The 70,366-nt window shown below is 47.0% G+C and overlaps 3 protein-coding genes across 3 annotated transcripts; 2 read left to right on the top strand and 1 right to left on the bottom strand.

Annotated features, from left to right (window-relative positions):
• Nucleotides 1-21,511: 21,511 nt before the first annotated feature.
• CLDN4 (claudin 4) lies at nt 21,512-23,972 on the top strand. Its single transcript, XM_007486018.3, has one exon. It carries the CDS (start codon nt 22,029-22,031, stop codon nt 22,656-22,658), a length of 630 nt encoding a protein of 209 aa, XP_007486080.1. The 5' UTR covers nt 21,512-22,028; the 3' UTR covers nt 22,659-23,972.
• A 3,081-nt stretch (nt 23,973-27,053) lies between these two features.
• Nucleotides 27,054-42,380, bottom strand: METTL27 (methyltransferase like 27). The gene is made up of 6 exons (XM_056819762.1): nt 42,282-42,380; nt 37,829-37,952; nt 32,260-32,388; nt 31,799-31,934; nt 31,299-31,391; nt 27,054-27,706 (listed from the first exon to the last, which is right to left on the bottom strand). The coding sequence occupies exons 2-6, from the start codon at nt 37,946-37,948 to the stop codon at nt 27,450-27,452; spliced, it is 735 nt and encodes a 244-aa protein (XP_056675740.1). The 5' UTR covers nt 37,949-37,952; nt 42,282-42,380; the 3' UTR covers nt 27,054-27,449.
• A 23,171-nt stretch (nt 42,381-65,551) lies between these two features.
• On the top strand, nt 65,552-68,447 carry TMEM270 (transmembrane protein 270). Its single transcript, XM_056814773.1, is given in 4 exon segments — nt 65,552-65,706; nt 66,653-66,823; nt 66,826-67,193; nt 68,163-68,447. Coding segments are annotated over 4 exon segments (912 nt in total). The 5' UTR covers nt 65,552-65,601; the 3' UTR covers nt 68,431-68,447.
• The last annotated feature ends 1,919 nt before the right edge of the window (nt 68,448-70,366 follow it).

Here is a 70,366-nt window from a genome sequence, read left to right as displayed (position 1 = left end):
CCTTCTTCTTTCTAAATCACTTAGGGTGAGTTTGTGGTGTCTCAAATGAAAATACTTTCCCTCTTCTTTATCTTTTTTTTTTTAAATATATTTTATTTGATCATTTCCAAGCATTATTCCTTAAAGACATAGATCATTTTCTTTTCCTCCCCCCCCCACCCCCCATAGCCGACGCGTAAGTCCACTGGGCATTAGATGTTTTCTTGATTTGAACCCATTGCTTTGTTGATAGTATTTGCATTAGAGTGTTCATTTAGAGTCTCTCCTCTGTCATATCCCCTCAACCTCTGTATTCAGGCAGTTGCTTTTTCTCGGTGTTTCCACTCCCATAGTTTATCCTTTGCTTATGAATGGTGTTTTTTTCTCCTGGGTCCCTGCAAGTTGTTCAGGGACATTACACCACCACCAATGGAGAAGTCCATTACATTCGATTGTGCCACAATGTATCAGTCTCTGTGTACAATGTTCTCCTGGTTCTGCTCCTCTCGCTCTGCATCACTTCCTGGAGGTTGTTCCAGTCTCCATGGAACTTCTCCACTTTATTATTCCTTTGAGCACAATAGTATTCCATCACCAACATATACCACAGTTTGTTCAGCCATTCCCCAATTGATGGGCATCCCCTCGTTTTCCAGTTTTGGGCCACCACAAAGAGCGCAGCTATGAATATTTTTGTACAAGTCTTTGTGTCCATTATCTCTTTGGGGTACAAACCCAGCAGTGCTATGGCTGGGTCAAAGGGTAGATATTCTTTTAGCACCCTTTGGGCATAGTTCCAAATTGCCCTCCAGAATGGTTGGATCAGTTCACAGCTCCACCCCCTCTTCTTTATCTTAAGCAAGGGGTTTATTTGGGTAAGACAGGAAAAGATAGAGAATGGAAGTAAGAGGGTTGAGGATTTCCCTAATACTACCGAGAGCCTTATGCTTGGAGGATATTGGGATAGAGTTCAAATTGAGAGAGATGTCTTTTATCAACAAAGCAAGTCAGAGAGATATCTGGACTATTGTCCTTCTTTCTCCTGCCTTCAAAGTCACCAGGGACCACCACTTCTTTCTGTCTTCTTCCTTCCCTGATACAAGGCAATAGGAAAGACCTAGAGTTCAGCCAGCCATTGGCTTTGCCTTCAACAGTTTCCCCAGTAACATTCCAAATCAGAACCTCTCATTTGACTGACAGGTTACCACTCAGTCACTGCTTCTGCCTTGTGCATGCTTCCCAATTCCTTTCTTCCACAGTGCACAGAGGGCAAAATGGGTGGCTCATACAGGCAGCAGAACTAGAGGGGAGCAGAGTGCTTGGGCCACTCCCCTCCCTCTCTCTACACTTGCTGAGGACTTTCCTCACTTTACCTACCCCTCTGCCCAGTAGCCCAATGGGAATGCTTTCTCCCTCCCCTGTGGGAGGTAATAGTGTGGGGCAGGGCACAACCAACACTCAGTGTTGGGGGGGCACAGCACTCAGTCTGGGGAGGGGCAGCACTGTCTCTAAAAGGTTTGCCATCACTGTTCTAGCCTTTTGTGCCTTGCACACAATAGGTACTTTATAAATCCTTATTGAATCCATGCTCCATACAGCATGGGATCAGAAGTCTAGGACTCATCCCTTAGCCAAATTACTGAATAATTCCTAATTCCACTTCCCCAAATTAGGGGTTAGCCCAGATTTCTCTCCCCAAATGTTATCTTGGAATCCTTAATTTAATTGCTCTGTCTTTCTCTCTCTCTCTCTCTCTCTCTCTCTCTCTCTCTCTCTCTCTCTCTCTCTCTCTCTCTCTGTCTCTCCCTCTTTCTGCCTCTCTCTCTCTCTCTCTCTCTCTCTCTCTCTCTCTCTCTCTCTCTCTCTCTCTCTCTCTCTCTCTCTCTCTCTCTCTCTCTCACTGTCTCTTGCTATATACCCACACTCATTCCTTTCTTTGCTTCTCAACACAGCTTCAGGGCCACCCAGGCCATAGTACATATTAAGCCTCCATGAGATGAGTCTAAACTGGCTGGGTGTGCTCAGAGACTTCCACTACAGTCAGGTCTATCTGTCATTAGTTAAAGCCCTTAGGGCTTCTAGTAAGTCTCGTGGCTGTACCCATTCCTGATAATCTTGCAAAGGGAAGAGAACAGGTCTGGTGCCTAAACATGTGCCCAAGTCCAGGACACATTTTTGAGTCCCACTATGAAGCATTGAGTCCCATCTCTGATAGTCAGCCCCATCCTGTAGAAATGAGTTTCCAGGGTCCAAGTAGGTAGCTCAGTGTATTGAGAGCCAGGCCTAGAGACAGGAGGCCCAGAGTTCAAATCTGGCTTCAGACTGTATGACCCTGGGCAAGTCACTTGACCCTCATTGCTTAGCACTTACCACTCTTCTGCCTTGGAACCAACAAATAATATTGATTCTAAGATGGTAAGGGTTAAAAAAAAAGGAGAGAAATGAGCTCCCAACCTTGATACTGAGCCTCAGTCCCAGGCAAGGAGCCCCTAACCCAGGCATCTAGTACTAATACCTGTAGTCAGTTCACAGCTCTAACACTGCCCCTCATCTCATCCCTGACAATGAATCTCACCTTGGACAATGACAATTCCTGTACTAAGTCCTGAGCCTTAAGTCCTTTAACTCTGACCCTGAATTCCATTTCACGCAGGGAACCTGTGTTCTTGACATTGAAGTCTTGTCCTTAACATCTAGAAAAATGAGCTTCTCGATTTCATCTGTAAACCTAGAGCCTCGGGGCTTTTCAGGAGAAATTGTCACCTGTATTCCTTTAGCTCTTGGTCCCAAATTAGTCCCTGTATACTCAGCTCAAGGCTATGGCCACTCTAGCTGCACCTTGGAGGAGCCCTACCCCCAGATTCCTGAGAGATTGGGGAAGAGACATTTACTTCCTGACAGTTTGGTTCCCAAACATGACCCTTGATCCCCATCTTCCTTATTGACCCGGACATAATCCTTCTTCTCTGCTGAACTTAGTAGCTTCCATTGTCTGGAGTGGTGGACATGTGGGTTTGCAGTTAAGCAACTCCTGCAACAGGAACTTGGGCACATTAATCACTTTTAACCTGTTTCAGCTTGTAAAGAGGAAAAACCCAGAATATGCTTTGGCTCTGGTGAGCATTCAGCTACTGTGACCATGGAGATGGAGGTTATGACTTCTTCTGATTCTTCCTTCAGAAGGATTCTGAAATGCACCTAGTTCCTGGGGTGGAGAAGGTAGTCGCTTGGTTTAGGTGTGAGACAGGGGCAGGGCTCAGTATTAGAAATCACAGATTGAGCCAGGGGAATATCTGGCCTCAGTTTCCCTCTCTGAAAAATGAGAGAGTTGGAGCTGATCTTGAAGTTTCTTTCTGACTTTCAATCCTGCAGTCCTGTGCCTCCTCCCAACTTGCCTGGATCTCCTCATCCTCTTGGTATGCTGCTGTGTGCCTGTGACTGTGAGTGGGATTGGGGAGGGTGTGGAGGAGAGGATGTTTACATCTTGGCTGAATGAGCCACTGACAACTGGGGCTGGGGTTGAGAAACATCTGGTTGCTTTCAGATCCTATCTAGCTCACTGATAGGTACTGAGTCTCTGTGTTCTTCCTTCTGGACCTAGTTAGGCCACCTAGGATCACCCAGATCACACATACTGGGCTACTTCCTTCAGTTTCTTCTGAGTTAGGTGGAGCCAATAGAAAGCTATTCTGGGGAACTCCAACCTGTCATTGTCTGGCAACTGATGGGGAATTCTAGGGCAGCTTCAAGGGAATTTAGGGATTTAGGAAAGGGTGTAGAGACCTGTATTTTGACCAGGTTGGTAGGTAACACCTGAACTGAGTCAGCTGATAGATGTGTGTTGTTCCCCTCATCCTCCAAATCAAAGACCCTACAAGAAACTGTTCCCATGGAAGAGTGTGTGAGGCAATGTTGTGTTGGATTGGAGTGTTAGATTTGGAAACACGAGATCTGAGTTCAAATTCTGGTTCTCCCATTTCCTACCTGTATTAAGCCTATGCCTTAGTTTACTCTTCTATAAAATGGGAAGTTGGTTAGAGGGCCTCTAAGATCCCTTCCAAGACTAAATCTACTATCCAACAATTCTGTGAATGGCAATCACTTGAACTCAGGTATAGTCAGCTCAGGGTCAGGCTACCTGGTAGCTAGACCAAGTGGCTCAGATGTAAGGTCGTATCATACTGAGGGACCATGTTGGGAGTGTGTATATGGACAATTCAAGGGGAAAACCAAGTCTAGAATGCAGGGATTCAGGGTTACTGGGGAAGGTAGAAGGAGACAGAAAAAAGAGATCAGAGAAAAATAGATGGAAAAAAGAGATCAGAGAAAAATAGATGGGGGTGGAAATTAGTCACTCCCTCCCCCCCAAAAAAACTTCAGGGTACAGTAGTTTCTTGACCATTCCATAGTGCCCTCTGGTCCAAATGGAATCCCTTACTGTAAACACCTCAAAGTAAATCTTCTGAACCCTCTGCACTCTGGCTGGCAGCTTCATCATTCACCTGAAACTCTGATGCTATCTGGGAACTCTTACTTACCAGATCTCAGGTCTTTTCTCCTCCTTCTCCTCTGACACTTTTGGTCCCCTCTCTCCTCTTGGCTACTGCCTCCTCTCCTCTCTGGCTTTTCATCAAGCTACTTTCTCTTCCCACCTGTCAGAATATTTCCTTTTAGTTTCTTTTGCCAGATTGCCATCCATACCATGCTCATTAACTGGGAGGCCTCTTTTCTTTTTCTAACCTTTTACTTTTTCATTTGGGGAATCTCATCTGCTTCTCAGAGTTCTGATTTTTATCTCAATGCAAATGATTTCCAGATCTCTATAGCCAGTTCTGCTTTCTCTTAAGCTCTAGTAGGCAACTACCTGTTGAAAAGAGGAGTGTATGGGGTGTTCAGAAGGACTAGCAACTCTGGTGTGAGGGCTCCTCAAATCCTTTTTGGGGCTCCTCCTTCTCCTTTGGTGTCTCCCTTTCACACAACTCTCACCCCTGGCTCCAAGAAGCTGTTCATGGTAAACCATCATAGCAAGCAGGCTAAATCAGGGTAAGGGTAACCAATAGTACTTAAACCCATTGGTGAGTTGGTAGGAGGGTGTCTACCTCAGGTATGTGAAAACTTCCTCTGGCAGATTGGGTGGTTGAGAACAATTTGCTTCAATGGCCATGAAGGGGTTGAAGTAGGTGATGTGGGGCCCTTAGAGCTTGGTTACACATCAAAGACCCCAAGGTCATTCATTTCCCCCAGAGCCATCACAGTCATGACTTTTTTGTCTTGCCACAGGATTTCAATGACTCTGGAAGTGAGGCTGACAATGTTATGCAGGCTCGCCTTACTTAAACCCAATTTATGTGTGAGTCAAAAGACATCAGTGATGCCATTTTGGTTCTCTTGGAGTACTAAGGACAGAAACTGACTGATCAACCAAGCAACCTGTTGGACAATTCAAATTGTATGTCCTCTTGGCATCTCAAACTCACTGTGTTCAAAACAGAACTCATTATCTTTCCCTATAAGTCATTCCCTCGCTCAACATACCCTAGAATGTTCAGGGTACCATAAGCCATCCAGCCACTCAGGCTTGCAACCTTGGCATCATCCTTGACACTTTACTTTTATTCATCTCACATTGGTAGTTGGTTGTGAAATCTTGTCATTTATATCTCAAAAACATCTCTCATGGATGTCTCCTTCTAGCTACTCATATCACTACCATCTTAGTTCAGCTCCTTATTATCTCTAGCCTGGACCATTGCAAGCCTTCTAATTGCTCTCCCTGCTTCCTGTTCAATTTATTGTGTACACTTGCTGCTGATATTTTGTTCCTAAAGTACTGGTCTGACCACATCACTCCCGTACTCAAAAATATTTAGTAGCTCCTTTTTGTCTTTTAGGGAGTATATAAACTCTTCAGTTCAGATTTTTAAATTTTATTTTTTTAGCTCCTTACCTTCTATCACAGGGTCAATTCTAAGAAGAAGAGCATTAAGGGCTAGGCAACTGGGGTTAATTAACTTGTCCCGGTTCACACAGCTGAAGCCAAATTCAAACCCAGGGCCTCCTGACTCCAGGTCTAGTGCTCTATCCACTGTGCACCTAGCTTCCCCCCAGCTTGGATTTTTAAACTCTCTACAATGACCCCATTTTACAGCTTTACTTTCTATTGGTCCTCTTTATTCTCTATAGAGTAGCCAAACTGTCTTGGTTGTTGATCTTCAGACTCAGAATTCTACCTTCCTTCTCTGTACAAATTTCACTGCTTTCCCCCAGTGCCTGGAGGGTTTCCCTCCTTCCTTCCACCTCTTAGAAGTCTTAGTTTTCTTCTGTAAGGATAATTTTAGTGTTGTGACTTGAAATCTAGATTTAAATGGTCGCCAAATAAAATTCCCAAGTCAGTCTGGAAATTAGGGAGATTTTAATTAATATAGAGAGAAGAAATTAAGGAAAGGAGAGAGAGAGAGAGAGAGAGAGAGAATTAATTTAAACTGCTCTGCCTCAGGCTGAGCCAAGCAGTAGTTAAAGGCCTTGGCCTAAGGGTAAGGGAGTCAGTCTTATCACTCACCAGGAGATGTCTCCAAGCTGGATTCTAGTCCTCCACTGAACTCAATCTCCTGAACTCAGTTCAGAATCTCCATTGCTTTTTCTGAACTGACTTTTTACCCCTCCTTTAAAGAAAATTTTCTCTTATGTCACCTCCCCTAAATTTTCATGCCTACCAATCACAGTAGATGCTTTTTTCCAGGACTGCCCATTCTTAGTTCTCACCATCTCTGGTTAGATTATATCTTCTGAGGTACTTCACGCCTCTTTGTTAAGCTTGCCTTTTGTGAGTTACTTGACCCTTTTGTGATTAATTTAACCTTTATAGGTACTTAACACCCTTTTGTATTAGATCTAAAAATAGACCTAGCTTAAAGTTTTAGCTTCACTATAAGGTATGAGTTAAGTACCTTCATTGTTCAAACAGGAGTTTAAAACGTTTATCTTCCTCTAAAGTATGTCTAATTAGGGTGGAATAATTTTAAAAATTCCCAAATACATTCCTGATTCTTGTTAGACCAAGTATCTCCATTGTTACAATAAGGGAATAGCTAAAAATCTTCTAAAGTATAGTCTGAGTAGTTTTTAGGATTCACACTGCAAGATCAGTTCAAGCATCTCTTCCTACAGGAAGCCTCCCCTAATGGAAGAGGGCAATCCTTTATTCTCAAATAATTTAGCATTTATTTTTGTACATGCTATATTCACCTTATTCACCTTTCCATTAGAATGCTACTGCTTCAGGGCCAGTAATGTGCCATTTTTGTGGTTGATTCCCCCATGATTTACATGTAGTAGGTACCTAATCAATGCTAGTTTAATTGAAGTGGGATGTGGTCAGAGATGGGGATGTCTTAGAGGAGAAGCACCTAATTCAGGAACAGCACCAAGGAGAGAGAACTGGAAGTGATTCAATTGCTTTAATAGCAGGAATTCCTAGTGGGAATAGCACTAGGTTCAGTCAAAAGGCCTGGGTTCTGGGGCAACTAGGTGGCTCAGTAGATAGAGAGCCAGACCTAGAATTGGGAGGATATGGGTTTCAATCTGACCTCAGACACTTCCTAGCTATATGACCTTGGGCAAGACACTTAACCTCAACTACCTCATTCTTTTTTTTTTAAACCCTTACCTTCCATCTTGGAGTCAGTACTGTGTATTGGCTCCAAGGCAGAAGATCAGTAAAGGCTAGGTAATGGGGGTCAAGTGACTTGCCCAGGGTCACTCAGCTAGGAAGTGTCTGAGGCCACATTTGAACCTAGGACCTCCCATCTCTAGGCCTGGCTCTCAATCCACTGAGCCTCCCAGCTGCCCCCAAAACTGCCATTCTTCTGACTTGGAATGAATACTTAGCATTGATTCTTAGTCAGAAGATAAGTTCTTTAAAGGCTTGGGTTAAAGTATTTGGCCTCTTATGAGCTCTATGACTTGGGAGAATTGACTTCCCTCAATGAGCCTGTTTCTTCAGCTGTAAAATGAGGTAGTGAGTAGATGACCTCCAGGGTTCCATCAGGTTTTAGATTTGTGAGTCTATGAGACATGCTTCAACTTTTAATTGTTCTCCAATATTTTTTCCCCAAAGAATGAAGTTTATTTCAGTGGAATTTCACCAAAATCATTTTAAACAGGTGAACCTTCTTTGGGCACCTGAAATCATTCCACATGGGCAACTTCCTACTCTGTTTATGCATAAGGCTGACCAGTTTACTTTTCTGTCTCAGTTGAATCCCAATAGATTCTGCTCCAGCCTCTTACCTTTACTCTGTGTGTCTACCTGTGTCAAATGTGTTTCTTGTAAACACTATATGGTAGAATTATGTTTTTTTAATCCACTCTGCTATCTGCTTCTGTTTTATGGATGAATTCATTCCATTTACATTTATGGTTATGATTACCACCTGTGTATTCCCCTCCATCTTGATTGCCTCTTTTAATCTTGCCCTTTCTCCTTTCACTCATTCCTTCCACACGTGGTTTGCTTTTAATCACTTTATCCATGTCCCCTCCCTTACTATTATTACTCTCCTTCTTACCACACCCTTCTTATTCCCTTTCTACTTCTCTATAGGGTCTTTTAATCACCCCCAACTTCTCCCTTCCTTTATTAATCCCCTCACTACCACCCCCTTTCCTATTCTCTTCTACTTCTCTAGGGTAAGATAGGATTCTATACCCCAATGAATCTGGCGATTCTTCCTTCTCTGAGCCAATTCCAATGAGAGTAAGGTTTAAATATTACCCGTCACCACCCTCATCCTCCCCTCCACTGTAACAGTCCCCCCATTCTTCTTTGTGTGATATAATTTACCCTATTTTATTTCTCTCTTCCCATTTCTCCTAGCGCAATCCTCTTTTTCACCCCTAGATTTTTTTATATAGCATCCTAAACAGCTACTACCACACCCTCTATGTAAACTTCCAACTGCTATGATAATAACAATTTTAAAGTTAAAGACATCATATTTCCATAGAAAAATATAAACAATTTGACCTTCTTGAAGCCCTTAAATTTTTTCTCTTTCTTATTTGGACATCAAATTGTCTAGTCTTTTCTTCAGGAATGCTTGGAAATCTTCTCTTTTATTAAATGCACATACTTCCACCTGAAAGAATAGAGTCAGTGTTGATGGGTAGGTGATTCTTGGTTGTAAACCCAGTTCCCTTGCTTTCTGGAAGATCATATTCCAAGCCTTCTGGTCCTTCAATGTGGAAATAGCCAGATCCTGTCTAATCCTGACTGGGGCTTCATGATATTTGAATTCTTTCTGGCTTTTTAAAACATTTTCTCCTTGGCCTGAGAGCTCTTGAGTTTGATTATAACATTCCTGGGAGTTGTCATTGGGGAATTTATTGCATAAGATAATCTGTGGATTCTTTCAATTTCTATTTTACCCTCTTGATCAAAAATATCAGGGCAGTTTTCTTTGATTATTTCTTGTAATATGATGTCTAGACTTTTTGTTTTTGGATCATCCAATAATTCTTAAATTGTCTCTCCTGAATCTATTTTTCCAGCTGAATTGTCTTTATTTATTTGTTCATTTATTTATTCCTGTATTTTATTCATTCATTCATTCATTCATTTATTTATTTATTATTTATTTATAAACCTTACCTTCTGCCCTAGAACCAATACCATGTATTGTTTCTAGGTCAGAAGGGTGTTAAGGGCTAGGCAATGGAGGTTAAGTGACTTGCTCAGGATCACACAGCTAGGAAGTATCTGTGGCCAGATTTGAACCTAGGACCTTCTGTCTCTAGGCCTGACTTTCAATCCACTGAGCCACTCAGCTGCCCCCTGCCACACCAATTCTAATTTTTAAAGAATGAATTTTTTCTTTTTTTTATTATTTAGTCAATTTACAACATTATTCCTTGGTTACAAGAATCATATTCTTTCCCTACCTCGTCTCCCCCACTCCTCCCATAGCCAATGCACAATTTCACTGAGTATCACATGTCCTTGATCAGAACCCATTTCCATGTTGTTGATGTTTGCACTAGGATGTTCACACAGAGTCTATATTCCTAATCATATCTCCCTTGACCCATGTAATCAAATAGTTGTTTTTCACCGGTTTTTCCACTCCCACAGTTTTCCCCCTGAATGTGGATAGTGTTCCCTCTCATAGATCCCTCCAGGTTGTTTGGTATCATTGCATTGCCACTAATGGAGAAGTCCATTACATTTGATTGTACCACAGTGTATCAGTCTCTGTTTACAATGTTCTCCTGGTTCTGCTCTTCTCACTCTGCATCAGTTCCTGGAGGTTGTTCCAGTCTCCATGGAATTCCTCCACTTTATTATTCCTTTGAGCACAACAGTATTCCATCACCAACATATACCACAATTTGTTCAGTCATTTCCCAATTGAAGGGCATCCCTTCGTTTTCCAATTTTTGGCCACCACAAAGAGCTCAGCTATGAATGTTCTTGTACAAGTCTTTTTCCTTATTATCTCTTTGGGGTACAGACCCAGCAGTGCTATAGCTGGATCAAAGGGCAGACAGTCTTTTATCACCCTTTGGGCATAGTTCCAAATTGCCCTCCAGAATGGTTGGATCAATTCACAACTCCACCAGCGATGAATTAATGTCCCTACTTTGCCACATCCTCTCCAGCATTCACCACTTTCCTTTGCTGTCATGTTAGCCAATCTGCTGGGTGTGAGGTGATACCTCAGAGTTGTTTTGATTTGCATTTCTCTGATTATAAGAGATGTAGAGCACTTTTTCATGTGTTTAATAATAGTTTTGATTTCTTTAACTGAAAACTGCCTATTCATGTCCCTAGCCCATTTATCAATTGGAGAATGGCTTGATTTTTTGTACAATTGATTTAGCTCTTTGTAAGTTTGAATAATTAAACCTTTATCAGAGGTTTTTGTTATGAAGATTATTTCCCAATTTGTTGTTTCCATTCTGATTTTAGTTACATTGGTTTTGTTTGTACAAAACCTTTTTAATTTGATGTAGTCAAAATTATTTATTTTATATTTTGTGATTTTTTTCTAACTCTTGTTTGGTCTTAAAGTCTTTCCTTTCCCAAAGATCTGACAAGTATACTATTCTGTGTTCACCTAATTTACTTATAGTTTCCTTCTTTATATTCAGGTCATTCACCCATTCTGAGTTTTTCTTGGTGTAGGGTGTGAGGTGTTGATCCAAGCCTGATCTCTCCCATACTGTCTTCCAATATTCCCAGCAGTTTTTATCAAATAGTGGATTTTGGTCCCCAAAGTTGGGATCTTTGGGCTTATCATAGACTGTCTTGCTGAGGTCACTCACCTCAAGTCTATTCTACTGATCCTCCTTTCTGTCTCTTAGTCAGTACCATATTGTTTTGATGACCACTGCTTTATAGTATAGTTTGAGATCTGGGACTGCAAGGCCACCTTCCTTCGCATTTTTTTTTCATTATTTCTCTGGATATCCTTGATCTTTTGTTCTTCCAAATGAACTTTGTTAAGAATGAATTTTTTTCATGACCTTTTGATCCTCCTTTTCCTTTGGGTCCATTCTACTTTTCATGAAACTTTCTTCTTCATTGGATTTTTTTGGCCTTTTTTTTCCCCTAGGAGGTCAACTTTTTTTTTAAACTCTTTTCTTCATTGGATTTTTTGTACTTCTTTTTCCAGTTGACCAATTTTGATTTTAAGCTGTTATTTTCTTTTTGCATTACTTTCATTTGTTTCCCCCATTTTTCTTTGAACTGTCTTTTTTGATTTTCAAATTCATTTTTTAGTTTTTCCAGCACCAATTTCCATTTTTCTTTGAAGTTTTGTATGTGGTTGCTTGGATCTTACCACCCCCTATTGATTCTATGTTTTGCTCTTAATTTCCATAGAAATTTTCTAGGGTTAGTTGTTTCTTTTGCCTTTTGCTCATTTTCTTATCCTTTTTTTGCCTGTGGACTAGAAGAAAGCTGCTGATTTTGTCTCCTTTGTTGATGGCTTTCTGTAAGCTATTTTGTCCTGGGGTCAAGTTTTCTCTGTGGTGAAGGCTTCAAAGGGCCAAGTGTTTTGGCTATGGACTTCCAGGACTCACCATGGTGTGGTACCAAGGCCTGGGAGTTCAATGGGGGCTAGTTCTGGGGTCTGAGTTGCTCTGTTGTTGGTGAAGGCAGAGTCCCATGATCCTGAAGTTGGCCTATGCCCAGGTAGGAATCTGGTGGGGGTGAGGGTGGTAGGCCAACACTTCTCTGGGTGCAGTTTTGCTTCTGGTTCCCCCTTATCCATTAAAAACTGATTCTCTCTGCCTACCGTTTAAGTTGTATCCAGTATGAGAGCCTCCTCACTCCATCTTGTAGTTGGTTTTTGACTCCTATCATTTTGAGGTACTTTTAAAATATTGATCTGGAAGGCTTGTCAGAGTGGTATCAGCTTTTACTGCTACTAAGCCACCATCTTTGCTCAATCCCAACCCTTTTACTTTTTTTTTTTAAACCCTTACCTTCCATCTTGGAGTCAATACTGTGTATTGGCTCCAAGGCAGAAGAGTGGTAAGGGCTAGGCAATGGGGGTCAAGTGACTTGCTCAGGATCACACAGCTGGGAAGTGTCTGAGGACAGATTTGAACCTAGGACCTCCCATCTCTAGGCCTGGCTCTCAATCCATTGAGCTACCCAGCTGCCCCCCCCACCCCCGTTTACTTTTGAAAGCAATGTTTCTTAATGGTTGTGTGAAGATTGGATTTGGCTCTCTCCTGATTACAATAAAGTACAATACAAATTACAAATTGATTACAAAATGAGTACAATAAAGATACTTAGCTCTTCCTTGATTGTGAAGATTAAATTGTAATCCCCTGTCTATTTTTAGATTTTAATACCCAAAGTGTAAAGCACAGTACTTAAAGTTGAGTATGGAGATCTACCCATTTTGGATTTTAACCACAAAAAGGTATGAACACCCATTTCATACATTGAGTGGGAGGTCTGTGACCCATGTGTGAAATCGTGGGCAGTCCTAGAGTGGAGTGTTGGCTGTGATTGGTAGATGTGAAATTTGGGGGAGGTGACACAAGAGAAAAATGTCTTTAAAAGTGGAAACAGAGACACACACAGGAAGAGACTTGAAGAGGGTCACTTGGAGTGAAGACACTTGTAGCGGAGTCTGTTGGAGTTGAGACTGATAAAAGAATCTGCTGATTGAACTGAGAAGGTGGTGAGTGTAAGGGCTGACTTCCTACCTTGCCCTTTCTGGAGAGGTGAACCTCTGAGAAAGGCCCATCCTCTTGAGACTCCTTTCCCCTGACTGAGGCCTTAGAATTTCTACTTGGCTCAGAGGAAGCCAGAACTCTCTCCCACCCCCTTTCCTTTTTTCTCTTCCTTAATATCTTCCCTGTATTGTAAAAATAAACTACCATAAATTCCATTTTACTTTAGTAATTCATTTTTGGGATTTAGAAATGAAATCCCTGGTGACCAATTAAATATTCAGTCCAATCATAAAACTAGCAATCATATGGTGACAGGACTCTGTAATTTAAACAAATCTTCAGGCAAAACCTCTACCAGTATCTTTAAAGTGACATTGACAATGCCTACTGAATTCTCCCACCTCTTAGCCCTCCTCAGACTGGAGAGTCTGAGCTTCCTGAGGGCAGAGACTACCACTTTGGTCCTGGGCTCTTAATTCCCAGCTGTCCCTCACCCTTAGTGGGTGTAGACTTGAATTAGATCTGAGAATTAAAGATTTGGAGGTAGGCAGCCAATTGGCTGATTGTTTAGCCATATTCCATTCTTAGATCAATTGAATTCAGAGTCTCACAACATTTGAACTTATGAAGAATAAAGCAATTGTTTCCAATAAGTGCATTGCTGGGAGGGCTGGCAAAGGGCAGCATGGCTGCTCTCTCTGTGGGATGCTTTACAATGATTTTCATTTCCCCTTTTCTTATGTGTAGAAGCCAGGATTAGGTGTGAGGAGATTGTACTGGATTATCACATTTTCCTTTAAAAACAATCCAAGAGTTTTGTTTTCATCCTCACTGGGTTTGGTTTAGAAATTCCTTGATTGTTTCCCCAGAACTATGAACTATTTTGAGGATCTGGTAACATCAGAGGCAGCTAGGTGGCTCAGTAGATAGAGAGCCAGACCTAGAATCAGGAGATCCTGGGTTCAAATCTGGCTTCAGACATTTCCTGGTTGTGTGACCCTAGGCTAGCCCCTTAGCTTCCATTGCCTAACTCTTACCATCCTTCTGCCTTAGAACCAATACATAGTATTGACTCTATGACACAGTAAAGATTTTTTTAAAAAGAAAGAAAGAATGTGATATTGTAGCCTCTTTCTTGGACGTTGACTTCAACCAACACCATTGGCATCCCATTACCTTTGGAATCAAACACACACACACACACATACACACCTCTGGTTGGCATTTACAGCCCTTAACAACCTGACCTCAACCATCCTTTCCAACTGTACTGCATAAGATTCTCCTCTCACTCTACAATCCAGAGTCCTCATTGTTTCTCACAGGTAATGTGCTTTCTCCAGTCTCCCTGCCTTTGTATGGGCTTCCCCCATGCCTGGAAATCATTCCACCCTCTCCTTTGCTTCTTGGAATCTTTGGTTTCTACAACAAACATCAGCTCTAGTGCTACCTTCTTTGGGAGTGCATTGCAGATCCCTTTAGAGGTTAGTGTAGACAGCTATGCGTTTTCCTGTGAAATAGTCCTCTTAGAGTGCTGGTGGCAGCTTTGGTTGGAGGAGTGCCTTGGACCTCCATAGACTTCTGAGATTTTGAGTTTTGAAATTTCCTCATTTCTTGGGCCAAGGAAACATTGCACAGGATTTGGTAGTGGGGTTAGGAGCTCTGGCTTTTGAGGTCCCTTCCAGCATTCCGTTTCATCCCAATGTTTCCCATAATGCCTGGCATATATAGTAGGTACTTTCTAAATGTTTATCGATTGATTGGCCTGTCATCCTGCAGGTGACCTTGAGAACTTGAAGACTATGCCCATGGAATGGAAGTGCCAAGAAGGCTTGGCAAGCCAATTTGAGTCTTGAGTTGACATTTCAGGAAGGCATCATGTTGGTTTGTGTTGAGTGATTTCCATCATCTGACCCCATCCTTGTTGAGCCAACGCAGTCTGCATAGAAGATGGATTTGCTGCATGTGCTTTTTGTTAGCCCAATTTTTTTTTGAAGTCTTTCTTGGAGTCATGGAGTTCAAAAGATTTTATGGAATCCAATTGGAGAAATATACATATATATTTCTTCAATTGGATTATATATATATATATATATATAATTTAAATATATATTTATAAAAATATTTTAATTATGTATAAATATATATTTAAATATATTTTTATAAATCATTTAAAATTATATATATTTTTATAAAAATATTTTAATTATATATAATTTATAATTTATATATAATTATTATAAATTTTTATAATTTTATAATTTATAATTGTTTATATTTATTTATATTTATACTATTATTTATAATTATTATAAAATTATATATAATTTATAATAATATATAAATATATATAATTTAATGTATTTTTGTAAAATACATTTAATTATATATAATATATAATTTAAATATGTATTTTTATTTAAAATATATATTTAAATTTTATATATATATATATATTTAAACCTTTACCTTCTGCCTTAGAATCAATACTACATATTGGTTCCAGGGCAGGGCAGAAGAGTGGTAAGGGCTAGGCAATGGAGGTTAAGTGTCACACAGCTAAGAAGTATCTGAGGTCACATTTGAACCTAGGACCTCCTGTCTTCTCGGCCTGGTTCTCAACCAACTGAGCTACTCAGGTGCCTCTGAGAAATATTGTTTTAAAGAATTGTAGAAGGGTGAGGAGGTCGGGGTAAGGGGTGGGGAAAGAAGTATTTAAAAATGAAGATTCCTCCTGAAATCTCCCAGGTTTTCTGTTACATATTTATCAAATCGTTGTTGTTGCCAGTCCCTTGCTTTTGAAGAAGACCACCGACATCATGCCTTGACTGGGCGTGAACTGGATCTAGGGGAGGCGCAGAGTCATCAGCCTCCCTCTTTCTTCTAGAGTCATCAATGTCCAATGGTAAGACAAAAGCCAGGATGACTGGCAATGGCCCAGGAGGCTGTAGATGGATGACCTTGGTGCCTTCCGTGTCTGACCAAGCTCCAAGTGCTCCACAGTGCGGCTTCAGCTGCCTTCATGGCCAATGGAGTGATTTATTTATCAAATGATTCCTTTTCATTTGGGCAGAAGAAATCCGTATATTGACTGAAAGCCAATGGAATCAGACAAGTGGAAGAGGAAATGATCAGGAAAGGTGATGTGGTAACTCTCCTGTTTGGAACCTGTTCAAGAGAATATTTAGTTTGACAAGGGTAGAAAAGACATTTCTTAACTTCAACTCTGTTTCCAAGGTTCTAAATGAATGAATGGATGAATTTATTGATGAATAACAAAATAGAAGAGAGAAAGGAAGGACGCAAGGAAAGAAGGAAAAATCAAAGAAAGAAGGAAAAGAGAAAGACAGACAGAAAGCTGTAGAAACCCACAATGAATTGATTTTCAACTACAGAAACATATTATGAAACCCTGAATGGGAGTATACTGTAGGGTTTTCAGGGCTGGGGTTGGGAGGGGAGAGAAATCATGACCAGAAGTTAGAGCACCCAGGGGTGCCTGGACAGGAAACAAAAATCAGGTGACAAATCTCAGGATAGCCCAAAGTTTGATGGGGCTGAGACACTGAGAGAGAGGGCTAGGACAGGAAGGAGGAGCAAATATCTCAGGCCACTTGTAGTCCATAGGGAGGGTGGCATCATGTAAAATGGAACAGATTTAAAGTCAAAGGGTTTGGTTTCTAATGCCGACTCTCTCATTTACTAGCTGTGTGACCTTGGGCCATAATTTCTGAAAAATAAGGGGTTGGATTAGATTCACAGGAGTTCTTTACCTTTTTTGGGTCATGGCCCTATTTGGCAACATCTGGTGAAGCCTAAGAACCCCTTTTCAGAATCTTTCCAAATGCATCAAACAAAACACACAAGATGACTAAGGAAACCAATTATATATATAGTTATTAAAGTTTAAAAAAGAAATGTTCACAGGTCCTAACCTGAGTCCCTAGAAATGACATCTAAGGTCCCTTCCAGCTCAAAGTCTGCAATCCTGTGAAAAGAGGGGTAGCTAGCCAGGCCCAGAGGGAAGTCCTGGATTCAGATCTGACCTCAGACACTTCCCAGCTGTGTGACCTTGGCCAAATCACTTAACCCCCATTGCCCAGCCATTACCACTTTTCTGTCCTGGAACCAACACATGGTATTGATTTTTTTTTTTAATAAACCCATACAATACTGTGTATTGTTTCCAAGGCAGAAGAATGGTAAGGGCTACACAATGGGGTTAAGTGGCTTGCCCAGGGTCACACAGCTGGGAAGTGTCTGAGGACAGATTTGAACCCAGGACCTCCCTGTCTCTAAATCCACTGAGCTATCCAGCTGCCCTCATGGTATTGATTTTAAGACAGATATTAAGGGTTTAAAAACAAACAAACAGATGGTTTTTTGAACTAGGAAAAGAGGGAGAGAGCAAAGGAAAGGACCTTTGAAGGACAGTGGTGGGACTGGCATTCCCCAGGCCTGAGCTTGGCAAAGGGGTCAGTGGAGGATGGGAAATGAAAGTAATAATTGGGAGTAGCCAGCCAACTGGGGTGATTGAACCATGTGTGGGTGTGTATAGTGGAATACCTTCTCCAGGCAGGAGAGCTCTATGTGATGGAACCCTGAGTAGGCACCAGATGGATGGATGGATGGATGGATGGCATGGGCCCCCAGGTAGGGAAGACTGGATCTCAGGAATGCAGTTGAGGAATGTACCCTCTCCACTCCTCCAGATGATAGGTGGCAGAGAGGTACCCACAAAAGAACATCCTTGGGAGTGGGGGTAGAGGGGTTTCAGATCCTCCCCTGAAGTTTCACTCCCTGTGTAAACCTGAAGGGCAAGTCACTCAACCCTGTTTGCCTCAGTTTCCTTATGTGTAAAACAAGCTGGAGAAGGAAATCGCATTGCTATGAAAATCCCAAATGTGGTCACCGAGTCAGATACAGCTGAAAACGACTGAACAAAATCCCCTCACAACTCTTGGGATGGAGTAGGTTCCAAATATGTCTGTTGAATGAATGAATAAATGGACAGAGAAAAGGGTCATCATTAGGTAGTGCCAGGGAAGAGAACCTAGAAGGGATTTGGAGAGATAGAAAAAGGCTGGAATTGGTTCTGTGCCCTTTCTTATTAAAGATATCCTTGGATATTCAAGGAACCACGATGGGCTTTTTGGTTTATTTTGGTGAGAAGTTTTGAAGAGGATTTTTAGAGAAGGGGCTTTTAGAAGGAGAGTTTCTGGGAAGGAGGGCTAGGAACCAGATGGCCAGCTCTGAGATCTGGATTCTGTGGGTGGGGGAAGAGGTGCCTGGGGGGATTGGGAAGGCCATGAGGGATGGTTTTTAGGGCTGAGAAGGTTTTGGAGGGTTGGAGAGGTGAAAGAGTGTGTGTGAGTGTGTGTGTGTGGTGGGGGGGGACCAGGAGGAACTTTTGAGGGAGAAGTTTAGTTCTTGCTAGGTGGGGGCTGCTATATAGTCTCCCCCACCCCCCAGCTGGCTCCACTGGGTGTGGTTGGGTCAGCTCTGCTAGAGGTCAGTTGATTGTCATCTTTGCTCCATCTCCCTGGCCCTTTTGGTAGAACAGGTTCCTCCAAATAGTTGTTGCAGGTTTGGCTGGTCCAGAGACTGCCTGAGTTAATCATCTGTTTCCTGGAAGCTGCCTCCCCCCTTCTCCCCCAGGGTCTACAGACCTCTTCAGAGAAGAACAAATAGACCTAGAGTTGGAAAGGACTTTAGAGGTGCTTGTCCAAGCATCTCATTTTATAGATAGGGAAATTAAGGCCCAGAAAAGTAATGCTACTTGTACAGGTAGTAAGCAACAGACAAAATGTGAACCCAGATCCCAGCTCTTCCCAAAGCAGCTCTTTTTCTTCTGTGTCACCCATTATTCTTGGGAGGGCAGGGAGAGGGGCAGTTGATAAAGCCTGGAGACCCCTGTTAGGTGGGAAAACACCTCAGGGAAACAGTCAGAAGCAACAGGCAACACTTGTTTATTAGGTGCCTCCTAGAACATTGTACACAGAGACTGATACACTGCGGCACAATCAAATGTAATGGACTTCTCTACTAGCAGCAATGCAATGAGCCAGGACAATGCTGAGGGACTTATGAAAAATAACACTATCTGCATCCAAAGGAAGAACTGTGGGAGCGGAAACACAGAAGAAAAACAACTGCTTGATCACATGGGTTGATTGATGATGAGGGTGGTATACTCTAGTGCAATTATCAATGATATGGAAATAGGTCTTGATAAGTGAAAAACCCAGTGGAATTGCCCATTGGCTATGGGAGGGGGGAGGGGAGGGAAAGAACATGAGTCTTATAACCATGGAAAAATATTCTAAATTAACTAATTAAATAAAATTTTCCCAATTAAAAATACAATTTAAAATTAAAATAAAAAAACCAGTGCCTCCTATTTGCCAGTCAGTGTGAACAGAGATACAAAACTAAATCTCTGCCCTCAAGGAGCTTATATTCTCTCCAAGATCTGCAGGAAGTTGCCCATGCTCTTCTTTCTTTTATCCAGAAGCATCTGGTCATGGCTCCCAACAGCTGGATATGGAAGTATCTCTCCTCCCTCCCTCCCTTCCTTCCCTTTTTCCCTTTCCTCCTCCTTCCTTCCTTCCTTCCTCCCTTTTTTGCTTCCCTCCCTCTCTCCCTCCATCCCTCCCTCCCTTCCTTCCTTTCCCCTATAGTTAGTTGATGACCATACTGCAATGGCCACCTGTTCTGTACTGTTCAGGCTGACTCTTTCAGTCATTCCCCTTCCTTTATGCCTTGACTGATTCAAACAGGCTGCAGCAAAGCTGGTCCAGTTTTCCCTACCTACTGTTTAATCACATCTCTCCTCTCCTTCATGTTCCCACTGCCAACACCCTCATTTAGGTCCTCATTACCTCCCATCTGGCCTATTACAGAAACTTCCTAATTGGTTTCCCACCCACCAGTCAGCCTCTCCTTCCTCCAGTCCAGCCTCCTCATTACCTCCAGATTAATCTCCCTAAAGCAATGAGGAATCCAAATTCCCCAGGCTGGCACCAGCCTTATCTCACCTAACTCCCCCACACTATACTCTGTGCTACAGTGGACTCCTCCCTGTACTTGGGGCACACCCCTCTAGTTCCCACCTGGGGGCCTTTGCTGTTTCCTTTCCCTGGGGTGTCCTCCCTTTCCCTTCCTAGCAATAATCTTTGAGGTCCAGCTCCAATACCACCTCCTACAGGAAGCCTTCTCTGGTCTCCCACCCACACCCCAGTGGCAATCTCCTCCCTTCACACAATTCCTCTAACACCTCAGCCTACTTGGTGTAGTTATTTGTGTAGTTGTCCATTTCCCCTCCTAGTCCACTAGCTCTGTGAGGGTCTTGTTCATAGACTTAAAGCTGGAAAACACCTCAGAAGTCATTTAGTCTAAATCTAAACCTGAGGAAACTGAGTCCTAGAGAAGTTAAGAGATTTGCTCAAGGTGCCATGGGCAATAAGGAGGAACAAAGAGAGCCAAGCTCCTAGGATTGCTGTGTGTGCTGGTCCTCCAGACTACCTTGCTTGGAATTAGAATCCAGGTCTTTTGATTCTCTCAGCACTTTTGAAGTCTCCCACTCTCTTGCTTTCTACCCAGTTCATCTTGGGCAAACTGTGCTCCCTTTCAAGCCTCAGTTTCCCCATCTGTAAAACCAGGAAGTTGGACTACATGGCCTCCCTTTCACTTTTAGATTTATTTGTCCATCCTTATATAAACCCTTACCTTATCTTAGAATCCATCCGTTCTAAGGGAGAAGACTAGGCAATTGGGGTTAAGTGACTTGTTCAGGGTCACATTCAGTTTCCAGGCCTGCCTCTATCCACCTAGCTGCCCCCGCTTTTATATTTATGATCTTGAAACCCAGATAGCCCACTGAACGCCCTCAGGGAAAGAGGCGGGCCCTCCCCTCCGCCCCCATTTCAGCGAGAAGCACTCTTCCGATCATCCCGGGCCCCTCGCCAGAAGGGGCTGTGTGGTGGCGGGCGGCGTGGGGGTGGGGGCGGGGGGGGGCAAACTAAGACCGGGCCGGGCTCTGGCTCCCCAGCCCCTTGCTCTACAGGTTGAGATTCTGCAGGGTGAGTGCTGAGGCCAGCTAGAAGGCGATGCTGCTGATGAATATCACAATTGCAGTAATGATAATACTACTAATTATCTTTGTTATTGCTCTCTAAAATCGGGGTGCCGGCCCAGGAGCAGCCTCCTTCCCCCGGAGGATTTCCACCCCGCCCCTTCGCCAGCCTCGCCCCGCCCCCGGGGGGTAGATCAGCATGGTACCTGCCCCGAGATTAGCCTTGGGCCCCGGGCTCCTGCTGCCCCTGGGGAGTCATCCTCCCGATTGGGGGCGGCCGCAGCTGACTCAGGCTCGTCTGTCTCGGATCTGATCTCAGCACCGGGGCCTTCGAAGGGAGAGTTCAGTTTCCTCCGAGACTGCCTCTCCAGGATGTCAGACTGGGTGACTCAGGGCCCCTCCTCCCGGGAGGGGGGAGGGGGGCCTTGACCAGGGAACTGAAAGTTGTCTTTGTTGCGGGTTAGACGGGGAGGAATCCTGAGGAACAGGTCAGATGGAGGCTCAGGTCGAAACCCCGCCTCCTTCTCGTCGTCCTCCTCCCCCCTCCTCCACCACGCCCTCAAGCCTTATAACTCCGCAACCTCTGGCGGGAAGCTTTATCTGTTGCACCTGCCGGCCAGAGCGAGCCTCTCTTCTAGGCGTGGCTGTCCTGTAGTCCTGAACTCCCGCCACGACCGGACCTCTCTCGCCACATCCGCGGCACTTGAATCTCCCGCTCGGGCGTCTCCAGGTACCCAGCCCCAGCTTTCCTTGGTTCTCGGCTCCCGCTCAGGCTCCGGGCATGGGGTCCATGGGGCTCCAGGTAGTGGGCATTGCCCTGGCCGTGCTGGGCTGGCTGGCTGCTATGCTCTCCTGCGCGCTGCCCATGTGGCGGGTGACGGCCTTTATCGGCAGCAACATCGTGACGGCGCAGACCATCTGGGAGGGCCTGTGGATGAACTGCGTGGTGCAGAGCACCGGCCAGATGCAGTGCAAGGTGTACGACTCGCTGCTGGCGCTGCCCCAGGACCTGCAGGCCGCCAGGGCCCTGGTGGTCATCTGCATCATCGTGGCGGCACTGGGAGTCCTCCTGGCCCTGGTGGGTGGCAAATGCACCAACTGTGTCGAGGATGAGACCTCCAAGGCCAAGACCATGATCGTGGCTGGCGTCGTCTTCCTGCTGGCCGGCATCCTCATCATCATCCCCACCTCCTGGACGGCCCACAACGTCATCCGGGACTTCTACAACCCCATGGTGGCTTCCGGGCAGAAGAGGGAGATGGGGGCCTCCCTGTATATCGGCTGGGCCGCCTCAGGCCTGCTCCTGCTCGGAGGGGCCCTGCTCTGCTGCAACTGCCCGCCTCGAAGTGAGAAGCCCTACTCTGCCAAGTACACCGCTGCCCGCTCTGCCCCTACCAGCAACTACGTGTAGGGAGCACCAGGAGGACGTTGGACAGAAGGGGGGATGGGCCCAGAGGCCTGCCGGGGCTGCCCTTTCTTGCCTCTGCCCCTTACTGGACTCGCCCCTTTCTCCTCCATTCTCCCTGACCCATTTGGGTCCCGGTGTCTGGCAGAGACAAGCCTCTGCCCTGGACGGCTCCCTCTGCCCAGAGCCTGGGTGGATGGGAAGGTTAGGGTGGCTGGGTGCCTTTTGGAGTCAGGAGAGCAAAGATTGCTGGGGGGGATGCCACCTGTTCCAGGGGTTTGCTTTCTTCGACTCCTCCCTTCTCTCCCAGGCACTCTTCCCAGACTCCCTTGGGGGTGCCTGGAAACCCAGGGCTTTCTCCTGGGAGAAATGCAGTGGGAGCAGGCTGGGGGAGGGGACTCTGCCTCTCTGGGGGCCTGCAGCTGGTCCTGCAGTTTTCCCAGAAATAGAAAGAGGAAGAGCCCTTGGCTGAATTGGCCCAGGTCCCACCTGCCTGCCCAGTGGCTCCTGGAAGACAAGGAAGAGACCTGGGCTGCTACTACTGAGCTGGCTCCATCCTTTAGCCAGGGGCTCAGTGTCCCAGATTCAAGGCTGGCTGGTTCTCTCCCTCCTGGAGTGTGTGTGTGTGTGTGTGTGTGTGTGTGTGTGTGTGTTTGTGTCCGTCATCAAATGGGTGGATGTCCTCAAACCTATTCCAATCCTCTCTGCATCCTCCATGACCTCCCCATCTCCTCTGTTCCCTCTAGTCTGGGCCCTTTCCTGGGAGGGTTCACTTTCTTCGTGGGAGTAGATGGGTCCCTAAGTAAGCAGGGAGCCCAGCCACCCAGGGGCTAGTTAAGGGTGGCCAAGCCCCTCTCCATCTCTTCCCCAGTGACAGGAACCCCAAAGTGGGCTAACTGGTTTAGGAGGGAGGGTGATAGTGGGACAAACTGGTTTGGGAGGCAGGCCCAAGTTGGGATGCGTAGCCTAGGCTGTCTCCTCCCTGCTCTCTCCCATCTCTCAGATTCCAGTGTTCTCAGGACAAACAAATGGGGAGAGGGTAAATGTCCCCCTCCCCAGAACCTCAAGGCATTCTCCCTCCCATCTCAGGGCAACTCAGCCATAGAGCCTGGGGGTGGGGGAGAGTGGTACCCCAGGGAAGGTGGGCTGTTTGTGGGCTGGGGAGTAGTGAGTGCAGATGAAGGGGCATTTCTCTGTCCCCACCCCACTCCCTTTCTCCAGGGATGCCATCCTGCCTAGGATGATGCTTCTTTTTGTGAGAGGAGAAAACTCCATAACTTTAATTATTATTTTCTACAATAAAACAATCCTGTGTATATAGATCTTTGCTTCTTGGCTCTGATTTCAGTGTTAGGGCTCGTGGCTGGATGGTATTGGGGGCCGGTGGGGGGGTGAGAGAGGGAGAAAGTACTTGGCTGTCCAGGGAGACAAGCTGATTGTCAACCTATTGGTTAACTCCAATAGACTCAATTTGGGATGGGGGTGCAGGGCTCAGGGGTCCTTGGAAAGAGCCTCCCAGATGGGGGTTCTCTCCATTTGCTTCCAGGCACATATTTCATGATCCTAGGAGTTTAAATTCTGTGTTCAGTGAGTTACAAGAGCAAAGAAATTTAACCTTGAGGGGCCAGGCCTGGTGCTCCTGACCCAACCCGGGGTACCTCCTGGCAGGATCAGGTGTGGCAGGTGTGGCCATGGCCACAGGTCCAAAGTTGGGATGAGGGTAGGCACAGTGAGGGGAGCAGAGCTTTACTAGTCCTGTGACCTTGGGCAAGTTGCTTAACCTTAATTGCCCAGCCTTTGCCACTCTTCTGCTGTGAAACCAGTGTATGATATTGCTGCTAAGGCTGAAGGTAAGGGTAAAAAAGTGAGAGGATTTCTATAGAGACCTTGATGGTTTCAAGGAAAGTAGTGGGAAAAGTCCTCAACTTCTGGGATGGAAGACTCAGCTGGACGAGGGCTCAGGTCAGGGGAAGGAACTCCCATTAAGGTGTCAGGCTTGGTATAGAGAGGGAGAGGGAGAGGGAGGAAGGGGAGAGACAGAGATGGAGATAGAGAGAGAAAGGAAGGGAGAGAGGGAAAGAGGGGGAGAGGGAGAGGAAGGGAGGAAAGGAAAGGAAGAGAGGAAGGAAGGGAGAGGGAGGGAGGGAGAGGGGGAAAGGAGAAAGGAAGGGAGAGAGAGAAAGAGGGAGGGAGGGAGGAAGGAGGAAAGGGAGAGGAAGGTAGGGAAGGAGAGAGAGAGAAAGGGAGGAAAGGAGAGGAAGGGAGGAAGGAAGGGAGAGGAGAAAAGGAGAAAGGACGGGAGAGAGAAAGAGCGAGGGAGGGAGGGAGAAAGGGAGAGGAAGGGAGGGAAGGAGAGGGAGAGATGGGGGAGGGGAAAGAAGGAGTGAGGGAGGGAGAGGGAGAGACAGGGAGGGAGAGGGAGGGAGGGAGGGAGGAAAGCTAGTGTTAGGGATGCAGATTTAGTGTCTGGGAGCTCAGAGCTCAGGATTCTGTCGAGGATAGAAACTCTGTCAGGGCTGGGAGGGGTGCTCTGGATTCAGAAGTTCAAGGAACATGGCCACACCCACCTGGAACTGAGCTAACGACCGGGTTTATGGGATAACCTACAAAGGATGTGCACATAATCCCTCATTAAAAACAAAAACACAAAGACGAGTGCGTCTTATCTGGTCTTACTGGCATTGTAGGAGGGCAGAAGGCAGGAGCTGTCCAGGCCAGTCCCCGAAGCCAGGCTGAGGTTTTCTAGGGGGGCGCGAAGGGAGCTAGAAACTAGCTCAGCGGGAGGGAACGCCCTCTGCCTTTGAACTCGCCCATCAGGAGCGGTGTGGGGAAGCTGGGGTGCGGGGCGGCCTTTGGAGTCACGGTGGGCTCTCCCGAGCATTCATTCATCGGCCGCTCTGGCAGCCTGGCCTGGCCCTGCTCCTCCCCCGGGGATGAATGGGTCTGAGTCACCAGGTCCGCATCAGTGGGCACAGGGCTGGAGGTGGGGCGGGGGGAGGGGAGTGCTGCCCTCAGGCATCCAGTCCCACCCAGGTCGGAGAGCCCCACTCGTCCCGACCCGGGCCTGGAAAGCCCCTTCAGTTAGAGCCCCTCCCTTCTGCCCCCCAAACTGGGGATTTTGCCTGAAGGGGCTGCTAACGACTTCTCAAATGGAACAATTCAGAGAAATGCATCTTGGCCAGGATGTCCAGGAGCGGCCAGGCTGGCGTGGGGCCAGAGGTGAGGGGTTGATGAGGAGGAGGGCTTGGAGGAGAGAGCAAAGCATTCTGGGCAGTACTCCTTGCCGCCCCTCCCCGCTCCCCATCCTACAAGTCCTGTTGGGTTAAATTCCACAGCCTCTCGCGTTGGCCCCTTTCTCTCCCCTCCTGTCTCTGTGTCTCTCTCTGTCTCTGTCTCTGTGTCTGTCTCACACCCACACACTGCCAGCACCTGCTGCTCTCCTGTCCTCTCCCTCCTCCCAACATCCATCCAGGTCACCGCGCGGCTCCCACACCAGAGCCGGCGTCCTGTGGTTAGGCACTCGCTGGCGGAGAGCTTCTCTGAAGTCGGAAACTTAATTCCTCCTTTAAAGGCAGCAGCAGCAACAAGCCTTGGCTCAGCACTCAGACGGCTTTGAGATCGACGATTTATTCCGTCTACACAAGGCATGTTTGCTTCTTTATAAACTGAGTCACGTAATGAGCCGGGATCAGGGGGGTGAAATGGAAATAACGCCGAATTTGGAATGAGATGACGCAGGTTCAAATCCTGATCTGCTAGTTACACTTGGGGCAAGTCATTTCCTTTCTTTGAGGCTAGTTTCATTTTTTGCAGGAGTGGAATTAGGGCGGTGGAAACACGGGATTTGGAGTCGGTGGAGGGCCTGTGTTCAAATCCTTGTCACCTTTTATCTGGGTAACTTTGGATAAATCATAACCCCGACGGTGCCTCAGTTTCTCCATCTGTAAAAGGAGGTTGACTTAGATGACTTCTCACATCCTTTCTAGCTCTAACCCTATGAACCTGTGGATCACTGAGCACTGCCACCTCCTGCAAATAAATCCTTAAAGGGAGAATTTCAGTTGCCATTGAGGGGTGGAGGAGATATTTGGGAAATGCCAAGAGAGCCCTCAAATGGTGCCATGTGCCAGGTCATGGCATAGTGCTGTAACAAAGTCACTAAGTAGGACTTGAGCTCAGTGACATCCCAGAACTCTATGCTCTTGGAGACTAGAGACAAGTTAGGGCACCATCCAGCCCAACCCCGTTGCCCATTGTTTTACAGGTGGAGGAAACTGTGTAAGGGACTTGTCCAAGGTCGCGTAGTCAGTTTAGTGGCAGAGCTGGGGACCAGAATCCAGGTGGCAGATACAGGATTTAGTTTTTATTAAAACAAACAAACAATTGGCTCTCAAATTCACATGCTGTTAATTTTTCTTTTGTTTTTATTAATTTTTTTCATTTAAACAATTTCTTTTCCCAATTCCATGTAATAATTTTCAGCATTCCTTTTCTGAATGTAGAAGATCCCAATCCTCTCCCTCCCTAAGTAAGCCATTTGATCTGGGTTACAGATGGCCACTCAGTTTTCCAAGTCTGTTCCTCTCTTTTAATTCATTGTATCTGCAGACCATCCCTGAGGGACCAGTACAGGGCTGGTGTGAACCCATTTTACAGATGAGAAAATTAAGCAGAGGCATCTGCCAGGACTTACTGTGTCTAGCTACCTGCCAGGCATTGGGCTAAGCGCTGGAAGGAAGTGACTTGCATCAGGCCAGGCAGCTGACCAATGGCCTGCAGTCTTCTGGCTGTTGCCCATCAGAACCCAGTGCCCTGGGCTGGGACAGCTTCCTGCTTTCGATAGAGGTAGATAGCCCCAGGGATGAAGCCAGGGCTGCTGCCTGCAGAGGGTGGAAGCTCTTGCTCTGAGGTAGCCCGTTCCCACTGATCCACAGTGCGGACTAGAACTCGATTCCATTTCCCGGCCTGCTCCAGTCTGGCCAGTTGGGCCTCCAGGGCCTCTTTGTAAGGTAAATTGGAAGAGTTGGCTCTTGTGGTGAGACACAGCAGGCCCCCTAAGAGGAGAGAAGGAGGGAGAGAGGAGTTCTCCTGGCCTTATAGCCTTGCATCTCTTGCATCTTGACTCTGCAGAGTGCTGCATGCATGGTCAGCCCCATGGGAGCCTGTGCTCTTGGGGAGCTCACAGTCTACTTGAGAGACAAGGGCGACAAGTCACAAAACAAGACATTCTTAGGAGATGCCAGTAGGCAGTCATGGAGGACTTCCCAGAGGAGGCGAAACTTCAAGTCATCTAAACCAGAGCTGTATGGGATCAATCAGAGAGATCCTCTCCTTTGAGCCCTTCATTTTTCCAGATGGGGAAAGCAAGGCCCAGGGAAGGCAGGCGACATGGCTCACAAGTGTACCACAAAGACTTAAGCTTAGGTGTTTTGACTCCAAGGCCACTGCCCTAGTCACTACATCAATAGATGAAATCATCTTCCTAGAAGGAGTAAGACTGAAAGAAATACAATGTGTAGACCAGGAAGGGGTGTTGGGGTGAGGCCCAGAGAAGAAAGGATACTTGCCTAAGGTAATATAGTAAGTAGGAAAAGCAGGATTTGAACCCCAGTCCCTTGACTCCAACTCCACCACTTGTCTTACTTCCCTACACAAACCTGCGATAGAATTTGGAGAGTTGGGGGAAGGTATTTCAGCAAGAGGAACAGCTCAGGAAAAGGAGATGACAAGGGATGGCTTGTCTGCAGCGGAGGGGCCGTTCCTTTGTCTCCCTGGCACTTGGCTCAGCAGATACTTCGTCAATACTGGTCTGGTGGGATTCCCAACAAACACCCTCGTTCTGGGCCCCCAGCCCGATACCCCAGCCAACGCCTCGACACCAGGTGTGCACAGATTCTTGAAGCCGTGCCAGCCATCGGCCACCTGGGACAGGAACTGGAGGCGTTTTCTGGAGTCTAAATGCACTGACAGCAGCTCGTGGCATTCAGGTGAGAATCCTGAAAAGCTGGCTGAGAAGCACCTGGAGATCTGCTCATGGAGTGGCCAAGAGCTTATGGGACTCTTTGACGAGATGGTCCAATCAGATGCTCCTCCAGCCCAGCCTCCTGGCCCCTGGTCCCATGCTTCTAGCCTTCCCACGGGGACCCCAAAGCCTTGGGTTCCTCCACAGTCCAGGGGTCCCCAAACTATGGCCCCCCAAGGCCATGTATCCGGTCCCCACCACACTCCTGAAGGGGCACCTCTTTTATTGGTGGTCAGTGAGAGGAGCCACAAAGCGTGGCATCACACATACAGGACTACTTCTGGTGACTTCAGTCATCCTTTGGGTGGCGCCTTGTTCTGAGAGTAACTGAAGGAGAACAAGGCGCATGCAAAGGATTCTGTGGCTGCACAATGGAAGACGTCAGCATGGTGAACGGTGGCCTGGGGGAGGGGATGCCGCACTGTGTATCCTGCTGCCCGGTATAGTGGTGGCTGTGATGGGCCTGTGCAAGGTGTGACAGACCCATCACAGCCAGCGCTGCAGCCTCTGCTATCCCAGAAAGCCCTATGCAGATTTGTTCAGTTTTTTTAAAGTCCGGCCCTCCAGCGGTCTGAGGGACAGTGACTCGGCCCCCTGGGTAAGTTTGGGGAAGCCTGCTCCACACACTCCCAACTCAGCAGTCCTTTGGAGCCCACCTCCTCTAGAGGTCTGTCTCCCCCAGCCGTCCCAGCCCATGGCTGCCTCTTCCTTCTCCAAATTCATTTGAAAGGGTGTCCATCATGCCCCACCTGGCCAGACCACACTGCTATTTATTTGGACTAAAACCCTTAGCTTCTGTCTTAGAATCAATCCTGCGTGTGGTGCCAATGCAGAAGAGCAGTAAAGGCTGGGCAACGGAGGTGAAGTGATTTGCCCAGCTAGGAAGTATCAGAGGTCACATTTGAACCCAGGACCTCCCATCTCCAGGTCTGGCCCTCAGTCCATTAAACTACCTAGTGACTCCTCAGATCACATAGTTTAAGAACTGGAAGGGACGTTGGAAATCCTGGAGTTCAAACCTCTCATTTTACAGATGAGGAAACTGAGGACCAGAAACACTAAGTATAATGGAGAGAAGATAATCAATGTTGAAAGACCCAGGAACTCTGGTTTGGCACAATGGCCAACCATGACTCCAAAGGACTCATGAGGAAACATACTATACAATTTTCTTTCCTTCCCTTCCTTTTCCTTCCCTTTCCCTTTCTTTCCCTTTCCTTCCTTTCCTTTCCTCTCTTCTCCTCTCCTTTCCTTCCCTTTCCCTTTCTTTCCCTTCCCTTCCCTTCCTTTCCCTTTCCTTCCTTTCCTTTCCTCTCTTCTCCTCTCCTTTCCTTCCCTTCCCTTTCCTTTTCTTTCCCTTCCCTTCCCTTCCTTTCCCTTTCCTTCCTTTCCTTTCCTCTCTTCTCCTCTCCTTTCCTTTCCTTCCCTTTCCTTTCCCTTTCTTTCCCTTCCCTTCCTTTCCCTTCCCTTCCTTTCCTTTCCTCTCTTCTCCTCTCCTTTCCTTCCCTTCCCTTTCCCTTTCTTTCCCTTCCCTTCCCTTCCTTTCCCTTTCCTTCCTTTCCTTTCCTCTCTTCTCCTCTCCTTTCCTTTCCTTCCCTTCCCTTTCCCTTTCTTTCCCTTCCCTTCCCTTTCCTTCCTTTCCTTTCCTCTCTTCTCCTCTCCTTTCCCAAAACTCTTGCTTTATGTATTAGAACTGATACTCAGTGGGGCAGCTAGGTAGCATAGTGGATCAGAGTGCCAGGCCTGGAGTGTGAAGGACCTCAGTTCAAATCTGGCCTCAGATACTGCCTAGCTGTGTGACCCTGGGCAAGTCACTTAACCCTCATTGCCTAGCTCTTACTGCTATTCTGCTTTGGAATTGATACCCAGCACAGGGTCCAAGATGGAAGGTAAAGGTTTGGAAAAAATGATACTAAGCATTGAAATACTATTAAGTAGGGAAATTTAGAGAAAGAAAAAACAGTTGAAGAATTATACATATACTGTATAATACAAAACACACACACACACACACACACACACACACACACACACACACACACACACACACACACACACACACACACACACATATATATATATATATAAGCCTCACCTTCCATCTTAGAATCAATACTATATATTGGGTCCAAGCAGAAAAGCAGTAAGGGCTAGGCAATGGGGGTGAAGTGACTTGCCCAGGGTCACACAGCTAGGAAGTGTGAGGCCAGATTTGAACCCAGGTCCTTCATACTCCATGCCTGGTCCTCTACCCACTGTGCTATCTAGCTGTTCTGAGGGCACGCGCTAGCGAGGAGCTCAGGAAAGGCTTCATGGAGAAGGTATTCGCTTGAGCTACAGATGGGGTCCTGGTGAGAAGAAGAGGACTCCTGGAGGTCCTGGAGGATTTTGCTTCACGTGAGGGTTGGGGGCTCAGTGCTGAGGATGGAGAGTCTGTACCCGAAGGCCCAGGTAATAGTCTCCTTCAGTTCCCATTTCTGGTGCCTGGTTCCTAGGGTGGTATCTTAGACCCAAGTGAGGATGGGGGATCAGGGGTCTAATCCAGCACAGCCTGTGTCTCTTCCCACAAGCCCCCGGGGCCCCAGAAGCCCCTTCTCAGCTGTGGAGTGCCTGGTGGAGCTCACCTGGCTTCGTGACTCGAAGGAGCTCTGGCACTGCACTGTAAGGAATCTGCCCATCACTGAGGGCCCCAACAACCGTCACGGCATCATAATGATCTGAAGCGAGGAGGAAGGCGGGCAGTCACCCCAATCAGCCCTGGACCTTGTCCCGCCCCGTGCCCAGGAGGGGTTTGGTCCCACACCCACAGATGTTTCTTCTTTGCTCACTGCAAAGAGAGTGCATCTGATCTGAGGAAAGATGGCGGCAGGGGGTGGGGTGGGGGGCTCGGTAGAGGAAGAAGGGCTCTGCCTATGGCCACAGAAGACATTCCACATGGGAAGGACCACATAAAGGGCCTCCTGGAGACAGGGTCATGCCGAAGACGTTATTGATGTGGCTACATCCAGCGGGTTGGGTGGGCATCGGAGGGAGGGGAATGAGGGCTCAGGGATGGAGGGGGGCTTGGCATTGAGAGCAGGGATGGAGGGTGGGGGCTCTAGGGCTGGTTCTGGATGCCCGTTACCTGAAGGGGCAGGCAGGGGCTCTGGGCCCAGGACACAGAGGCTCAGCTGTTGGTACAAGCCTCGGTTCTTGGCCACCTCTAGCATACTTTTGCTGCCTTCTACTCCATGAAGGTTGCAGAATCCCAATCTCTGGAGCTGAGGAGAACCAGATCTTGTTACTGCTGTTCCCCCTCCATTCCGTCTAGACCCCCTTCACCTCCAGCTCAGTCTTTGGGGTAGGGGGGGAGAGAGCTGCATCCTTGGATCACCCGCACCTGCCTTAGAAGGGCCCCAGGAGGGAGGGAGGGACAGACAGTAAAGTTCTGACTAAGGGCAGGGAATGTACTGCTATAATGGATGGGCTGACTAGATGCATGGAAGAGAGAAAGGACCTTGGGATGGGTAAGGAAAAAAAGAGATGGGTGGGCAGGGATGAGAAACGGGAAGATGGGAGAACAGGGATGGCCGAAAGCCCCTGCACCTCGACGGCCACCAGTCCAGTACCACAGGCCACATCTAGGAGCAGGGCCTCTTGGGGAGAGGAGAGGAAGGCTGAGGCCAGGCAGTCAGCAGCCAGGCGGGGAGCTTGGTAATCCAGGGTGCCCACATCCTGTGGATACACAAAGACACATTCCCATCTCAGAGCCATTCCTTCTAGAACATTCCTCTTGGTGCCAGGCAGTTCCATCTAGACTGCCCACCAATCCTCTGCCCTGACACTTTGCAGTGGTTGGGTGGCCTCGAACACTGGATCAAACATGGTGGGGATTCCTTTGGGGGAAGGGCCTGTTGTCCCCCCTCCCAATATCCTAAGTGGGGGCCAGTCTCCATTCTTAGAGTCACCAATCTAGAGAGCCTGAGGCCATCTAGCCAATCCCCTCATTTTATGGAGGAGGAAACTGATTTAAGCCAACCATCACCATCACCACTTACAGCAGAAGAAGCAGTTAAGACCTCCCAGCTCACACAGGCCCAGAGTGGAGCCAGAGTTCTCTCTGGGGCTTTAGGGGGGCCTTCGGTCCTCCTTTCCCAACCCCCCACTGCTGCGCTCTCAAGGAACCATCGTGGTTTCACCCAGCGCTTGTGAGCTATCTTGGAGGCAACTTGAGGGAAGTCCTCAATTGGAGGTGAACATTCCCATGTGCTGGTTACAAATCAGCCTCCGTGGTCTCTGAATCACCAGGCTCACTCATCCCTGACTGTGGTACAAGTTCAGATGCCACCTATTGCAGTAGGAGCGAAAAGGAAGGAGGGATCGGGATGCCCAAGAAGAACTTATTCATTGTGTGGCAGTGGCCAAATCATTCCCTGCCCCCTGCCCCTGCCCCATCTCCTTATCATCGTTCAGTCATTTCAGTCCTGTCTGACTCTCTGGGACCCCATTGGAGGTTTTCTTGGCGAAGATCCTGGAGTGGTTTGCCATTCCTTCTTCAGCCCATTTAACATATGAGAAAACTGAGGTAAACAGGATCTCACGGCTCAGAAGTGTCTGAGGCTGGATTTGAACTCATGAAGATGGGCATTCCTGACTCCAGGTCTAGCTGCCCTCTATTCCCTGCACCAGCTGATGGTCCTCTTTGAGTCTTAGTTTCTTCATCAATGAATAAGACAAGGGGACAGGATTAGATGATCGAAGGACTTTGCTAACAGAAAATGGTATGACTTCATGGTCAGGTAACCAGAGGAGTTCATTCTAGCTCTAAATCTAAGGTTCCTGAAAGAATTTCATTTCCTTATTTGTATGTGGCACATAGTAGGTACTTTAAAATGCTTATTGATGGATTGATAGTTAGCTGGTAGTTATTAAGCACCTCCTGTGTGCTCGATACTGTGCTAAGTCCTGAAGGGAGGAAGAAAGGCAAAAAACCTAGTGGAGACCACATGAAAACGATGATGTAAAACCAAGATCTCTCTCTCTGTCTGTCTCTGTCTCTCTGTCTCTCCCTCTTTCTCTCTCCTCTACCCCCTCTCTTTCTCCCTCCCTCTCTAATTTTCTCTCTCTTTCTCTCCCCTTCCATCCAAAAATCTATGTATGCTTCCATTGACCAACTATCTATCTATCTAGCAACCAATCCATGCATCCATCCATCTATCATGTATCGATCCTTCTGTCTATCTAGGTATCTCTCTTTCCATCCATCCATCCATCTCGCTGCTGTCTGCCTGTCTGCCTATCTATGACAGATGAAGAGGAGTCTCAGCGGGCAGGCACTAAGATTAAGGAGGGTGGAGAAAAGCTCTTGCAAAAGGTGGGATTTGGGCTGAAGGAAGCTTGGAGGCAGAGATGAGGAAGACCCCTAGGCACTGCGGACACGGGGATCCCAGGGCCATTGGCTCGAAGAGTATGTGGAAGGGGGTTAAATATAGGTAGGAAAGGACTAGGTGGTGAACACTTTGAAAGTCAAATACAGGCCTCGATATCTGATCCTGCAGGTAACTGGAAACCACTGGAGTTGAGTGACTAAGAGAGTAAGTCAGGTCACATCTACATGTTAGAGGGCAGCTAGGTGGTGCTGGGCCTGGTGTCAGGAAGAGTCATCTTTGTGAATTCAAATCCAGCCTCAAACACTTACTAGCTGCATGACCCTGGGCAAGTCACTTCACCCTGTTGGCCTCAGTTTCCTCATCTGTCAAATGAGCTGGAGAAGGAAGTGGCCAACCACTCTAGTGTCTTAGCTGTGTGACCCTGGGCAAGTCACTTCACCCTGTTGGCCTCAGTTTCCTCTTCTGTCAAATGAGCTGGAGAAGGAAGTGGCCAACCACTCTAGTATCTTAGCTGTGTGACCCTGGGCAAGTCACTTCACCCTGTTGGCCTCAGTTTCCTCATCTGTCAAATGAGCTGGAGAAGGAAGTGGCCAACCATTCTAGTATCTTAACTGTGTGACCCTGGGCAAGTCACTTCACCCTGTTGGCCTCAGTTTCCTCATCTGTCAAATGAGCTGGAGAAGGAAGTGGCCAACCACTCTAGTGTCTTAGCTGTGTGACCCTGGGCAAGTCACTTCACCCTGTTGGCCTCAGTTTCCTCATCTGTCAAATGAGCTGGAGAAGGAAGTGGCCAACCACTCTAGTATCTTAGCTGTGTGACCCTGGGCAACTTCACCCTGTTGGCCTCAGTTTCCTCATCTGTCAAATGAGCTGGAGAAGGAAGTGGCCAACCACTCTAGTGTCTTAGCTGTGTGACCCTGGGCAAGTCACTTCACCCTGTTGGTCTCAGTTTCCTCATCTGTCAAATGAGCTGGAGAAGGAAATGGTAAACCATTCCAGTATCTCTGCCAAGAGAACCCCAGATGGAGTCACAGAGAGTCAGACATGATTGAAACGATTGAACAACATCCAGAAACGCTTTCAGAAGATCACTGATAGTTGAGTAAAGGACGGCTGGGAGTGGGGAGAGGTTTGAGACAGGGAGACCCACTAGCAGGCTGTTGGAATAATCTCGATCTGAGGTGATGAGGCCCCTCACTGGAGTGCTGGCAAAGTTACAGGCGAGATGGAGGCGATATGAGACATGTTCTAAAGGCAGAAACCATAAGACTTGCCAAGGGACTGGATGCAGGGCTGGGAACGTAGGAGCTCTGAGCCTAGTGCCTGGGAATACGGCCGTACTCTGGACGCTCTAGGGGAGTTAAGAGAGGGAAGAGGGTTTGGGGAAAAGATTAGAAATTGTTTTGAACTTATTGAGTTTAAGATGCCTATGGGGGGTAGGGGGCAGCTAGGTGGCTCAGTGCCAGACCTACAGTTGGGAGAACCTGGGTTCAAATGTGGCCTTAGACATTTTCTAGCTGTGTGACCCTGGGTAAGTCACTTAACCCCAGTTGCCTTCTAGACTTTTCCCTTCTGTCTTCGAGTTGGTACTAAAGGCAGAAAGTAAGAGTTAAAAAAAGCCTATGGGATAACCAGTTGGAGGTTCCTAATAGACAATTGGGAGTCAAAAGAAAGATCAGGCTCCGACTAGCTCGGTGGGGGCAGGGGCTGTTTTTAGCTTTATCTTGGTATCCTCAGTGTCTAGCACAGTGCCTTGCATGTAGCAGGCATGTGGTAAAAGCTTGCTGATGCCTTCAGCCTTGTGCTACATCCCACGATTTTTGGAGGCAGAGGCTTTGGAGGGCTTGGGCTCTGGGGAGAAGAGACCTGCCAAGCAGAAGTGAGGAAGTAGGAGAGGGCAGCTGGGCAGCTGAGTGGATTGAGAGCCAGGCCTAGAGATGGGAGGTCCTGAGTTCAAATCTGACCTCAGACATTTCCTAGCTGTGTGACCCTGGACAAGTCACTTGACCCCCACTGCCTAGCCCTTACCACTGTTCTGTCTTGGAATAAATACACAGTATTGATTCTAAGATGGAAGGTAAGAGTTTAAAAAAAAGAAGTGAGGAAGTGGGGAGAAATGACTTCTAGGCCTCCAGCCCAGGTGAGGCCAGGCCACTTGGACCTCTTCCCTCCTTTTTATTCAGCTTTCTGAAGGCTCCCAGGACACACAGGGTGGATGTGCCTGGAGTCTGATCTCCTTGCACGGTCGGGCCATCTTATGCAATGAAGGCTCTGGTGTTTGTTTCCCTCCTGCCCATCTCCAACATCCTGCGCCTTAGTCACTCTGATTACTTTCCAACACCCTGAAAAACCTGTACAATCTGCCTGAATGTCTGAGCTCATCCTGCCCTTCGGAACTTCTCCCTTTTTTATTTGTTATCACAACAGCAATCACGAATGATAGCATTTCTTGGACTCTGATTGGTGCCTGGCATTGCTATCTCTGTGTGTGTGTGTGTGTGTGTGTGTGTGTGTGTGTGTGTGTGAGAGAGAGAGAGAGAGAGAGAGACAGAGAGAGTGAGAGAGAAAGAAGAGAGAGAGAGAGAGAGAGAGAGAGAGAGAGAGACAGAGACAGAGACAGAGAGAGTGAGAGAGAAAGAAGAGAGAGAGAAGAGGGAGAGAGAGAAAGGGAGAAAGAAAGTGACAGAGAGACAGAGGGAAAGAGAGAGACAGACTGAGAAATAGAGAGATAGAGAGAGATATACACACAGACAGAGAGAGAGAGACAGGGAAAGAGAGAAGACAGATAGAGAGATAGAGAGAGGGAGAACAAGACAGAGAGACAGAGAGAGAGAAAGAAAGTGACAGAGAGACAGAGGGAAAGAGAGACAGACTGAGAAATAGAGAGATAGAGAGAGACAGAGAGAGAGAGAGAGGGAAAGAGAGACAGACAGAGATAGAGAGACAGAGAGAGGGAGAACGAGACAGAGAGAGAGAGAGAAAGAAAGGAAGAAAGAAAGTGACAGAGAGACAGAGGGAAAGACAGAGACAGAGAGACAGAGAGATGAAGCACCAGAAACTGGCCTCTGCCATTATGCTATTAACAGCTGTGTGATGTTCCTCTCTCTCCTCCTCTGAGAAATAAAGGGGATAAGGGACTGATCCCCTCAGACCATTCCAGCTCTAATGTCTCCTGCCTCCATTGCAAGCTCCCTCAGAGAGGGACTCTGCCTGGCCCCCAAGGCTCCACGACTTGCCAGTTCATTGCTTGTGCTCTCTGAAAATATGATCACGCATCACCCAGTTGGTCATTACCAGATGCCATATTTTGCCTTTGTTTGGAAATGTCCATCAACATCCATTTTCAATATTCATTCAACGAACATCTATTTAAGAACTTGCCACGTGTACAAGGCTTTGTGCTGGGCTCTGGGGAGATAAGTGTAACACCCCTCCCCAACCCCCCAGGGCCAAACGACTTTGCACTTTGGGGGAGATCTCTTTTTTCTAAGCCAGTGTGTGCCAATATGCAATCACTGCCCACCCTCACCCCTCCCATCAGCCTTTGTCTTTCTTGAACACAGGGGGTCTGCCCTTCCATCAGGCTGAGGGGTCACTGAGGGCAAGGACTGTTTCCCCATCAGGCCAGGATTCCCTGAGGAAAGGTCTGAGTCCCCCTATTCACTGGAGGGATCTCTGAGTCCTAGGAACCTTGGGAAATGTATGTGTGCATGTATGAGTACAGGAGGAGGGTGGCGAGAGCTGTGTTTGTAGAGGAGAAGGGCATGGGGCGGCAGTGTGGTCACCTGATCGTAGTCGGAAGCCCACTGGTCATAGAAGCTAATTTTTTGGTTCAGGTCAGTGATGCCATGGGAAGTCCCAATCCAGGCTTGTACCTGAGCCAGGTTCCTTCTGGGGGACGCCATCTTCCTGAGGGAAAAAAGATCACCGTGCCACTTTCCACAGAGCCCTGGAGCCCTGAGGAGACATGACTGGTCACAGTTTCAAAGCTGCCAGCTCTTGCCCTCCTCTACCCATTCCATGGCTGCCAAGACCTAGAGCAGGTTTACATCACTGAGAGGGGAATTTTAGAAGAAGAAAAAACAGTTCAAGAATTTCACAGAAGATTTTAAACCCCTACTCTCTTAGAATCAACACTGTGTATTGGTTCCAAGGCAGAACAGTAAGGGCTGGGCAATGAGGGTTAAGTGACTTGTCCAGGGTCACACAGCTAGGAAGTGTCTGAGGCAAGATTTGAACCCAGAATCTCCCGTCTCTAGGTTTGATTCTCAATCCACTGAGCTACCCAGCTGCCCCCTACATCTGGTTTTAACCCCTTAATGGACATATCTCACCTATGGCCAGATTCTTAAGGATAACATGTCTCTTTTTAATGGAGTGGTGAGAGAGATAAATGGGATGATGGGTCCACCCTGAGGATGTAGAAGGAAATTAGGGGCCCACCCTTGAGGAAAGTAGGCCCATGGGCAGTGTTGGACAGTAGAGAGAATATAGGATTTAAATATCAGATGACCAGATGTTCTCTCTATAGTAGTTTGGTGACTCTGGGAGAGTATCTTCCCTTTTCTTTCTTGTTAAATGAAAGGGATTAGACACAATTAAAGTTCTTCCCAGCACTCAGTGCTACGGTCCTATGGATGAGATTTGGGGCCAGGCACCCTCACTTTCTATGTGGTCACTAATGGGTTACTGTGGTGGCTGGACAGAAAAATCCGATGAGAACTTTAGGGCCCCTCCAGACTCATAGAAATCATTTCTGCCACATCATCAAAGGACTCTTTCAACAATCTGTGCCTATGCTAGATGTTGGAGTATGGGGGAAGGTTGGAGGGGCTAGAATGAGCCCCTCCGACCCAATTCCCAGAGAAGCAGGGTCCTAAACTAGTCCTTTCCTGTCCTCTTGGTCTCCCTCCCTCCCTCCCCCCCTCCTTCCCTTCCTTCCTTCCTTCCTTCCTTCCTTCCTTCCTTCCTTCCTTCCTTCCTTCCTTCCTTCCTTCCTTCCTTCCTTGTTTTCTTCCTTCCTTCCTTGTTTCCTTCCTTCCTTCCTTGTTTCCTTCCTTCCTTCCTTCCTTCCTTCCTTCCTTCCTTCCTTCCTTCCTTCCTTCCTTCCTTCCTTCCTTCCTTCCTTCCTTGTTTCCTTCCTTCCTTCCTTGTTTCCTTCCTTCCTTGTTTCCTTCCTTCCTTCCTTCCTTGTTTCCTTCCTTCCTTCCTTCCTTGTTTCCTTCCTTCCTTCCTTGTTTCCTTCCTTCCTTCCTTCCTTGTTTCCTTCCTTCCTTCCTTCCTTCCTTGTTTCCTTCCTTCCTTCCTTGTTTCCTTCCTTCCTTGTTTCCTTCCTTCCTTCCTTCCTTCCTTCCTCCCTCCCTCCCTCCCTTCCTCCCTCCCTCCCTCCCTCACTTCCTCCCTTCCTCCCTCCCTCCCTCCCTCCCTTCCTTCCTTCCTCCTTCCCTTCCTCCCTCCCTCCCTCCCTTCCTTTCTTCCTTCCTTCCTTGCTTCCTTCCTTCCTTGTTTCCTTCCTTGTTTCCTTGTTTCCTTCCTTCCTTCCTTCCTTCCTTCCTTCCTTGTTTCCTTCCTTCCTTCCTTCCTTCCTTCCTTCCTTCCTTCCTTCCTTCCTTCCTTCCTTCCTTCCCTCCCTACCTCCTTCCTCTCTCTCTCTCTCTCTCTCTCTCTCTCTCTCTCTCTCTCTCTCTCTCTCTCTCTCTCTCTCTCCCTTTCTCCCCCCTCCCCTCCCTTCTGTCTTAGAATCAATACTAAGTATTGGTTCCAAGGCAGGATATCATTAAGGGCTAGGCAATTTGGTATCTGAGGTCAGATCTGAACTTAGGACTTCCCGTCCCTAGATCTGGGTATTTATCGGCTGAGTCACCTAACTGCCTCTCCGGCATATCTTTTCAATCCTGCATTTCTCTTTTCTTCCCTCTAGTTCTTCCCTTCCTTGACACTGGTGTGGTCCTTCACCCTTTAGCCATCTTGATTTCTCTCCTCTCCCTATCCCTACCTGCTCCTGCTCTTGTCCTTTTTCTCTTTCTCTGTCTGCCCGTGTTCCATCTGTTGTCTTTCCTCAGTGTCTGTTCAATTTCCTGGGTTGCTCCCTTCTACTTTTCCATCTCAGTATTCTTCTGATCATACCCTTCTTGGGTCTCTAGGTGTCTCTGACCTTCTCTGCTTATTTCCTGCTTTTGTCCTCGCTGTGCTCCATGCCTGGAATGTCTTCTTTCCTCACCTCTATCTCTCAGAATATTTCCCGTTTCTCTCAGATACCGTCCCTTCTGTGTCTCTCATCTTGTCTCTTTATTTCTGCTTATTCCTCTTCAATGTGTCTCTCTCTCCTCCTCTTTCACTCATTATTACTATCTTTGCATCTCTTCCTGCTGAATTTCTCTCTCCCTCTCGGTCTCTTGGTCATCCTTTCATTCATCTAAATAATAATAGCTTTGATGTTTACAAAATGCTTTAAGATATCATTTAATTCTAACCACCTTGTGAAGGAGTGGCTATGACTATTATTATTTCCATTTTATAGATGAGAAAGTGAGGCTGTGGAAAGATTTTGTGAAGGGGGAAGGGAAGAAGAGAGGAGAGGAGAAAAAGTAGTATATAGAAAGGGAGGAAGGTAGGGGGGTGTAGGAGGTAGAAAAGAGGAGAGATCAGAGAGATTAGAGCCGGAAGGGACCATAGAGGGCATCTAATTGTGCCATCTTACAGATGGGGAAACTGAGGCTCAGAGAGGCAGTGATTTGACCAAAGTAACCGAGCCAGGATTCAGGAACAGGAAGAAATTAGCTTTTATTTTTTTGGTGACCATGTCACTCCCTGGGCAGCTAGGTGGTGCCATAGTGTACTAAGTGCTGAGTATGGACTCCAAAAGTGGACTCAGACGTTCACTAGCTGAGTGACTTTGGGTAAGTCACTTTACCTTGTTTGCCTCAGTTTCTCCATCTATAAAATGACCAGGAGAAGGAAATGGCAAACCACTCCAGTACATTGGCCAAGAAAACCCAAATGGCATCAGAATGGGGTGGCCACAACTGGATAAAGACTGAAGAACAATGACCACCTCCGACTCAGAGTCTATTGTATCATCCGTCCATTGCTATATCTATACAGCCGACTCTTATACTGAGCTCTCTCTCTCCTTGACCTCATTTTAATTTTTTTAACCCTTCCCTTACATAGAATCAACACTGTGCATTGGTTCCAAGGCAGAAGAGCAGTAAGGGCTGGGCAATGGGGGTTAGGTGACTTGTCCAGTGACCTTACTTTTGAGTTCCAACTCTCCTGACTGTTCCAGCAGCCTCTCAAGCTTGACATATCCTAATCAGGCTTGTTCTTTTCCACCTAATGCCATCACTACTTCTGTCTGTGGCCCCACCCCTACCAATGCTACCCTTGGGTGTCCAGGTGCAGGATGGGGACCCTCATGGGTCAATGGTTACCTTTGTGGGGCTGGGCCATCCTAGAGTCTTCTCCTTCCCTCCCTTCCCATCATAGTCTGTTAACTGTTTGCCAGCCTCTGAATCATCTTTTAGATCTGGCCTCTCCTTTCTAGTCTCACTTCCTTAAGCCAAAGCCTGATGGACTACGGATGTCCTGCCATGGAGGAAAGGGCCCTGGATTTGGAATGAGAGGACCTGGGTTCGAATCCTTCCTCAGCCACTAGCTGTGATTTTGGACAAGGCTAATGGATCAATGGAGGCTGCTCTCTGGGCTTTTCTGTTCAAGGTCTACCCCTGTAGAATCCAGATCAAACTCCCCATGTCTGGCATTCAAGGCACTTTGCTCTATCTCCCCAGGCATGCCTATATCTCTCTCCTCCACTTATCTCTTCACCTGGCTGACCTAAAACTTCTGACCCCAGCACTACTGCTGACCTCATTCTGCCCATCTGATGCCCTTTCTTTAGAGCCCACTTCAAAGGTTTCCATTAAATCTTTTTTGGGGGGGGGGGAGGCAGAGACACACAGAGACAAAGAGATACAGAGAGACAGAGAGAGACAGAGACAGAGACACACAGAGACAGAGAGAGACAGAAAGAGACAGAACGAGAGAAATAGAGAGGGTGTGTGTAAGTGCCCGCGTGTGCGTGTGTACAACAGGAGGGGAAGCCAAGAGAGGCTGCGTTTTCTTTTCTCAGTTCACATTTCCTGGATTGCAGGGGCACCAGTGTGCACTGTGAGTGCTGCTTCAGCTCCCAAGGGGTGCTGGGTAGCAGAGGAATCAAGGGAAAGGGGATCTACTTACCTCTTCTTGCTGGTCTGGTGGGGGCGGGGATGCCAGGCACTGGAGCAGGAGGGGCCCAGAGGGGCAGAGCCTGGCAAGTAGTCAGGGAAGATGAGGGTGGGAGGGATGGAAGAGAAGCGGTCCCTTCCCCCACTCCTCTGATTGGTTCTTAGTTAAAAGACGTTGGCCAATCAGATCAAAGGCTGTCTCTCCTCCCTCTCCACACACACATATGGGTTTATGATTGACCTTTCCCTTTCTTTCTTCTTGCTTTTAAAGCCGGTGAGTGGCTAGTTCAGAGTTTTGAAAGTAAGTTGAGCCCTGATTCGAGATCCTCTTAGAACCCCAGCCCTCATCCCGGGTTCTGAGCCCCCTCATTAGCGCGATGCACCATTCTTGTTTCTTTTCCACTTTTAAAATATAGTTTTATTTTGTGAAATGTTTCCTGATTATGTTAAACATTTTAAACATTCATTTAAAAATATTTCGAATTCCAAATTCTCTCCTTTCCTCACCCCTTGAGAAGGCACTAGGTTGATTATACATGGGAAGTCATGCAAAGCATATTTCCATATTAGCTGAGTTGCAAAAGAAAACACACCCAAACACACTCACTCACCTAAGAAAAAAATAAGCCTCCACCTGTGCTCAGAGCTCATTAGTTCTCTCTCTGGCATTATCTTCCATCATCGATTTAATCAGAGTAACAAAATCTCCTCCAGTTGAGCATTGCTACAATATTGCTGTTGCTGTGTACAATGTTTCCTGGTTCTGCTCACTTCAGTCTCAATCAGTTCATGGAGGTCTTTCCAGCTTTTTGGGCCACCTTCCTGCTTATCATTTCTTTTTTTTCTCAGCTTCTTTTTTTTCCATTTTTTAAAATAGTATTTATTTGATCATTTCCATGCATTATTCATTAAAGACAAAGATCATTTTCTTTTCCTCCCTCCCACCCCCCGTAGCCGACGCGTGATTCCATTGGGTATCACATGTGTTCTTGATTCGAACCCATTGCCATGTTGTTAGTATTTGCATTAGAGTGTTCGTTTAGAGTCTCTCCTCTGTCATGTCCCCTCAGCCATTGTAGTCAGGCAGTTGCCCTTCCTCGGTGTTTCTACTCCCTCAGTTTGTCCTCTGCTTATGGATAGTGTTTTTTCTCCTAGATCCCTGCAGATTGTTCAGGGTGCTTATCATTTCTTATAGCACGATAGGGCTCTGTCATGATTGTGTGCTATGACCCAGGTGGATGGGCATTCCCTCAATATTCTTTGCCACCACAAAAAATTCCCCATTCTTGATCCTGAGGCACCATGCCAGTTACAGAGCTCCCATTCCTGGTCCTCAGCTGCCATCTGTTAACACTGAGCCCACATTACTGACACTGAGCTCCCATTCCCAACATTGGATCCTATTCCTGACTTTGAGCATCATCTCAAGGCTTAATCCTGGCCATGTCACAAAGCCCTAATCTCCACCAGTGAATCATCTCACTAGGTGCCAAACTCCCATCTTTTACCAGTGAGTCCCAACATCCTAATCATGAGTCTCCATTCCTATCATTGTGTTCTTTTTTCTTTAAAAACCATTACCTTCTGGGGGGCATCTGGATAGCTCAGTGGATTGAGAGCCAGGTCTAGAGGCAGGAGGTCCTGGGTTCAAATCTGAACTCAGACACTTCCCAGCTGTTTGACCCTGGGCAAGTCATTTAACCCCCATTGCCTAGCCCTTACTGCTCTTCTGCCTTGGAACCAATACACAGTATTGATTCTAAGACAGAAGGGAAGGGGTTAAAAAAAACAACCCTTGGGGGCAGCTGGGTGGCTCAGTGGATTGAGAGTCAGGCCTAGAGATGGGAGGTCCTAGGTTCAAATCTGGCCTCAGACACTTCCCAGCTGTGTGACCCTGGGCAAGTCACTTGACCCCCATTGCCTAGCCCTTACCACTCTTCTGCCTTGGAGCAAATACACAGTATTGACTCCAAGATGGAAGGTAAGGGTTTTTAAAAAAAGAAAAAAAAAGCAACCCTTACCTACTGTCTTAGTATTGGGAAGGGTTAGGCAATGGGGGTTAAGTGACTTGTCCAGGGTCACACAGCTAGAAAGTCTCTGAGGTCAAATTTGAACCCAGGTCCTCCTGACTCCAGGCCTGGTGCTCTTTCTGCTATGCTACCTTGTTGTCCCCCTCTCATTGCATTTTGAGTCCTAAAATTGAGTCCTCATCCCTATGAGTCCTATTCCTTTAAAAAAGATTTTATTATATATTTTGTTTTAAAATCACTTTCATTTCCCATCCTAACCCTTTTCCTCCCTCTCCCAGAGAGCAGACTTTTATAACAAAGAAGGGAAAAAAGAAACAGCAAACCATACATTAAAGCCAACCACCACATCCATCAGATGTGACAGTCTGTAGCAGCTCGCCCCATAGTTTATCCCATCAGCAGAAGATGAGCGAGGTGCCTTCTCCTGCCTCTTCTTCAGGGCTCATCCTGGTCTCAATCATTTCACGTGTTCAGGTTTATATTTTGTCCCCCCCCCCCCCACTGTAATCATTGTGTAGATTGTTTTCCTGGTTCTTTTCACTTTACCCTGATCAATTTGAAGTCTCCCCAGGGCCCCCCATTCCTACCCGGAACCTCTCTCCTTGGCACTGAGCCCAGAATGCTAACACTGTGCTGCCAGCATCCCCAACAACACCGGACATGGCTCTGTCCTGATGCTAAGGCTCCAGCTCCCTACCAAGCCTTATTCCCAGCACTGGCTGTTTTCATCCAGAGTGTCCAGATCACAAATCTCATATGAGCCAGAAGGCGTGTTCCTATCCTGGAAATCTAGGGTGGGGGTTTAGGACAGGGGAGGAGCTGGAAATGGTCATGCAGTGGAGGGAACAGACCATAGGACTGTGAGTCAGAGGATCTGGGTTTGAATCCTCCTTTTCTTACCTGTGTGACCTTGGGCAAGTGACTTATCTCTGGGTTTCAATTTCCTATTCTGTAAAATGGGGCTGGATTAGATAGTCTATAGGAAGCCCAGAGCCATAGCTAAGAATTCAGAATTTCCAAAATTTCATCTGAGGATGGGCAGAGGTACAGAGACACCCCCCACCCCCGCTGCTGTTGAGGAAGGTGCCATCTGCATCTCTGGTTCTTGTCATATTGTGGGCAACATTTACAGGCCACTCAGAACTGTAGAGGGGAAGCTGTGTCCCAGTAGAGGGGGGCGGTGGCCTGTTATTGGTTAGTTGTTTTCAGTCATGTTTTCCTCTTTGTGACACCACTTGGAGTTTTCTTGGCAATGATGCTGGATGGAGTGCTGTGCCATTTCTTCTCCAGTTCATTTTACAAATGGATCAACTGAGGCAAACAGGGCAAAGTGACTTGCCCAGATCATGCAACTAGTGTCAGAGGCTAGATGTTCATGGCTGTAAATATGTTCTTGATTACAAGTCCATTGCTCTATCCATTGAGCTACCTTGTTTCTCAGAGCTGGGCAAGGAAGTCAGGGGCCAGGGAGAGAGTTTTACCAGGTATTGAGATATCAGCAAAGGCTTCCTATAGGGTCTCCCAGTTGCTCAGCACTAGCCATATTTTTGAAACAGTCCCCCTTGTCCCCTCCCTTGATGTTTCCCTTTTTAGTCCCTCCCTTTTTGTTCCCTCCCCCTCCCCCCTCTCTTACCCTCCCTTTTTGTTCTCCCTCTCCCCCTCCCCCCCTTGGTTTTCCCTTCTCCTTACCCTTGTTGGGTAAGATAGAATTCAAGATCCCAATGGATCTGGAGGTTTTTCCCTCTCAGAGCTGATTTCCCTGAGATTGAGGTTTAAGTAACCCCCCCCCCCTCTCTTCCTCTCCTTCTTATAGGAGTTTTCTTCCCCTCCCCTTCCCATGTGAGTCTTTGTGTGAGAATGATTATTCTATTTGGTCTTTCTTTACCCCCTATTTATACATTACATTTTCCCCACATGTTAGTATACATAGGTTGATATAAATGTAGTCCTTATAGAAGAGAGTTTGAGTAAAAGAAGAAGATAACATTTTCCCCTTTCCTTAATATTTACCTTTTCAGGTATTCCTTGCTCTTTGATTTTCGGTATCAAACTTTCCACAGAGCTCTGGTCTTTTCTTTGCAAAAAGTTGGAAGTCTTCTATTTTGTTGAATGCCCATACTTTCCCTTGGAAGTATATAGTCAGTTTTGCTGGGTAGCTGATTCTTGGTTGGAGACCCAGCTCTCTTGCCTTTCTGAAGATCATGTTCCATGCCTTACGATCATTCAGAGTAGAACTTGCAAGGTCTTGGGTGACCCTGATTGGCATTCCTTTATATCTAAATTGTCTTTTTCTGGCTTCCTGTAGGATTTTTTCTTTTGTTTGATAGCTTTGGAATTTGGCAATTACATTCCTGGGAGTTGTCTTTTGGGGGTTTAGTGTAGAAGGTGTTCTGTGAGCTCTGTCAGTGGCTGTATTGCCCCCTTGTTCTAGAATCTCTGGGCAATTTTCTTTGATTATATCTTGTATCACCATGTCCAGTTTGGTGTTTATTTCTGGCTTATCTGGGAGTCCAATTATTCTTAAATTATCCCTTCTCCCCCTATTTTCCAGATCTATCACCTTGTCGGTGAGATATTTTATGTTCTCTTCTAATTTCTTGGTATTTTGGCTTTGCTTTATTGATTCTTGCTCTTTTACACGATCGTTGTCTTCCAGCTGCCTGATTCTGGCCTTTAAAGCCTGGTTTTCTTTTACAGTTTGGTCAAACTGGTTTTGTAGATGCGTGAATTTCTTTTGCATTATTTCCAACTTTTCCTCCCAGAAGGCTTCCATCTTTTTGGTCATTTCTGATTCAAATTCTTCATAGGTTTGTGGAGAGTTTCCATTTCCTTTGGAAGGTTTTGGAGCATTTTCTTTTATATTATCTTCTGTCTGCTCTGTATTTTGTATTTTGGCTCCATAGAATGTGTCCAAAGTCGCCCCTTTCTTCTTATTTTTCTTGGTATTTTGGGGCTTCTGTGGTTCTGTGGAGTTTGTCATCTCTGAATGTGGAGGATTAGTTTTTCTTGTCTCTTTCTGGTGTTCAGAGGCAGTCCTGGGCAGATAGTTCTATGGGCTTTCCCTGGGTTAAACTGAATATGCCTCACTGGAACTGGAATGGAAGGGTCGGACCACGAGGCCACACTCTCCCCCCCGGCTCGCTTTCCGGAAGTTGCCTTCAGAATCGCTGGCCGTGAGGCTGTTTTGTCGGCCTGCGGGGGGATGGGCTGCCGCTTCCCCAAGCTCTGAGAGCACAGACTTTCACTGAGACTTGGATAGCAGGATCCAGCCCGTGAGGCTGTCTTGCCCGCCCTGAGGGTTGCTGTTGTTTTGACCAGCTCTCTGCGGCGGAAGCCCCAGGCAGTAACTTTCACCCGGACCGACCAGCTCTTTGCAGCGGAGGCCCCAGGCAGTAACTTTCACCCGGACTGGGACTTGGGTAGAAGACCCTGAGGGTTGTTGTTCCTCAGACCCTGCTCTCTGAGCCCGGCGCGGCTGCCGCTTCCCCACTAGCCATATTTTTAAAGGTCCTTATGATCCCTGTTTCCTTCTTTTCCAATCCGATCTCTAGAACTCAATCACACTTTCTTTTTTTTTTAAGCCTCACCTTCCTTCTTAGACTCACTACTGTGTATTGGCTCCAAGGCAGAAGAGTGGTAAGGACTAGGCAATAGGGGTTAAATGACTTGTCCAGGGTCACACAACTAGTACCTGAGGCCAGATTTGAACCTAGGACCTCCCATCTCTGGGCCTGGCTCTAAATCCACTGAGCCACCTAGCTGCCCTCTGAATCACCCTCTCAAAGCCTCTAAGCCCCAGGACCAGCCTCTGCCTCTTTGCTTTAGTGCTCATAGACATCATAAGTCAGACTGAGCACTTGGAACTCTGGGCACAACACTGCAATGTGGCTCTATGGTGGTGACTCGGTGACTGGTGAATTCCTCTCCTTTGTCCTAACCTGAAGGGTGACTCAGAGGTGTCAGACATACTTCATGTAGTCCTCCCAAATACCTTGGGGACCAGATTAAAATGTAACTTGGAAATGTTTATTAGAATAAACAAAATACAATAAAACAGATCATATCAGTAAATTAATCGATGTCACAGTCAATATTATTATTAATTAACTATCATTCAATATTAATCATTAACCAATGACCGTATGTGGGCCACAGAGATCTTTATGATTGTATTAGTGGTCGTTGTTCTATTTGAGTTTGACACCACTGAGGTAAAATATGGATAAATCAGAGAAATGTGGGAAAGTCTGTACAAACTGATGCAGAATGAAATAAAGAGTAAAAAAAAATAGCCAAAAGAACAATAGAAATGAAGAATGTGAATGAAAAGATCTTTAAACATTAGCTAAATTCCAAAAAACTGAAAAACCAATGAACTCTTCTCTAGTAGAGAAGCAAGTAAAGGACATGAACAAAATTTTCTCAAAAGAAGAATCTCAAACTATTAGCAATCACATGGATGAATGCTCCAAGTCAGAAATAATAAAAATGCAAATCAGAGGAAAATGGAAGCTTCATGTCACATTCAGGAAACTGGCAAAGATGATGAAAGTTAAGAAATAAGAAAGGCTGGAAGGGTTGTGGAAAGAAAGCCACACTGGTACATCATTGGTGGAACTGCAAATTGATTTAATCATTCTGGAGAACAATTTGGAATTATGAAAAAAGAGTGAGTAAAATGTTTCTACACTTTTACCCAGAGATTCCATTTCTAGGAGGAATCTGCAAGGAGGTCATTGATAAAAAGAAAGGTTCTATATACACCCAATATTTATAATCATACTTTTTATGGAAGCAAAGAACTTGGAACAAAGCAAATGTCAGTTGAGGAATTGCTAAATGAATTGTGGTACATGAAGTAATGGAATATTACTGTCCTGTAAGAAATGACAATCAGAATGAAACCAAAGAAATGAGGATAGAAGTCCATGAACTAAATTGAAGTGAGGTGAGCAGAGCCAAGAAAACAAGACACAATAACTATGACATGTAAATGGAAAGAACAATAGCCAAAAAATAATAAAAATTATTTCAAAATTTTAAAGAACCTATTTAGCTCAAAGGAAGAGACATGAGAAGACTGGAGGACTGAAGGGGAGGGGTGATCAATGGAAAGAACAATAGCCAAAAAATAATAAAAATTATTTCAAAAATTTAAAGAACCTATTTAGCTCAAAGGAAGAGACATGAGAAGACTGGAGGACTGAAGGGGAGGGGTGATCCTTGGAAAACACACTGCAAAGGGGGTTCAATATGTCTCTTTCTTCCTTCCTTCCTTCCTTCCTTCCTTCCTTCCTTCCTTCCTTCCTTCCTTCCTTCCTTCCTTCCTTCCTTCCTTCCTTCCTTCCTTCCTTTCTTCCTTCCTCTTTCTTTCTTTCTTTCTTTCTTTCTTTCTTTCTTTCTTTCTTTCTTTCTTTCTTTCTTTCTTTCTTTCTTTCTTTCTTTCTTTCTTTCTTTCTTTCTTTCTCACTCTCTCTTTCTTTCTCTCTCTTTCTTTCCTTCTTTCTCCCTTCCTTTCTTTCCTTCCTTCCTTTCCTCCCTCCCTCCCTCCTTCCTTCCTTCCTTCCTTCCTTCCTCCCTCCCTCCCTCCCTCCCTCCCTCCCTTTCTTTCTTTCTTTCTTTCTTTCTTTCTTTCTTTCTTTCTTTCTTTCTTTCTTTCTTTCTTTCTTTCTTTCTTTCTTTCTTTCTTTCTTTCTTTCTTTCTCTTTCTTTCTTTCTTTCTTTCTTTCTTTCTTTCTTTCTTTCTTTCTTTCTTTCTTTCTTTCTTTCTTTCTTTCTTTCTTTCTTTCTTTCTTTCTTTCTTTCTTTCTTTCTTTCTTTCTTTCTTTCTTTCTTTCTTCCTCCTTCTCCTCTCTCCCTCACCCTAAACCCCTCCCCCTCTTCCTTCTCTGTCTCTGTCAAAGATTCTTTGTTAAAGAGAGGGGGAGGGAAACAGTGAAACCTAGATGATGTAAAAACAAACAGCATCAATAAAATTCTATTTAAAAAGACAACCCAATAAAGGTCCCTGAGAACAGACACTGAAGGACACCTCTGAAGTCACCCTCTCTCTTTCTGGCAGGGGGTGGGGTGGGACTTCTAGGATCAAATGTCAGCTGCTGTCACAAAATAAGACATTTTTGCCTAGCAAACTGCCTCAATAAAACCAATGGAAGATAGCCCTTTGGGCTGGAGACTCTTTCCCTAGACCTAGCCAGATGCTCTGTGCCTGGGAGAGGTGGTGCTGGAGTGTTTCAACTCTCCATCCTAACTTTCAGGGAAATGCTCGCTTCTTATGCTTTCTGGGCTCTCCCTGGGCATGTGCCCCACTGCCTCCAGGAAAGTCCTTCTCTGCCTCTGCCTCTAGCTGGACCCCCCACCCCCATCCCCTACCACTGGGATTTCTTCTCCCTTTAACGGAACAAAATCCTGGGATAGGGGAAAGTAGCAAGTAAGCCTCAGGCTTCTTTGTAACAAGATTTGCATATACAACTACTATTCTAGGGAGTTTTCCCAGTAGACATTTGGTTATCTCTGTGGCATCCTTTGATTTTCCTGTGCTTTGTCCCTCCCTGGGGCCCTGAGAGCCCAAGAAACTCAATATAAAGAAAGGGTGCTAAGAGCCATGAAGGGGGGGGGGGGTCAGTGTGCTGGGAAGGAGACTGAGTGTCCAGGGTGGAGGCTCTGTGGTCCTAGATGGAGGGTTCCTGTGTTAGGGAGGGTGCTCAGCTCAGCGTCTGGGAGGGATCTTGGTGTCTAGGGCGGCAGGATGCGGAGGCTCAGGGATGGGATAAAAGCTCAGTGTCAAGGATGCTGGGTGGAGATGCTTGATGGTCCTGTAAAAATAGTTCCAGGAGTGTTAAATCTGGGAATGAAGAAGAGGCTGGAAAGGAAAGCAAAGGATAACAACCAGGGGTGGTTTTTCAGAGTTATATTAGGGGAAAGAATAAAGAAGGGATTGGACTCAATCAGGTTCAGGTGGCTGGGATAATGAGGATCTCAGCGAGAAGGGAGGGCTGGCCGGCAACTCATTTTGATTCAGAAATTACTATTGTCCCACTCACCTGGAACATGGGTTCTAGTCCTAATCTCTAGTAGAGCTCAAATGTCTCTTTTTTGTACCCTTAGTGTATTTGCCAAAGGAAGGAAAGAAACATTTAGTCAGCCTATGTGCTGAGCACTTTCCAAATCTCATCTCACTTGATCCTCACAACAACCTTCTGATGTAGGAGCTATCATATTTCCAGTTTTAATAGTTGAGGAAACCACAAGGCAAACAGCAGGTAAGTGACTTTGTCCAGGGTCAGATTTAGCCACAGGCTGAATTTGAAACTCAAGTCATCCTGACTGCACACTCTTCTCTCTCTGTGTCTCTCTGTCTCTGTCTGTCTGTCTGTCTCTCTCTGTGTCTCTCACCACTTATCTGCCAAAAGTCTTTTGTTTCCATTGTTTTAGTAAATTCACTGTAGAACCCCAAGATTGAAGAGGCAGAGGTCCTCCAGATGCCTCCAGATGTTTGGAGGTGATATTGAGCCCACATTGCCATCAAATCCCAAAACATTATAAAGTGTCTTGCATGAGACCCATAATAACTCCAAAGAATTTGGCCTAATTTAGTCACACAGTAATAACCAAAGTGGATTGAAAAATGCATACCGTCTGGCTTCCCGCCTCTGTCTCTCTTCTCCTATCTATCTTGTACCAATGCTGTAAATGGACAAGAAGTTTGGCCTAGAATTGGACAGGAGGGGAGGGGAATGAATTGTCTTTGGGAAACAGAAATTTAGCTTTCTATTGATGTCCAAACTTTTCCTGAACTAAGGACTTGGCCTTCCAAATAATATGATTCTGCTGGTGATTTTGCATGGCCAGGAGTCATGGAACATTGCAACCCTCCAAACACAAAGCAGCGTATCCCTGAGGGAGCTAACATGGGGAGTTGACCGGAGGGAAGGCACAATGTTTAGGCTGGAAACAGTTTGCTGCATGTTACAAGCAAGGAATTATAAAGAAGAAGTAGAGTACGTTATTTCATTCAAGAATGCATGAGTGGAAAGATGGCGGATGAGCTGGTTGGAGGACAAAAAGTGGAGACACGGGACCATTGGACAACTTGTGGGCACTGTCAAGAGACAGGGAAAGGACCCTCAGCTGGGTGGATGTCTGAGTAGTAGTAAACTTATGGGGAGAACAAGTTCAAGGATCTTCCATAGGGTGAGCCACCACAGATGAGTCCCTGGACTCATGGATCTCTGTACTCTTGGAAGAAGAAACAGTCATGCTGATGAGACTGTAGACATGCCGGAGCATTTGAGTATTTCATTCACCATTCAGTAAGCATCTATTGAGCGCCTACAATTTACAGTCACTGTGTTTGGTGGTGAGAAGATAACAGAGACCCCAAACAGTCCATGTCGTCAAGGAGCTTACATTCTATTGGTATAATAACACGCACACATATAAGACAAAAGAAATACAAATGAAATTTAGGACCCTTTGACAGTATTTTCTGCCAAAGAGAATGAACTTTGGGCCAGAAAAGGACAATACAAAAAAAGCAATAGGGAGGTAATTTAAATAAGCAAATAATAAGAGAGTACCCAGCTGTCCTTTAATGAGTTTTAGTCATCTGGCCCAGATATACAAACTATAGGGCAATCAAGAGCTGGCAGCTGTAATTGCTGAACCAATCATTGCCAATAGCCTTTCGAGGGCCATGGGGAAGGAGAGAGGTGCTTCAGGATTATAGGAAGGTAAACGGTCCAGTTTTCAAAAAAAGGGGGAGGGCCTGAACCCATAAAGTAAAGGCCAGGGAGCTTTAATTTGATTCCTGGCAAAATTGGAGAATGCATTATGAAGAGGTTGGCTAATGAACATATGGGGAGAAGCTTGTAGTGATCTCAGAGTCTTGATGTTATCACCAGGAACAGGCCAGGGCAAACCAATTTATTTCCTAGAATTTCAGATTGTAATCGAAGACTTCCTTTTTGTAGAGAGTGAAAGACTGCGGGGAATGCTACATGGTTATCTAGGGTTTTAGTTTAAACCTTTTACCCTTCTGTCTTAGAACAAGTATTGGTTCTAAGGCAGATAGGTGATAAGGGCTAGGCAATGGGGGTTTAAGTGACTTGCTCAGGGTCACAAAGCTAGGAAATGACTGAATCCAAATTTGAACCCAGGACCTTCCATCTCTACAACCTGGCTCTTTATCTACTGAGGCTCCCCTAGCTGAGCCTACCCCCATGGTTATCTAGTTTTTTAGTTAGGCTTTTGACAAATCTCTCATGTGGACAAGAAGGAGTGTTAAGGACTAGCTGGAATTAAAACCAACTGACTGGATTTCCAAAGAGCAGTCACTAATGGTCCAAAGTCAACTTGAAAGGAGAGATCTCCTGAAGTGAAAGAAGATTCTAAGCATCTGTGTATGATCCAGTATGATTTAACTATTAAAAGTGATTTGGATAAAGTTTTAGGTGTAATATTTACAAAGATTAGAAGTGACACAAAGCCAAGAGTGATGGTTAACGCAAAGGTGAGAAGGACAACTAACCTAGCAAGAGGATTCAAAAAGGTCTAGACAGGCTAGAAACAGTTGATGGTGAACCCTTTTTGAGACTGAGTGCCCAAACTGTACCCTCATGCCACATGGGAGCCATTTCCTTGCCCCAGACAGGGGAAGTAGGAAGCTCTCACCATTGGACTTCTGGGCAGAGAGGTGAGGTGATGTGACAAAAATGTCCTCAGGCATGGTGGAGAGGGGGGAACGGAGCAGCTCCCTCAGGAATTTGTGCCATAGGTTCCCCAGCACAGGGATAGAACAGTAGACCAAATCTAATGAGATGAAATTTATTAAGGATATTTAAAAATATATTTATTTTATACATATAATAAACATATTATTTAGTGTATTTATTAAGGATATAAGGATATACACAATATCATAAACTTGGACTTAAAAAAGACACCAAGAACCCCAAAAACTTTAAATAAGTACAAGATACGGGCATTATGACCAAAAGAAATCTGGAGTCTGCCCACTCAATAGTAACAACCCCACACTCATATAGGTAATCAATGGCTTTGCATTTATCTTATCGTTTGATCAGCATATGTCAATAGGGTAGTTGGGAGCCAAGCTTCAGGCTGCATTCAGAGGGCAGTACTTAGGACCAGTCAGGTGCGCCATCCACTGGTCATCTTGCCACTGAGCTTCATTGTCTGGAAGAGAGAGTGAGACTGATGACTTTTGTGCACTCTGCCTCATTAATCCGATTTGGTACTCAAGTCACAAGACATCATCAGTGACGTCCTTTTGGCCTCTTAGTGTGAAGGAGGAGAACCCTAGATTTCGGAGTAGGGAGTTAAAATAGTCCCACCGGTCAGATGATGTTGTAGAAATGTGCAGAGAAGGAAGCAGTGAGAGTGGTGTGAAGTGACTCAGGTCCATGTCCTACGTGTGAGGACCATTGAAGGGACTGAGATGTTCAGAAGCCTTAGGGAGATCTTCCAGAATCGGAAGGCATACAGAAGAGAGATGATGGCTCTTCTTGATCTCAGAGATGAATTAGAAACAACAGGCAGAAAGAAGTTTCAAAGAAAAAGATGGAAATGGAGATGCCCTGAAATAAATGAATGGAAAATGAATTTTTTACATGGTTACCTCTGTGCCAGGCACTGTAATAAACTCCAAGGGACAAGCCAAGTGGGTTGCCTTAGTCGGAATGGGGTTCCCCATTGCCAGATAGGTTTAAGCAACAACAGGACAACTGCCTCCCAGAAACAGTGGTGGAAGAGATTCCTGCTGAGGAAGGAGTTGAACTGATGGCCTTGGAGTTCTCCCTTCCAACTCTGGAATTCTGGGGTTCTCAAAGGCTGAGGGCCAGATATGAGAACTTAGCTTCTAAGTAAACTGTGGGCAGACGGGGAAAGGACAGTGGACACAGCTTGGGTCTAGAGTCACAAAGACCTGAGTTCAAATCCAGTTTCAGACACTTACTGAGTGACTCTGGGCAAGTCACTTAACCCTGTTTGCCTCAATTCTCTAATCTGTAAAATGAAGACAATATCACCCATTTACCTCCCAAGGGGTTTGTTGTGGGGGAACAAACGAGATAATATTTTTAAAGTGCTTAATACAGTGCCTGACACATTGGTAGGTGCTTAATAAATGCTTGTTTCCTCCCTTTCCTGCCAAATGAAGGGAAAAGGAAGAGAGACCCCAGGAACACAGTCTTGCCCAAAGACACATGTTTAGTTTTTGTTAATGCTCTGCATGGACCAATTCTAGTCTTGACGCCTACTGCCCCCTGGGGGTCAAAGGGCCTCTCTGCACTCCTCCACAGGCAGGCACAGGACACCAAGCAAAGGCAGAACCTTGGGCTTTTTCATTCCTATGATCCTCTTGGTGTTACCCGAAAATGATGGAGTTTTGAGGTGGAGAAAAGGGCACAGGTATGATCTTTTTTCCCTTTCCCTCTCCATCAAGCATCCGTATGGTGGACCATAATGGAGAGAGCATCATATTTGGAACCAGTGCATTCATTTGAGTCATGCCTGACTCTTCGCGGTTTTCTTGGCAAAGATGCTAGAGTGGTTTGCCTTTTCCTTCTTTGGCTCATTTGACAGTTGAGGAAACTGAGGCAAACGGGGTTTAGGGTTTCTTGGCAGAGATACTGGAGTGGTTTGCCATTTCCTTTTCTGGCTCATTTGACAGTTGAGGAAACTGAGGCAAACAGGGTTTAGGGTTTCTTGGCAGAGATACTGGAGTGGTTTGCCATTTCCTTTTCTGGCTCATTTGACAGTTGGGGAAACTGAGGGCAAACAGGGTTTAGGGTTTTCTTGGCAGAGATACTGGAGTGGTTTGCCATTTCCTTCTCTGGCTCATTTGACAGTCGAGGAAACTGAGGCAAACAGGGATAAAGTACTTGCCCAGGATCACAGAACTAGTAGGTCTGAGACCAGATTTGAACTCAGGCAGAGGTGACGGCTTCCTGACTGCAGGCTCTGTGCTCTATCCACTGTACCACTTAGCTGCCCCTATCATGATTAGTTGAACAGAACAGAACTAAAGAATTGTCTCTGCATGCATGATCTATGGTTTCTCTAAGACACGTACCTTACATACCATCACAACTCTCTCAGAAGGCTCCCAGCCCTCCCCAGACACCTATTACAACTACAAAGAGAATAAAGAAAAGGGAGGGAGGAAGCTAGCAATAATAGGGAGCAGGAAAAGATGCCATCAAGAATGTGGTGTTTGCTCTCTGCACCAAAAAGACAGATTCCTGGAAGCAGAGAGCGAGGGGAGCTAGCGTGGGATATAGGCAGAGCAATGCTGGGAGATAGAATGCCGGGCGAGGAATGGAGAGGAAGGTTACAGAGCTGAAAGGGGGCTGTCATCTCAAATGAGGTTCAAGATGTTCCCTATTTGTTGCTTTTGAACTCTATTTTCCTACGGTGGGGTAAACTTTGGACTAAGGCTGGCTTTCTTCTCAACGATGCCAAAAAAAGGAAGAAGAGAAGGAAATGAAATGGTTAAAATGTTATAAAGTGTGCATAGAACTCTGGAAAGAGACACAGACAAGCAGGGCACCAGTGAAACTACAGAACTAAATTGAGTATGGGACAGCATCGACTTTAGAATGTCCGTAGAAGGGCTGGAATGACAGAATAAATACCTGGCTAGACCAAGCCCTTCTTGGGGGCTTGACAGACTCGTTCTTCCAGTGTTAAAGAAAAGCAAGCTGCCCACAGGGAGAAATTTAAAGGGAGCAATCTTCTTTTCCTTTTCTTTGTATAAGGAAATGTTGGTTGGTGTTTGTCAAGTTCATAAAGATAAAAAAATTAAATTAAAGAGGATAAAAATTAAATAAAAAGGAAAGGAATCTATGGGGAGGGGGAAATCCAAGAAAGGAACCAGCCATATAACCCATGGTCTTAGATGTCTGAACACAAATGCACAGTTTGAGTAAGACACAAGAAGAATTGTTAATGCAAGGAGGCAAATTTGACCCTCATACGTATCTCTGAGACTTAATGGGAGGTGACTTATTTCATTTTCTTGTTTAATTTTGAGTTCCAAATTCTCTCTCTCCTTTGTTTCTAGTCCCTCTCCCCCCCATTGAGAAGACCAATAAAAAGATAATAATTGCACATGGTGAAATCTTGCAAAATACATTTCCATATTAGCCATATCACAAAAACCCCCAAAAAACAGAAGTGCAGAAATTATCCTTCAATTTACACTCAGATTTCATCAGTCCTCCCTGGAAGTGGACATCATTCTTTCATCAGGATTGTCTTGGATCATTGAATTGATTGGTATTATTGATCAAAAAAGTCTTTCCCAGTTAATCATCTTTACAACATTGCTGTTTCTTTACACAGTGATCTTTAGGTTCTTCTCACTTCACTTTGCATCAGTTCATATCGGTCTTGCCATGTTTTTCTGAAATTATCCCCCTCATCATTTCTTTTAGCACAATAGTATCCCTTTCACAATATGCCTCAACCTGCTCAGCCATTCCCTGATTGATGCACATCCCTCAATTTCTGAATTCTTTGCTGCTATGCACAAAAAGAGCTGCTGTAGATATTTTTGTATATATAGGTACTCTTCTTTAATCTCTTTGGATATGGACTCAGTGGTAGTATTGTTGGGTCAACGGTATGGTTTTTAGTCTTATGGCCCTTTGGGCAATAGTTACAAATCGTTCTCCAGAATGGTTGGACCAGTTCACTACCCCACCAACAGTTCATCAGTGTAACCTATTTTCCCTTTCCCTCCCCCGGGCATGGTCATTTCTGATAGGTATGAAGTGATAACCCAGAGTTGTTTTAATTTGCCTTTCTCTAAATCAATAGTGATTTAGAGCATTTTAAAATGTATTTATAAATAGCTTTGATTTCTTCCTTCAAAAGGCTGCCTATTTAACATTCTTTCATCATTTATTAATTGGGAAATGGCTTGCATTTTATGTTTGGCTCAGTTTGCTACATATTTGAGAAATGAGGTTTTTCTTCAGAGAAACTTGCAGTAGACTTTTTGGTATTACTTCATTGTCTATGGTGCCTTTTAGAAAAATGTACTTTCCTTTATTGTCTCTTTTAATTCGGTCTATTTTTTGCTTTTGCTTTGTCTGAGATCATGATTGCTACCTCTGATCATGATTGCTACCTCTGTCTCTTTTTACTTTCCACCTGAAATATATGAATTCTTTCATTTTAATTCTGTCTTTCTGTTTGAAGTGTGCCTCTTGAAAACAACAGATTGTTGAATTCCAGTTTCTAATTCATTCTGCTATCTGCTTCCGTTTTGTGGGTGAGCTCATCCTATTCACATTCAATTATGATGACAGTGTATTTCCCTCCATCCCATTTTATCGTTCCTTCTCTTTTTTTATCTCATCCCTTCTCAAAAGTCTGTTTTGTTTCTGACCAACTGCCTCTCTTAATCCATCCTCCTTTTTATCATCCCCATTCCCTTGTCTTTTATTCCATTCCCCTCTTATTGCCTTATTGGGTAGGATAATTTTTTATACCCAAATGATTGTGTGTGTATGTATGTTTGCATGTATATGTGTGTGTGTTCTTCCTTCTTTGGATCAATTCCAATGAGAGTGAGGTTCAAGCATTGCATGCCATCCCCTCATTTTCTCTTCCACTATAGAAACTCTTCCTTTAGCACTTTTTTAAATGAGAAAAAATTCCCCATTCTACCTCCTAATCCCCTCTTTCCCCAGTGCATCCTTATTTTTCATCCCTTTATTATGTTTGGATGTCATTCCAACATAATCAAGTCATACTCATGCCTTTTGGCCATGCAGACTCTGTCCAACTTCCCTAATAATGATAAAGTTCTTAGGAGTTGCATGTATCATCTTTCCTTATTAGAATGTAAACAGTTTAATTTTATTGAGTCCCTTATGACTATTCTTTCTTGCTTCCCTTTTAATGCTTCTCTTGGGTCTTATGTTTAAATGCCACATATATCTTCTTTAAGAGCAACAGAATCATGCAACATGTGCTTGGGTGGAGACATTACATATTCTTCATGTGAGGAAATCCAGGGACCAGGGAAACATGTGAGTGAAGAACATTTGGGTGAAGATCAAAGGAGGCAGAAATGGAAGTTATCACTGGAAGTATTCTACAGACCACCTGTCCAGGAAGAGGAAATGGATGAAGAATTCAGGAAACAGATTATAAGTCTGGATCAGAGGGATGACATCATCATAAAAGGGGACTCAATAATGGAGACATCTGCTAGAGTTCTCTGCCCAGAACAGAGAAGATAATCCTTTATTGGCTTGCTTTACTGATAATTTCATTTTTCAAGAGGTGGAGGAACCAATGAATGGGGAGCCATTTAGGATATGAGCTTTAGCAACAAGGAGGAACTGGCTTCTGAAGTAGAACTGACTAGAGTCTGGGGAAGTGATCGCTGCCTTCTTGACTTTGTGATGGAAAAGGAGAAGGCCAAAAAAATCTGACCTGTACTCTCAATTTTGGGAGTGCAGATTCAAAAGATTTAGAGCAAATATTTATGGTCCCATAACTTAAAAAATTCTATGGGGGATGTCAGCCCAGGAGGAGTAGGAACCTGCCAAGAGTGAAGTTCTAAAGACAAAAAAGAAATACTTCAGAGGAAGCTTTTCAGCTTTCTCATCTCCTTTTCAATGAAACCTTGTACTTGAGCCCTGGGGCTGCCATGGGCTCTGATATGTGAGCTTTCATATTATCTTTTCTAGAACCAGGTTTCCACCTCACATCCAGGTTACCATCTGTAAACCAAGTCACAGTGAATGTTATATGCCTCACTCCATTCTCTCTCTCCTTCAGATTTTAAGTTCCTTGAGAGCAGTGGCTATTTGCTTACTTGGATTTGTATCACTTGATATTTTGCTCAGTGCCTAGCATATAGTAAATATTTTATAAATGTGTGATCTTTCTACCATCCCCCCTCTCCTTTCTATCTCTCTCCCTCTCTTCTCTTGGTTTCTGTCTCTCCTTTCTCTCTTCCCCTCTCTCTTTCTCTCTCCCCCCCCTCCCCTCTTTGTCTCCCTCCCTCTCTCCCTCCCTCTCTCTCTCTCTCTCTCTCTCTCTCTCTCTCTCTCTCTCTCTCTCTCTCTCTCTCTCTCTCTCTCTCTCTCTCTCCCCTCTCGGTTTCTCTCTCTCCTTTCCTCTCTTCCCTCTCTCTCTTTCTCTCTCCCCCCTTCTCCCCTCTGTCTCCCTCCTTCCCTCTCTCCCTCCCTCCCTCCCTCTCTCTCTCTCTCCTCTCTCTCTCTCTCTCTCTCTCTCTCTCTCTCTCTCTCTCCTCTCTCTCTCTCTCTCTCTCTCTCTCTTCTCTCTCACTTTTTCTCTTCATCCATCCAGTCCTCCTTCCCATCCCACTCCCCAGCTGTCTCTTTGACCAATATAGAGTTGAATGCTAAAAGAAACAGAACATGAAGCTGTCCTTGATGAATAGAAGTCACCAGACCCAGGTGAAACTGCATCCCTCTCTCCCCAGACTACTTTGTTTATTCATCAATTCATAGACTTAGAGCTGGAAGGATCCTTAGATGGCATCAAGTCTTGCCCCTTTGGATGTGGAAATGAAGGCAAAGAGATCAAATGACTGATCCAGGGTCAGCCAGATAGTGTCCGAGTTAGGATTCAAATCCGGGTCTTGTTGGCTCCAAATCCAGCACTCTACACCCTACACCAAGCTGTCTCTCATATTTTCCCCCCTGTAAGAATGCAAACTCCTTGAAGGCAGGGCATTTTGTCTTTGTATCTCCAGTGCCTTGCATAGTTCCTGGCACATAGTACACATTCAATAAAAAGCTGTTGACTGGCTGATTGATCTTATGGCTAAGCCATTGTTAGTGATTTTTAAAAGAAATTGCAGGGGATCTTAGAGGTGCCACAGGACTGGAGGACTGGGTGAAGACGGACTCCCCCCAAAGGAAGGAATAACGTCTGCAAACTGTAGGACAATGGGCTTTATTTTGATTTCTGGCAAAGTTCTAGGACAAGCTACTAAAAGCATAGAAACAGACATCTGGAGAAGGAAATGATCACACAGAACTAACATGGCCCCAGCAAGAACAGGTCCTACCAGACTAACCTCATTTCCTTTTGGGACAAGGTTACTTGATTGGCCAGTCAAGGGCAAACCATAGAGGTAGTTTACCTTGAAACGTTTGACAAGGCTAATGCAAATCTTGTGGGAAAGATGGAGATGTGTGAACTCGACCACAATGCAGTTAGATGAACATGGAACTGGCAAATGGCCCATTCTCAAAGAGTTCGGTCCCAGCTTGGAAGGAGGTCGGCAGTCGATTGTCCCCAGGATCTATACTTAGCCCCATCCTATTTAACCTTTTTACCAGTGGCTTGGAGAAAGCCATATCTTATCAGATTTGCCAATATTTGCACCTCCCTCGAAGGGTAGTTGAGAAGCCCAAATGGAATAACATAAGCAAAGTATTTTACAAAACTTCCAATATACTACAGGGTATCCCCAACATCTTAGTGCAGTTTTTAATTACTGTGTTATGATTTGGGGGGCACCTTGTGTACATATTAGCCATTTTTGTTTATACAAATGTTGAAGGTATATCTAACATGTTAACTGAAGGAGTCAAGATCCAGTAAGACAGGGGCAGCTAGGTAGCACAGTGGTTAGAGAGCCAGGCCTGGAATTGAGAAGACTTGGGTTCAAATTTGATTTCAGGTACTTCCTAGCTGTGTGACCCTGGGCAAGTCACTTAACTCCAATTGTCTAGCCCTTACTGTTTTTGCCTTAGAATCAATACTTAGTATTGATTGTTTGGTGTATATGTTATATATGTATAAACATATATATTATGAAGCAGCATATTATAATGGATAAGGAGTTGGTATCAGAATCATGAATGCCTGAAGGTAAGGTTTAAAAGGTTTGGTAGCTCAGTGGATTGAGAGCCAAGTCCAGGGACGGGAGGTCCTGGGTTCAAATCTGAAGTCAGACACTTCCCAGCTGTGTGACCCTGGGCAAGTCACTTCACCCCCATTGCCTAACCCTTACCACTCTTCTGTCTTGGAACCTATACACAGTATTGACTCCAAGATGGAAGGTGAGGGTTTTAAAAAAAGACTCAGTAAGATGATGATAGGTTTAAACATTGGTTTAAATCAAATGAAAAAAAAATGCATTACGATAAATGTAAAATTTTGCTCTTGGGTCCAAAAAGTCAGGTCAATCCACAAACATTAAGTGTATTTAGCCAAAGGCTGGGGAGTGAGGCTGAAAAATTAGGCACTCAAAATTTCATCAGAGTCAAAAGGTCTTGCAAACTTGGACCACATTAAAGGAAGCCTGGATCGAGGAAGTGATGGTCCCCGTGTAGCCTGTTTGCCCTGTTCAGAGCAGATCTGGATCCCACATTTCAGGAGGGTTCGCATGCCCAGAGAACTATCCCTTCAAACACCGAATAAAAAGAAGATTTTTTAAAAAGTCAGCAAAACCAACCGATCCATCATAGATCTAACAGACCGGCTGCCTTCCACACCCCTAGTCCCCCACCCATAAGGAACTCGGAAGGGAGGTGCCTTTTCAAAAGCCTCCCTTGGGGTCAGGCTTGTTCATGATAATTACAGAGAATTCAATACTATTTGCGTTGTTCATTCCAGTTGTTTTAGTTGTGTCTCTTTGTGACCCCATTTGAGATTTTCTTGTCAAACATACGGGAATGGTTGGCCACTTCCTTCTCCAGTTCATTTTACAGATCAGGAAACTGAGGAATATGGAGTCAAGTGACTTGCCCAGGGTCACACAACTAGTGAGTGTCCAAGGCTGGATTTGAACTCAGGAAGATGAAGACCTGGCGCTTTGCTCATTGGGCCACTAGCGGCTGCCAGTTCCACCGTGGCGGTCCTTGGGCGTCTTGGAGTCTCCATTAGGTTTCTCAGAGTTTTCCATTCCATCCCTTTGTGTGCCATGGATTGTTTAACCATCCCCCAGTTGTTGAGAATTTCTATAGTGTTTGTCTTTACACGACCTCCATTGCTGAATGCCTCCCTCGGCCTCACCAAACCAGAGTGCCATTTGTGGGAGCAAAAGGTACAAAAAGGAAAGAGCCCCCCATCGCTCAATAAGTCTGATGATGCACGAGATCATTATCTTCCCCACCCTTACTTTCTGTCCCAGTGACAGCTCTAGGACTCAAGGGCAAGGGCTGGACCAGCAGGGTTAAGTGACTTGCCCAGGGTCACACAGCCAGGAAGTATCTGGGGCCAGGTTGGATGTATGGGGTTATCCCACATCTGTAGTTCCCCATCCCCTGCAGAGGGAGGCTCAGAATGCTGGTGTTGCTGGGAACAGGAGTCCTTGACATCACTCTGCTTTTCCTTTGTCTCCTCAATCACCTGGTGCATAGGAAGAACTTCCTGGCTCCTTGCTGGTCCATGGATCATTCCTGACTCAAGTGACTCCTCCTTGAACCTCCCTGTCCTCCTGCTGCTAACAAGGAGGAACATTTTTTCCTCTCAAAACTCCTGCAGGTGTTTGAAGAAAAGGAGGCCAGCCTCCACTCTTCCCTTTCCCAGGCTGAAGGAGTAGTTTGAGGATGAGAAGTCTTGGGGTTGGGGTGAGTCAGGAGAGCTGGCTGTGTGGGTCAGAGGATGAGCAGCTGGGTGACCCAATGGTTAGAGCTCTGGCCCTACAGTCAGGAAAACTCATCTCCCCGAGTTCAAATCTGACCTCAGGCATTTACTTCCCTGGCAAGTCTCTTAACCCCATTGGTCTCAGTTTCCTCATCTGTCAAATGTGCTGGAGAAGGAAATGACCAACCATTCTAGATGCTCAACTATGTGACCCTGAGCAAGTCACTTCACCCTATTTGCCTCAGTTTCCTCATCCATCAAATGAGCTGAGAAGGAACTGGCCAACTATTCCAGTAGCTCAACTGTGTGACCCTGAGTGAGTCACTTCACCTTGTTTGCCTCAGTTTCCTCATCTGTAAAATGAGCTGGAGAAGGCATAGTAAACCACTCCAGTAGTTTAACTCTGTGACCCTGAGTGGGTCACTTCACCCTGCTGGCCTCAGTTTCCTCATCTGTCAAATGAGCTGGAGAAGGCAATAGCAAACCGCTCCAGTGTCTCTGCCAAGAAAACCCCAAATGGGGTCACGAAGAGTCAGACAGGACTGAAATGACTGAATCCCATTGATGATGACCACTGGAGGAGGGGTTGGGCATTCTCTCTCTCCCCAGTGGGGAGAAAAGGAGCAAAGGTGTAGCAAGCTAGAGGCCAGTTTAGACTTGCTGTAAAAAGAACGGCTGTCGGTTCTCATCATCCGAAGTGACTGTCTTGGGCAGCCAGAGGATCTCAGGCTTAGGAGGGACCCCAGAGGTCACAGAGTCAGCCTCCCTTTTACAGAGGAGGTCATTGAGGCTGAAGAAGTGACTCGCCCAAGGTCATACAGGGAGTAGGATTTGAACCCAGGCCCTGAGACTCCAGAGCCAATGTTCTTCCACCCTATCCCACTGCTTCTCTGGTGGCTGTCTTTGTCCCTCAAGGGGCTATAGAACGTTTTGTTGCTTTGATGTTCTGCCCGTCGAGCTGGTCTCCTTTTTGGCCTGGAGGCTCTGGGACCCTGGCTGACCGGTCCTTGGGAATTCCAAGGCCTACCGGAGGTTGAGAAAGGAGGCAATGGGGGACCCCATGGGCTTAGGATTTCCTGATTGATTAAACTTCTGAGAGGAAGCTCCTGGCTCCTACGCACTGCCTTTCCCCTTGCCTTGCTCCCTGCTTCCCCCAGAAACAAGATGGTGGTGATGTCTCCACCGTCCATGGAACCTCTCCAGCGCCCCCTGCTTCTCTCTCCCAGACCTCCCGGTTCTCCGCCCTTCTCCTGCCCTGCCTTCTTGCCTGGGGAGGGGGAGGGGGAGCCCCCCCAGCCGTGGGGTTTGGGCCCCGCCTGAAGATGCTGCTCACGGCTTGCTTCAGCGAGAATGGCCGGAGGATCCAGGCCAAACCCCTCCTCTGCTGCTGTGGAAAGAGAACCGGACCCAAGTCCCAGGAGCTGAGTGAGAGTCGTGCCCCCGAGGCGGACCGCCCGCCTGTGTGACCTTGGATGATTCCTTTGGTCTCCCGGGCCTCAGTTTCCCCTTCTGTAAAATGAGGGGGGGCTCGGCCTCGCTGGGATCGTCCTGCTCTGACGGGCGCTGCTTGGGAGTCCTTCCTGCCTCTGGTCTCCTGGGGAGGCCAGGCCAGGCAGGGAGCAGGGAATGCCTGGGTTCCATGGCAACCGGCGCTCCTGGAAACGGCTCCTTCTTACTTAAGGGCTCTGTGAAGTCATGGCCTGTGAAGGGGGCCGGCGGGGAGCTAGGATGGCAGACGCCCTCCGAGCGCGGTCCAGCATTCCAGGCCTCCTGCTGCAGACGGCCAAGATCTCCGTGTTGGTAAGGCCAGCTCAGGGCTGGGGAGGGAAGGCGAGACCCCGATTATCGCTCTGACTCCCGTCTGAGCCCGGCCTGGGAGGTGACTCGGAGAAAGAGCGCCCAGCGCGGGAGCCCCCTTCCAGAGCCCGTCTGTATCATCCTGCAGTCCTGAAATGACTTGTCCAGGGGCAACGGGTCAGGGTGGGTCAAAAGGGAGAACTTGAACTCGGGTCCTTCTACTTCTCAGTGCAGCTTTCTGCCTCTCAAGATTTCGTGTTTGTCTCCAGAGGGTCCCAGGGGTCCTGAAACTTAAAGGAACCCACGTCCGACACGGAATAGAAATATTTGGGGGCTTCTGGTGTCCTTGTTCCCTTTTATCCCTGTGGACATTTGAGAGTATTTATTTAGCCCCATGTAAGTTCAGAGCTGGGTGGGACCTTCAAGGCTTTCCAGGCCAGAAATTCTTAACTTTTCGCCGGTCCTGGACCCCTTTGACAGCCTGGTGAAGCCTGCGGAAGGGCCTCTTCTCAGAAACAATTAAAGGAGGGGGCAGCTGGGTGGCTCAGTGGCTGGAAAGCCAGGCCTAGCGATGGGAGGTCCTGGGTTCAAGTTCTTCCTGCTCTTCTGCCGGGGAGCCAATGCATAGCATTGATTCTAAGGCAGAAGGTGAGGGTTCAAAAAGAACGAAAGGAAATGCTGGATTTCATTGAGAGGGCAGTGAAAATAGAGGTGCCACGTTCCCCCGTCCACGTTCACAGACCCCCTTCAATCCATCCACTCACCCCTGCGGCCCCCGGGTTAAGAGCTTGTTTTCTAGGGCAGCCCTTTCCTGGGCTAGGAGGGAAAACGGGGGCCCAGAGAGGGTGTGTGTCCTGGCAGAGGCCACACAGCGATCCGATCCCACAGTTCCCTCGCGGGTCCCTGAGTGGCTCAGGCTGGTCTCTTGCGCCTCTCCTGTCTCTTCTAGCTTTTCCAGAATCGGATTCATCTCTACAATTTTCTGCTGCTGAAGATTTTCCTCTTCAACCACTGGGTGTCAGGATTAGCCCAAGAAGCGGAGGGTGCTGGGTGCCTGGTCCCCGCCCCCAGCCCAAGCTGCCTTTTCTGTCCCCTGGGCTCCCTGATGAGGAGCCTGGCGAGCCTGGGCAGTGCCCTGCTGTTCCTGGCTCTGCGGGTGCCGGGCATGGCCCTCTCGCGCCTGCTCAACTCCCCCCTCGCCATTTGCCGCCTCTGCCAGCCTCCCTGGGCCAGCTGGGCTTCTTCTGGAGCCTCTGGAAGAACCTGCTCCATTACTGGTTTCAGAGCCTGCTGCTTGGGGTCCTCGTGGTCCTCTTGATCACTTGGAGGCTGTGCCAGACAGCCCATCGCTTCAGCATCAAGCAGCTGAGGCGGCTGGTGAGTGGGCAGAGGGCTGGGCAGCAGCCGGGAGTGACCGTGAGGGGAGGAACCCGGGGGTCAGCCACGGTGGACGTACGTGGCCGGCGGGCATCAGTCATGGGCTGGCCCAGGTGCGCCTTGAGGGAGGACGGGCGGAACGCTGGCCCCACTCATTTGGGGCTGTGCGTAGGGGCTCTAAGCCAGGCTGGTCAGTCCAGGAGACAAGGGGCAGGAGTGGGACCGGAGTGGGGAGTCGCGTGGATGTTGGGGGCCTGGCAAAGAGGAGAGGCCAGCCATTGGTCAGTAAGAATGGGGTACATTTGGGGGGATCCGCGGAGAATGGTAAAGGCGGTATGGATGTTGTGGCCAGTGGGGCAAAGAGTCGGTCGGAGAGGTCGGGGCACAGCAATAGGAGTAGTGGGGGGGGATGTTGGGAGGGAGCAATGGCGGCCATAGTAAAGGGAAATGATCAGGGCTGGGTACCAGGGATGCACTGATGGGGTGGCCACTGATGGGCGAGCAACAGGATTGGTGGGTAGAGCGGGGGTGGTGTTGGAATGGCCCATGGAGGGTAAGTCATGGCGGGAGGGGGAGAGAGAAAGAGAGAGAGAGAGAGAGAGAGAGAGAGAGAGAGAGGAGAGAGAGAGAGGAGAGAGAGAGAGAGAGAGGGAGAGAGAGAGAGAGAGAGAGAGAGAGAGAGAGAGAGAGAGAGAGAGAGAGGGAGAGAGAGAGAGAGGAGAGGGAGAGGGAGAGAGACAGAGAGACAGAGAGAGAGGAGAGGAGGGAGAGGAGAAGAAGAGAGAGAGAGAGAGAGACAGAGAGAGAGACAGAGACAGAGACAGAGACAGAGAGACAGAGACAGAGACACAGAGAGAGAGAAGTTTTGGAGGCACAGCAAATAGGAACAGCTAGTCAGGATGGGCACGGTCCGTGGGCATGGCCAACAGGGGAGAAGCAGGGGTGGAGATGGGTAGGGCTGGGGGTGGTCGCTCAGTGGGGATGACCGCTGGAGAACAGGAGTGCTTCCCTGGGCGGAGGCGCCCGGCTGGGGAGGTGGATGTGGGGAGCTTGGGCCCCAGGCTCCACATCCCTCGTTTTAGGTGCTGCTGGATAATCGCTTTTTCCCTGGAGTTCTTGGGCCTGCTGCGGCAGCTGTACTGGCACGTGGAGAGCACGGCCGCCCTCACCTCCTGGCACCTGGCCTACGTGGTGACCTGGGCCACCTGCCTGGCCTCCCACATGCTCGAGGCTGCCTTTGAACACACAGCCCGACTGGCGCAGGCCCAAGAAGGGGAGACCGACATGGTGTGGGAAGACAGTGCCATGGAGGTGATGCTTCCTGAGGAGCCCAAAGTCTTGGATGAATAAACTGCATTCAGACCTGTCCCGAGGAGGCTGCTTGCTTGGCTGGGAGAAACGGAGGCTGTTACCGTACCGAGGCAGACACAGCCCTGATGGGAACAGGGTGCCCCCAACCCCCTCCTGTAGCCAGGCTACAAAGCTGATTTCAGCTGCAGTTTCTATGTGGACCCTCAGGCTACTGAGCTGACTGTGTGTGGCGGGGGGGAGGGGGGGAGGAGGGAGAAGGGGAGGGGGGAGAGACAGACAGACAGACAGACAGACAGACAGAAACAGAGACAGACAGAGAGACAGAGAGAGGGGGGGGAGGGGAGAGAGATTGTGGGGGGTCTCTGGGTGGCATTCTCCATGGGCTGGACTCGGCCATTGAGGGCTGGGCAGGGAGGACTCTAGGTGCCTGGGCGTGTCACGTGCATCGTTGATCCCCTCCTCTAGGTCTACATCAGGGACCCGAAAGGTTGGCTTGGGCAAACAGTGCAGAGAGGTTGGCTTGGGCAAACAGTGGCAGAGGTCTCGGCCCCAGCTCCAGGCTTCTTTATCCCGAGGCCTGGGGGGGGGGTTGGGGCGGGGCCTCAGGTCCCCCCCTGGGGCCGGGGCTGTTCCTCAGCATCTCCCCCAGGGCGCCCAGGCCTCATTGCTCTGGTGAAGAGGATGGCGGCCACGAAGACGGTCCAGCATTTGGGAACTTGAAGAGCGGGAAGGGGGGCGCCCCCCCCCACCTAGATGGAAAGTGGGCGGCCCTTGTAGTTCCGAGCTTTGGGCTCTGGGGGGGAGCCACGGCCTCATACTTAGGCGGGTCCTCAGCAGCCGAGGCAGACACTTTCTCTGGCAAGTGGACCACAGGGAGGGAAGAGGCCGGAGTTCATCTGGGCCCAAACCCCACAGATCCAGAGAGGATCTTCCCCCCCCCCCCCCCCCGGACAGACCTCCCCTCCTGCCTCTGGCCTCTCCCCCCCAAACTCCCCCCACCTAAACCTTGACCTTCTCTCTTGGGACCAACACTGAGTATTGTTTTCAAGCTAGGAAAGTGCTAACTAAGGGCCAGGCGGGTGTGAAATGACTTGCCCAGGGTCACCCGGGAGGGCAGATTGGAACCCAGGACCTCTCATCTCTGGAGTTGGCTCTCTATCCACTGAGCTACCCAGCTGCCCCCCAGGATGGGGCACTTTGGCAATCTCTAACTGAATGGCGTCCAGAGCCGGAAAGGGGAGGAATGGGAAAGGGGGGGAGGGTCCCTCCCAGCTCTCTAGGTGAGCCTGATAGAGGGGGAGGAGGACGGGCGCCCGTCTGCCCTCACCCTCGGATTCTGTGAAATGGTCTCCCACCGCCTCATTTCGCTCTGCTGGGTGCTGAGGCGGCACCGATATCAGACGTGGGAGGACGCGCCTTCCAGGAGTCCCTGGTCCAGGAGGGAGGGGAAGGCTGGACCCTGGTGTGTCCAAAGGGGATGAGGGTGGGAGGGCCGCGTCCCCACCATCCAGACCCTCCGACCACAGCTCGGGCTGGCAGGGACCCGAGAAGCCATCCGGTCATCCCTCGTTACACAGATGAGGAAGCTGAGAAGTCAGAGGGACGGAGCCCAGGCTCTGCCCACTGTGCCGCACCGCCTCAGGGCAACAGAGACGGATTTGGGGGGAAAGGAAGAGCTTCGGTTCAGAGGAGGATGCGGGGCGCTGAACGGGGCCAGGGCCACTGGGTTTGGGGCCAGAACACAGATTCAGATCTGGGTTTCGTCGTTTATCCCTGGTGTGGTCCGAGCAGCTCGCTTCCCTGTGAAAGAAGCGTCTCCAAGGTCCCTCTGAGGTCTGGACGCCTCCCCGCGTCTCTCTGGACCTCAGTGTTCTCATCTGTAAAATGGGAAGGTTGGGCTAGCACCTCGGAAACCTCATGGATTGCCTAGTAATGAACGAATGCTCAAAGAAGGCAGAGGGCGTCGCTGTCTACA

Source organism: Monodelphis domestica, chromosome 2, assembly GCF_027887165.1.
Source record: "Monodelphis domestica isolate mMonDom1 chromosome 2, mMonDom1.pri, whole genome shotgun sequence".
NCBI lineage: Eukaryota > Metazoa > Chordata > Mammalia > Didelphimorphia > Didelphidae > Monodelphis > Monodelphis domestica.
Note: the sequence above shows the minus strand (reverse complement) of the source record. Positions and strands in the feature narration are given on the sequence as shown.

Coding starts and splice junctions, on each gene's coding strand:
- CLDN4 (XM_007486018.3), top strand. CDS start 22,029: ATGGGGTCCATGGGGCTCCAGGTAGTGGGCATTGCCCTGGCCGTGCTG.
- METTL27 (XM_056819762.1), bottom strand. CDS start 37,948: ATGGCGTCCCCCAGAAGGAACCTGGCTCAGGTACAAGCCTGGATTGGG. Junction 32,389..37,828: donor GGGCTTCCGACTACGATCAG/GTGACCACACTG, acceptor GTGTATCCACAG/GATGTGGGCACCCTGGATTA. Junction 31,392..31,798: donor GCCCCTGCCTGCCCCTTCAG/GTAACGGGCATC, acceptor TCCTCGCTTCAG/ATCATTATGATGCCGTGACG.